The sequence below is a fragment of the Carcharodon carcharias genome (genome assembly GCF_017639515.1).
Source record: "Carcharodon carcharias isolate sCarCar2 chromosome 27 unlocalized genomic scaffold, sCarCar2.pri SUPER_27_unloc_13, whole genome shotgun sequence".
Classification (NCBI taxonomy): domain Eukaryota; kingdom Metazoa; phylum Chordata; class Chondrichthyes; order Lamniformes; family Lamnidae; genus Carcharodon; species Carcharodon carcharias.
The window spans coordinates 79,986-147,427 of record NW_024470628.1 but is presented as its reverse complement, the minus strand read 5'-3'; positions in this window follow the sequence as shown (position 1 = coordinate 147,427).

Below are 67,442 nucleotides of genomic sequence, written 5' to 3'. Positions count from 1 at the left end.
CTCGCCCGCCTCTCTCACTCTCTCTCGCCCCCTCTCTCCCTCTCACTCTCCCTCTCTCGCCCGCCTCTCCCCCTCTATATCTCGCCCGCCACTCTCCCTCTCTCTCACCCACCTCTCTTCCTCTTCCTCGCCCGCCTCTCTCCCTCTCTCTCGCCCACCTCTTTCCCTCTCTCTCGCCCGCCTCTCTGCCTCTCTCTCTCTCGCCCCGCACCCTCTCTCTCGCCCGCTTCTCTCCCTCTCCCTCTCTCTCGCCCGCCTCTCTCCCTCGCCCGCCTCTCTCACCCTCTCTCTCGCCCGCCTCTCTCCCTCTCTCTCACCGCCTATCCCTCTCTCTCTCACCCGCCTCTTTCCCACTTTCACTCACCCGCCTATCGACATCTATCTCTCTCACCCTCCTCTCATTCTTTCTTGCTTGCCTGCCTCTCTCCCTCTCTCTCTCGCCCGCCTCTCCCTCGCCCATCTGTCTCCCTCTCTCTCTCACCCGCCTCTCTCCCTCTCTCTTGCCCAACTCTCTCCCTCACTCTCTCTCGCCCGCCTCTCTCTCTCTCTCTGTCGCCCGCCTATCTCCCTCTCTCTTGCCCAACTCTCTCCCTTTCTCTTTCGCCTTCCTCTCTCCCTCTCGCCCACCTCTCCCTCTCTCTCGCCCGCCTCTCTCCCTCTCTCTCGCCCACCTCTCTACCTCTCTCTCTCTCCCTCTCTCTCACCAACCTCTCCCTCTCTCTCCCGCCTTTCTCCCTTTCTCTCTCTCCCGCTCTCTCCCTCTCTCTCGCCCGCCTCTCTCCATTCTCTCGCCCAACACCCTCTCTCTCTCGCCTGCCTCTCTCCTCTCTCTCTCGCCCGCCTATCTCCCTCTCTCTTGCCCACCTCTCTCCCTTTCTCTCTCGCCTTCCTCTCTCCCTCTCGCCCACCTCTCTCTCTCTCTCGCCCGCCTCTCTCTCGCCCGCTTTTCTATCTCTCTCTCGCCTGCCTCTCTCCCTCTCTCTCGCCCGCCTCTCTCCCTCTCTCTCGCCCGCCTCCCTCTCTCTCTCTCGCCCGCCTCTCTCTCGCCCTCCTTTCTACCTCTCTCTCACCCGCCTCTCTCTCTCTCTCGCCCACCTCTCTCTCGCCCGCTTTTCTACCTCTCTCTCACCTGCCTCTCTCTCTCTCTCGCCCACCTCTCTCCCTCTCTCTCTCGCCCGCCTCACTCCCTCTCTCTCACGCCCGCCTCTGTCCCTCTCTCTCGCCCGCCTCTCTCTCTCTCTCTCTCTCTCGCCCACCTCTCTCTCGCCTTCCTCTCTCCCTCTCTCTCTCGCCCGCCTCACTCCCTCTCTCTCACGCCCGCCTCTGTCCCTCTCTCTCGCCCGCCTCTCTCTCTCTCTCTCTCTCTCTCGCCCACCTCTCTCTCGCCTGCCTCTCTCCCTCTCTCTCGCCCACCTCTCTCTTTCTCTCTCTCTCGCCCACCTCTCTCCCTCTCTCTTGCCCGCCTCTCACCCTCTCTCTCGACTGCCTCTCTCCCTCTCTCTCTCTCGCCCTCCTCACTCCCACCCTCTCGCTCGCTTCTCTCTCTCTCTCTTTCCCGCCCCTCTCCCTCTCTCTCGCCCGTCTCCATCCCTCTCTCTCTCGCCCGATTCTCTGCCTCTCTCGTCTGCCTCTCTCTCTCTCTCCCACCTCTCTCCCTCTATCTCTCTCGCCTGCCTCTCTCGCTTTCTTTCTCTCGTCAACCTCTCTCCCTTTCCCTCTCTCGCCAACCTCTCTCCCTCTCCCTCTTTGTCGCCCACCTCGCCCACCTCTCTCTTGCCCGCCTCTCACCCTCTCTCTTGCCCGCCTCTCTCCCTCTTTCTGTCTCTCACCCACCTCACTCCCTCTCTCTTGCCTGCCTCTCTCCCTCTCTCTCGCCCGCCTCTCTCCCTCTTTCACTCGCCCGCCTCTCTGCCTCTCTCTATCGGCCCGCACCCTCTCTCTCACCCGCCTCTCTCCCTCTCTCTTTCTCCCCATCTCTCGCCCTCCTGTTTCCCCAACTCTCGCCAGCCTCTCTCCCTCTCTCTCACCCGCCTCACTCCCTCTATCTCTCGCCCGCCTCTCTCACTCTCTCTCGCCCCCTCTCTCCCTCTCAATCTCTCTCTCTCGCCCACCTCTCCCCCTCTATATCTCGCCCGCCCCTCTCCCTCTCTCTCACCCACCTCTCTTCCTCTTCCTCGCCCGCCTCTCTCCCTCTCTCTCGCCCACCTCTTTCCCTCTCTCTCGCCCGCCTCTCTGCCTCTCTCTCTCTCGCCCCGCACCCGCTCTCTCGCCCGCTTCTCTCCCTCTCCCTCTCTCGCCCGCCTCTCTCCCTCGCCCGCCTCTCTCCCTCTCTTTCGCCCACCTCTCTACCTCTCTCTCTCTCATTCTCTCTCACCAACCTCTCCCTCTCTCTTCCGCCTTTCTCCTTTTCTCTCTCTCCCTCTCTCTCCCTCTCTCTCTTTCACCTCTCTCCATCTCTCTCGCCCACCTCTCTCTCTCTCTCGCCCGCCTCTCTCCCTCTCTCTCTCGCCCGCCTATCTCCCTCTCTCTTGCCCAACTCTCTCCCTTTCTCTTTCGCCTTCCTCTCTCCCTCTCGCCCACCTCTCTCTCTCTCTCGCCCGCCTCTCTCTCGCCCGCCTCACTCCCTCTCTCTCGCCCGCCTCTCTCCCTCTCTCTCACCCGCCTCACTCAATCTACCTCTCGCCCACCTCTCTCCCTCTCTCGCCAGCCTCTCTCACTAACTCTCTCTCCCGTCTCTCTCTCGCCCGGCTCTTTCCCTCCCTCTCTCTCGCCCGCCTCTCTCTCTCTGGACACCTCTCTCCCTGTCTCTCTCTGGCTGCCTCTCTCCCTTTCTCTCTCTCGCACACATCTCTCCCTCTCTCTCTTGCCCACCTCTCTTTCTCTCGCCCGACTCTCTCCCTCTCTCTCTCGCCCACCTCACTCCCTCTCTCTCGCCCGCCTCTTTCCCTCTCTCTCGACCGCCTCTCTCCCTCTCTCTCGCCCGCCTCTCTACCTCTCTCTCGCCCGCCTCTCTACCTCTCTCTCTCACCCGCCGCTCTCCCTTTCTCTCTCTCCCCATCTCTCGCCCTCCTCTTTCCCCCACTCTCGCTGGGCTCTCTCCCTCTCTCTCTCTCGCCCAACTCTCTCCCTCTCTCTCTCGCCCGCCTCTCTCCCTCTCTCTCTCTCGCCCGGCTCTCTCCCACTCTCTCATGCTCACCTCTCTCCCTCTCTCTCTCGCCCACCTCTGTCCCTTTATCTTTCGCCCGCCTCTCTCCCTCTCTCTCTCATCCGTCTCTCCTGTTCTCGCCTGCCTCTCTGTCCCTCTCTCTCTTGACCGCCTCTCTCTCTCTCTCTCTCGCCCGCCTCTCTACCTCTCTCTCGCCCGCCTCTCTCCTTCTCCCTCTTTCTTGCCCGCCTCTCTCCCTCTCTCACTCGCCCGCCACTCTCCCGCTCTTGCCTGCATCTCTCTCTCGACCGCCTCTCTCTCTCTCTCTCGCCCACCCCTCTCCCTCTCTCTCTCTCCCCATCTCTCGCCCTCCTGTTTCCCCAACTCTCGCCCGCCTCTCTCCCTCTCTCTCACCCGCCTCACTCCCTCTATCTCTCGCCCGCCTCTCTCACTCTCTCTCGCCCCCTCTCTCCCTCTCACTCTATCTCTCGCCCGCCTCTCCCCCTCTATATCTCGCCCGCCGCTCTCCCTCTCTCTCACCCACCTCTCTTCCTCTTCCTCGCCCGCCTCTCTCCCTCTCTCTCGCCCACCTCTTTCCCTCTCTCTCGCCCACCTCTCTCCCTCTCTCTCTCTCCCCATCTCTCGCCCTCCTGTTTCCCCAACTCTCGCCCGCCTCTCTCCCCCTCTCTCACCCGCCTCACTCCCTCTATCTCTCGCCCACCTCTCTCACTCTCTCTCGCCCCCTCTCTCCCTCTCACTCTATCTCTCTCGCCCGCCTCTCCCCCTCTATATCTCGCCCGCCGCTCTCCCTCTCTCTCACCCACCTCTCTTCCTCTTCCTCGCCCGCCTCTCTCCCTCTCTCTCGCCCACCTCTTTCCCTCTCTCTCGCCCGCCTCTCTGCCTCTCTCTCTCGCCCCGCACACTCTCTCTCGCCCGCTTCTCTCCCTCTCCCTCTCTCGCCCGCCTCTCTCCCTCGCCCGCCTCTCTCACCATCTCTCTCGCCCGCCTCTCTCACCCTCTCTCTCGCCCGCCTATCCCTCTCTCTCTCACCCGCCTCTCTCCCTCTCTCACTCACCCGCCTATCGATATCTATCTCTCTCACCCGCCTCTCTCTCTTTCTTGCTTGCCTGCCTCTCTCCCTCTCTCTCTCGCCCGCCTCTCCCTCGCCCGTCTGTCTCCCTCTCTCTCTCGCCCGCCTCTCTCCCTCTCTCTTGCCTGCCTCTCTCCCTCTCTCTCTCTCGCCCGCCTCTCTTCCTCTCTCACTCGCCCGCCTCTCTCCCGCTCTTGCCTCCCTCTCTGTCCCTCTCTCTCTCGACCGCCTCTCTCTCTCAATCTCTCCGGTACGTGTCTCTCCCTCTATCTCTCTTGCCCACCTCTCTCCCTCACTCTCGCTCGCCCACCTCTCTCTCTTGCCCACCTCTCTCCCTCTTTCTCTCTTACCCGTCTCTCTCCCTCTCTCTCTCGCCCACCTCTCTGTCTCTCTCTCTCGCCCGCCTCTCTCCCTCTCTCTCGCCCACCTCTCTACCTCTCTCTCTCTCCCTCTCTCTCACCAACCTCTCCCTCTCTCTCTCCCGCCTTTCTCCCTTTCTCTCTCTCCCTCTCTCTCCCTCTCTCTCTCCCGCCTCTCTCCATTCTCTCGCCCACCTCCCTCTCTCTCTCGCCTGCCTCTCTCCCTCTCTCTCTCGCCCGCCTATCTCCCTCTCTCTTGCCCACCTCTCTCCCTCTCTCTCGCCCGCCTCTCTCCCTCTATCTCTCATCTGCCTCTATCCCTCTCTCTCTCTCTCTCGCCTGCCTCTCTCCCTCTCTCTTGCCCACCTCTCTCCCTTTCTCTCCCGCCTTCATCTCTCACTCTCGCCCGCCTCTCTCTCTCTCTCTCGCCGGCCTCTCTCCCTCTCTCTCTCTCACCCACCTCTCTCTCTCGCCCACCTCTCTGTCTCTCTCTCTCTCGCCCGCCTCTCTCCCTCTCTCTCGCCCACCTCTCTACCTCTCTCTCTCTCCCTCTCTCTCACCAACCTCTCCCTCTCTCTCGCCCGCCTCTCTCCATTCTCTCGCCTGCCTCCCTCTCTCTCTCGCCCGCCTATCTCCCTCTCTCTTGCCCACCTCTCTCCCTTTCTCTATCGCCTTCCTCTCTCCCTCTTTCCCACCTCTCTCTCTCTCTCTCGCCCGCCTCTCTCTCGCCCGCTTTTCTACCTCACTCTCGCCCGCCTCTCTCCCTCTCTCACGCCCGCCTCCCTCTCTCTCTCTCGCCCGCCTCTCTCTCGCCCGCCTTTCTACATCTCTCTCACCCGCCTCTCTCTCTCTCTCGCCCGCCTCTCTCTCGCCCGCCTTTCTACCTCTCTCTCGCCCGCCTCTCTCTCTCTCTCGCCCGCCTCATTCCCTCTCTCTCACGCCCGCCTCTGTCCCTCTCTCTCTCGCCCACCTCTCTCTCTCTCTCTCGATCTCGCCCGCCTCTCTCTCGCCTGCCTCTCTCCCTCTCTCTCTCGCCCACCTCTCTCTTTCTCTCTCTCTCGCCCATCTCTCTCCCTCTCTCTTGCCCGCCTCTCACCCTCTCTCTCGACTGCCTCTCTCCCTCTCTCTCTCTCACCCGCCTCACTCCCACCCTCTCGCTCGCTTCTCTCTCTCTCTCTTTCCCGCCCCTCTTCCTCTCTCTCGCCCGTCTCCATCCCTCTCTCTCTCGCCCGATTCTCTGCCTCTCTCGTCTGCCTCTCTCTCTCTCTCCCACCTCTCTCCCTCTATCTCTCTCGCCCACCTCTCTCCCTCTCCCTCTTTCTCGCCCACCTCGCTCCCTCTCTCTCGCCCGCCTATCACCCTCTCTCTCTTGCCAGCCTCTCTCCCTCTTTCTGTCTCTCACCCACCTCACTCCCTCTCTCTTGCCCACCTCTCTCCCTCTCTCTCGCCCGCCTCTCTCCCTCTATCTCTCGCCCACCTCTCTCCCTCTCTCTCGCCCGCCTCTCTCCCTCTCTCTCGCCCACCTCTCTCCCTCTCTCTCGCCCGCCTCTTTCCCTCTCTTTCACCCGCCTCACTCCCTCTCTCTTGCCCGCCTCTCTCCCTCTCTCTCACCCACCTCACTCCCTCTATCTCTCGCCCGCCTCTCTCACTCTCTCTCGCCCCCTCTCTCCCTCCCACTCTCTCTCTCTCGCCCGCCTCTCCCCCTCTATATCTCGCCCGCCCTCTCCCTCTCTCTCACCCACCTCTCTCCCTCTCTCTTTCCCGCCTCTCTCCCTCTCTCTCTCGCCCACCTCCCTTCCTATTCCTCGCCCGCCTCTCTCCCTCTCTCTCGCCCGCCTCTCTGCCTCTCTCTATCGCCCCGCACCCTCTCTCTCGCCCGCTTCTCTCCCTCTCCCTCTCTCTCGCCTGCCTCTCTCCCTCCCACTCTCTCTCTCTCGCCCGCCTCTCCCCCTCTATATCTCGCCTGCCCCTCTACCTCTCTCTCACCCACCTCTCTCCCTCTCTCTTTCCCGCCTCTCTCCCTCTCTCTCGCCCGCCTCCCTCTCTCTCTCGCCCACCTCTCTTCCTCTTCGTCGCCCGCCTCTCTCCCTCTCTCTCGCCCGCCTCTCTGCCTCTCTCTATCGCCCCGCACCCTCTCTCTCGCCCGCTTCTCTCCCTCTCCCTCTCTCTCGCCTGCCTCTCTCCCTCGCCCACCTCTCTCTCCCTCTCTCACTCTCACCCGCCTCTCTCCCTCTCTCTCTCGCCCACCTCTCTCTCTCTCTCTCTCGCCCGCCTCTCTCTCGCCCGCCTTTCTACCTCTCTCTCGCCCGCCTCTCTCCCTCTCTCTCACCCGCCTCTCTCCCTCTCCCTCACCCGCCTTTCTCCCTCTCACTCTCCTGCCTCTCTCCCTCTCTCTCGCCCACCTTTCTCCCTCTCTCTCTCGCCCAGCTCTCTTCCTCTTCCTCGCCCGCCACTCTCCCTCTCTCTTGCCCGCCTCTCTGCCTCTCTCTCTCGCTCCGCACCCTCTCTCTCGCCCGCTTCTCTCCCTCTCCCTCTCTCTCGCCCGCTTCTCTCCCTCTCCCTCTCTTTCGCCCGCCTCTCTCCCTCGCCCGCCTCTCTCACCCTCTCTCTCGCCCGCCTCTCTCCCTCTCTCTCGCCCGCCTATCCCTCTCTCACTCACCCGCCTATCGATATCTATCTCTCTCACCCGCCTCTCTCTCTTTCTTGCTTGCCTGCCTCTCTCCCTCTCTCTAGCCCACCTCTTTCCCTCTCTCTCGCCCGCCTCTTTGCCTCTCTCTCTCGCCCCGCACCCTCTCTCTCGCCCGCTTCTCTCCCTCTCCCTCTCTCGCCCGCCTCTCTCCCTCGCCCGCCTCTCTCACCATCTCTCTCGCCCGCCTCTCTCACCCTCTCTCTCGCCCGCCTTTCCCTCTCTCTCTCACCCGCCTCTCTCCCTCTCTCACTCACCCGCCTATCGATATCTATCTCTCTCACCCGCCTCTCTCTCTTTCTTGCTTGCCTGCCTCTCTCCCTCTCTCTCTCGCCCGCCTCTCCCTCGCCCGTCTGTCTCCCTCTCTCTCTCGCCCACCTCTCTCCCTCTCTCTTGCCTGCCTCTCTCCCTCTCTCTCTCTCGCCCGCCTCTCTTCCTCTCTCACTCGCCCGCCTCTCTCCCGCTCTTGCCTGCCTCTCTGTCCCTCTCTCTCTCGACCGCCTCTCTCTCTCAATCTCTCCGGTACGTATCTCTCCCTCTATCTCTCTTGCCCACCTCTCGCCCTCACTCTCTCTCGCCCACCTCTCTCTCTTGCCCACCTCTCTCCCTCTTTCTCTCTTACCCGCCTCTCTCCCTCTCTCTCTCGCCCACCTCTCTGTCTCTCTCTCTCGCCCGCCTCTCTCCCTCTCTCTCGCCCACCTCTCTACCTCTCTCTCTCTCCCTCTCTCTCACCAACCTCTCCCTCTCTCTCTCCCGCCTTTCTCCCTTTCTCTCTCTCCCTCTCTCTCCCCCTCTCTCTCGCCCGCCTCTCTCCATTCTCTCGCCCACCTCCCTCTCTCTCTCGCCTGCCTCTCTCCCTCTCTCTCTCGCCCGCCTATCTCCCTCTCTCTTGCCCACCTCTCTCCCTTTCTCTCTCGCCTTCCTCTCTCCCTCTCGCCCTCCTCTCTCTCTCTCTCTCGCCCGCCTCTCTCCCTCGCTCTCGCCCGCCTCTCTCCCTCTCTCGCCCGCCTCTCTCCCTCTCTCTCGCCCGCCTCCCTCTCTCTCTCACGCCCGCCTCTCTCTCGCCCGCCTTTCTACCTCTCACTCGCCCGCCTCTCTCTCTCTCTCTCGCCCGCCTCTCTCCCTCTCTCTCTCTCGCCCGCCTCACTCCCTCTCTCACGCCTGCCTCTGTCCCTCTCTCTCGCCCGCCTCTCTCTCTCTCTCGCCCGCCTCTCTCTCGCCCGCCTTTCTACCTCTCTCTCACCGGCCTCTCTCTCTCTCTCGCCCGCCTCTCTCTCGCCCGCCTTTCTACCTCTCTCTCGCCCGCCTCTCTCTCTCGCCCGCCTCTCTCCCTCTCTCTCTCTCGCCCGCCTCTCTCCCTCTCTCTCTCTCGCCCGCCTCACTCCCTCTCTCTCACGCCTGCCTCTGTCCCTCTCTCTCGCCCGCCTCTCTCTCTCTCTCTCTCTCGCCCACCACTCTCCCTCTCTCTTGCAAGCCTCTCACCCTCTCTCTCGACTGCTTCTCTCCCTCTCTCTCTCTCGCCCGCCTCACTCCCACCCTCTCACTCGCTTCTCTCTCTCTCTCTTTCCCGGCCCTCTCCCTCTCTCTCGCCCGTCTCCATCCCTCTCTGTCTCGCCCGATTCTCTGCCTCTCTCGTCTGCCTCTCTCTCTCTCTCCCACCTCTCTCCCTCAATCTCTCTCACCTGCCTCTCTCGCTTTCTCTCTCTCGTCAACCTCTCTCCCTCTCCCTCTCTTGCCCACCTCTCTCCCTCTCCCTCTTTCTTGCCCACCTCGCTCCCTCTCTCTCGCCCGCCTCTCACCCTCTCTCTTGCCCGCCTCTCTCCCGCTTTCTGTCTCTCACCCACCTCACTCCCTCTCTCTCACCCGCCTCTCTCCCACTCTCTCGCCCGCCTCTCTCCCTCTCTCTCGCCCGCCTCTCTGCCTCTCTCTATCGCACCTCACCCTCTCTCTCGCCCGCCTCTCTCCCTCTCTCTCTCTCCCCATCTCTCGCCCTCCTGTTTCCCCAACTCTCGCCCGCCTCTCTCCCTCTCTCTCACCCGCCTCACTCCCTCTATCTCTCGCCCGCCTCTCTCACTCTCTCTCGCCCCCTCTCTCCCTCTCACTCTCTCTCTCTCGCCCGCCTCTCCCCCTCTATATCTCGCCCGCCCCTCTCCCTCTCTCTCACCCACCTCTCTTCCTCTTCCTCGCCCGTCTCTCTCCCTCTCTCTCGCCCACCTCTTTCCCTCTCTCTCGCCCGCCTCTCTGCCTCTCTCTCTCACCCCGCACCCTCTCTCTCGCCCGCTTCTCTCCCTCTCCCTCTCTCTCGCCCGCCTCTCTCCCTCGCCCGCCTCTCTCACCCTCTCTCTCGCCCGCCTCTCTCCCTCTCTCTCACCCGCCTATCCCTCTCTCTCTCACCCGCCTCTTTCCCTCTTTCACTCACCCGCCTATCGACATCTATCTCTCTCACCCGCCTCTCATTCTTTCTTGCTTGCCTGCCTCTCTCCCTCTCTCTCTTGCCCGCCTCTGCCTCGCCCGTCTCTCTCCCTCTCTCTCTCACCCGCCTCTCTCCCTCTCTCTTGCCCACCTCTCTCCCTCACTATCTCTCGCCCGCCTCTCTCCCTCTCTCTCGCCCACCTCTCTACCTCTCTCTCTCTCCCTCTCTCTCACCAACCTCTCCCTCTCTCTACCGCCTTTCTCCCATTCTCTCTCTCCCTCTCTCTCCCTCTCTCTCGTTCGCCTCTCTCCATCTCTCTCGCCCACCTCTCTCTCTCTCTCGCCCGTCTCTCTCCTTCTCTCTTGCCCAACTCTCTCCCTTTCTCTCTCGCCTTCCTCTCTCCCTCTCGCCCACCTCTCTCTCTCTTTCTCGCACGCCTCTCTCTCGCCCGCCTCTCTCCCTCACTCTCACCCGCCTCTCTCCCTCTCTCTCGCCTGCCTCTCTCCCTCTATCTCTCACCTGCCTCTCTCCCTCTCTCTCTGTCTCTCGCCCGCCTCTCTCCCTCTCTATTGCCCACCTCTCTCCCTTTTTCTCCCGCCTTCCTCTCTCCCTCTCGCCCGTCTCTCTCTCGCCCGCCTTTCTACCTCTCTCTCACCCGCCTCTCTACCTCTCTCTCTCTCCCTCTCTCTCACCAACCTCTCCCTCTCTCTCTCCCGCCTTTCTCCCTTTCTCTCTCTCCCTCTCTCTCCCTCTCTCTCGCCCGCCTCTCTCCATTCTCTCGCCCACCTCCCTCTCTCTCTCGCCTGCTTCTCTCCCTCTCTCTCTCGCCCGCCTATCTCCCTCTCTCTTGCCCACCTCTCTCCCTTTCTCTCTCGCCTTCCTCTCTCCCTCTCGCTTTCCTCTCTCTCTCTCTCTCGCCCGCCTCTCTCTCGCCTGCTTTTCTACCTCTCTCTCGCCCGCCTCTCTCCCTCGCTCTCGCCCGCGTCTCTCCCTCTCTCGCCCGCCTCTCTCCCTCTCTCTCGCCCGCCTCCCTCTCTCTCTCACGCCCGCCTCTCTCTCGCCCGCCTTTCTACCTCTCACTCGCCCGCCTCTCTCTCTCTCTCTCACCCACCTCTCTCCCTCTATCTGTCTCGCCTGCCTCTCTCGCTTTCTCTCTCTCGTCAACCTCTCTCCCTCTCCCTCTCTTGCCCACCTCTCTCCCTCTCCCTCTTTCTCGCCCACCTCGCTCCCTCTCTCTCGCCCGCCTCTCTGCCTCTCTCTTGCCCGCCTCTCTCCCTCTTTCTGTCTCTCACCCACCTCACTCCCTCTCTCTCACCCGCCTCTCTCCCTCTCTCTCGCCCGCCTCTCTCCCTCTCTCTCGCCCGCCTCTCTGCCTCTCTCTATCGCCCCGCTCCCTCTCTCTCGCCCGCCTCTCTCCCCCGCCCACCTCTCTCACCCTCTCTCTCGCCCGCCTCTCTCCCTCTCTCTCGCCCGCCTCTCTCCCTCTCTCACTCACCCGCCTATCGACATCTATCTCTCTCACCCGTCTCTCTCTCTTTCTTGCTCGCCTGCCTCTGTCCCTCTCTCTCTCGCCCGCCCCTCTCTCTTGCCTGCCTGTTTCCCTCTCTCTCTCTTGCCCGCCTCTCTTCCTCTCTCACTCGCCCACCTCTCTCCCGCTCTTGCCTGCCTCTCTGTCCCTCTCTCTCTCGACCGCCTCTATCTCTCAATCTCTCCGGTACGTGTCTCTCCCTCTATCTCTCTTGCCCACCTCTCTCCCTCTCTCTCTCTTGCCCGCCTCTCTCCCACTCCCTCTTTCTCGCTTGCCTCTCTCCCTCTCTCTCTCTCGCCCACCTCTCTCCCTCTCTCTCTCACCCGCTTCTCTCCCTCTCACTCTCTCGCCCGCCTCTCTCCCTCTCTCACTCGCCCACCTCTCTCCCGCTCTCGCCTGCCTCTCTGTCCCTCTCTCTCTCTCTCTCTCCGGTACGTGTCTCTTCCTCTATCTCTCTTGCCCGCCTCTCTCCTTCACTCTCTCTCGACCGCCTCTCTCTCTCACCCACCTCTCTCCCTCTATCTCTCTTGCCCGCCTCTCTCCCTCTCTCTCTCACCCGCCTCTCTCCCTCTCTCTCTCTCACCCAGCTCTCTCTCCCTCTCTCACTCTCACCCGCCTCTCTCCCTCTCTCTCTCGCCCACCTCTCTCCCTCTCTCTATCTCGCCCGCCTCTCCCCCTCTCCCTGTCTATGGTGCTCAAAACCACACTGGGTGGGGTGAGATGAACTGAAGAGGCTGCCCTGAGAGGTTGAACATCTATGTGACTTCTGAGACGTTTTGTACGTGTCTATCATATATTTTATTGATGAGAACGGTAACCCGGAGACAGACACCTGAGCAAGGCCAACATGGAGGTGCATTTATATAGCCCCTGTACGTGCAGTGAAAGAGCCGCAACTCTCCCTTTCTCTCGCCTGCCTCTCTCCCTCTTTCGCTCTTGCCTGCCTCTCTCCCTCTCTCTTGCCCACCTCTCTCTCTCTCCCTTGCCCGCCTCTCTCACCCTCTCTCTCGCCCGCCTCTCTCCCTCTCTCTCACCCGCCTATCCCTCTCTCTCTCACCCGCCTCTCTCCCTCTCTCTCTCGCCCGCCTCTCCCTCGCCCGTCTGTCTCCCTCTCTCTCTCGCCCGCTTCTCTCCCTCTCTCTTGCCTGCCTCTCTCCCTCTCTCCCTCTCGCCCGCCTCTCTTCCTCTCTCACTCGCCCACCTCTCTCCCGCTCTTGCCTGCCTCTCTGTCCCTCTCTCTCTCGACCGCCTCTCTCTCTCAAACTCTCCGGTACGTGTCTCTCCCTCTATCTCTCTTGCCCACCTCTCTCCCTCACTCTCTCTCGCCCTCCTCTCTCTCTTGCCCACCTCTCTCCCTCTCTCTCTCTTACCCGCCTCTCTCCCTCTCTCTCTCGCCCACCTCTCTGTCTCTCTCTCTCGCCCGCCTCTCTCCCTCTCTCTTGCCCACCTCTCTACCTCTCTCTCTCTCCCTCTCTCTCACCAACCTCTCCCTCTCTCTCTCCCGCCTTTCTCCCTTTCTCTCTCTCCCTCTCTCTCCCTCTCTCTCGCCCGCCTCTCTCCATTCTCTCGCCCACCTCCCTCTCTCTCTCGCCTGCTTCTCTCCCTCTCTCTCTCGCCCGCCTATCTCCCTCTCTCTTGCCCACCTCTCTCCCTTTCTCTCTCGCCTTCCTCTCTCCCTCTCGCCCTCCTCTCTCTCTCTCTCTCGCCCGCCTCTCTCTTGCCTGCTTTTCTACCTCTCTCTCGCCCGCCTCTCTCCCTCGCTCTCGCCCGCGTCTCTCCCTCTCTTGCCCGCCTCTCTCCCTCTCTCTCGCCCGCCTCCCTCTCTCTCTCACGCCCGCCTCTCTCTCGCCCGCCTTTCTACCTCTCACTCGCCCGCCTCTCTCTCTCTCTCTCTCTCCCACCTCTCTCCTTCTATCTCTCTCGCCTGCCTCTCTCGCTTTCTCTCTCTCGTCAACCTCTCTCCCTCTCCCTCTCTTGCCCACCTCTCTCCCTCTCCCTCTTTCTCGCCCACCTCGCTCCCTCTCTCTCGCCCGCCTCTCACCCTCTCTCTTGCCCGCCTCTCTCCCTCTTTCTGTCTCTCACCCACCTCACTCCCTCTCTTTCACCCGCCTCTCTCCCTCTCTCTCGCCCGCCTCTCTCCCTCTCTCTCGCCCGCCTCTCTGCCTCTCTCTATCGCCCCGCACCCTCTCTCTCGCCCGCCTCTCTCCCTCTCTCTCTCTCCCCATCTCTCGCCCTCCTGTTTCCCCAACTCTCGCCCGCCTCTCTCCCTCTCTCTCACCCGCCTCTCCCCCTCTATATCTCGCCCGCCCCTCTCCCTCTCTCTCACCCACCTCTCTTCCTCTTCCTCGCCCGTCTCTCTCCCTCTCTCTCGCCCACCTCTTTCCCTCTCTCTCGCCCGCCTCTCTGCCTCTCTCTCTCACCCCGCACCCTCTCTCTCGCCCGCTTCTCTCCCTCTCCCTCTCTCTCACCCGCCTCTCTCCCTCGCCCGCCTCTCTCACCCTCTCTCTCGCCCGCCTCTCTCCCTCTCTCTCACCCGCCTATCCCTCTCTCTCTCACCCGCCTCTTTCCCTCTTTCACTCACCCGCCTATCGACATCTATCTCTCTCACCCGCCTCTCATTCTTTCTTGCTTGCCTGCCTCTCTCCCTCTCTCTCTTGCCCGCCTCTGCCTCGCCCGTCTGTCTCCCTCTCTCTCTCACCCGCCTCTCTCCCTCTCTCTTGCCCACCTCTCTCCCTCACTATCTCTCGCCCGCCTCTCTCCCTCTCTCTCGCCCACCTCTCTACCTCTCTCTCTCTCCCTCTCTCTCACCAACCTCTCCCACTCTCTCCCGCCTTTCTCCCATTCTCTCTCTCCCTCTCTCTCCCTCTCTCTCGTTCGCCTCTCTCCATCTCTCTCACCCACCTCTCTCTCTCTCTCGCCCGTCTCTCTCCCTCTCTCTTGCCCAACTCTCTCCCTTTCTCTCTCGCCTTCCTCTCTCCCTCTCGCCCACCTCTCTCTCTCTTTCTCGCACGCCTCTCTCTCGCCCGCCTGCCTCCCTCACTCTCACCCGCCTCTCTCCCTCTCTCTCGCCCGCCTCTCTCCCTCTATCTCTCACCTGCCTCTCTCCCTCTCTCTCTGTCTCTCGCCCGCCTCTCTCCCTCTCTATTGCCCACCTCTCTCCCTTTATCTCCCGCCTTCCTCTCTCCCTCTCGCCCGTCTCTCTCTCGCCCGCCTTTCTACCTCTCTCTCACCCGCCTCTCTACCTCTCTCTCTCTCCCTCTCTCTCACCAACCTCTCCCTCTCTCTCTCCCGCCTTTCTCCCTTTCTCTCTCTCCCTCTCTCTCCCTCTCTCTCGCCCGCCTCTCTCCATTCTCTCGCCCACCTCCCTCTCTCTCTCGCCTGCCTCTCTCCCTCTCTCTCTCGCCCGCCTATCTGCCTCTCTCTTGCCCGCCTCTCTCCCTCTTTCTGTCTCTCACCCACCTCACTCCCTCTCTCTCACCCGCCTCTCTCCCTCTCTCTCGCCCGCCTCTCTCCCTCTCTCTCGCCCGCCTCTCTGCCTCTCTCTATCGCCCCGCTCCCTCTCTCTCGCCCGCCTCTCTCCCCCGCCCACCTCTCTCACCCTCTCTCTCGCCCGCCTCTCTCCCTCTCTCTCGCCCGCCTCTCTCCCTCTCTCACTCACCCGCCTATCGACATCTATCTCTCTCACCCGTCTCTCTCTCTTTCTTGCTCGCCTGCCTCTGTCCCTCTCTCTCTCGCCTGCCCCTCTTTCTTGCCTGCCTCTTTCCCTCTCTCTCTCTTGCCCGCCTCTCTTCCTCTCTCACTCGCCCACCTCTCTCCCGCTCTTGCCTGCCTCTCTGTCCCTCTCTCTCTCGACCGCCTCTATCTCTCAATCTCTCCGGTACGTGTCTCTCCCTCTATCTCTCTTGCCCACCTCTCTCCCTCTCTCTCTCTTGCCCGCCTCTCTCCCACTCCCTCTTTCTCGCTTGCCTCTCTCCCTCTCTCTCTCTCGCCCACCTCTCTTCTCTCTCTCTCACCCGCTTCTCTCCCTCTCACTCTCTCGCCCGCCTCTCTCCCTCTCTCACTCGCCCACCTCTCTCCCGCTCTCGCCGGCCTCTCTGTCCCTCTCTCTCTCTCTCTCTCCGGTACGTGTCTCTTCCTCTATCTCTCTTGCCCGCCTCTCTCCTTCACTCTCTCTCGACCGCCTCTCTCTCTCACCCACCTCTCTCCCTCTATCTCTCTTGCCCGCCTCTCTCCCTCTCTCTCTCACCCGCCTCTCTCCCTCTCTCTCTCTCACCCAGCTCTCTCTCCCTCTCTCACTCTCACCCGCCTCTCTCCCTCTCTCTCTCGCCCACCTCTCTCCCTCTCTCTATCTCGCCCGCCTCTCCCCCTCTCCCTGTCTATGGTGCTCAAAACCACACTGGGTGGGGTGAGATGAACTGAAGAGGCTGCCCTGAGAGGTTGAACATCTATGTGACTTCTGAGACGTTTTGTACGTGTCTATCATATATTTTATTGATGAGAACGGTAACCCGGAGACAGACACCTGAGCAAGGACAACATGGAGGTGCATTTATATAGCCCCTGTACGTGCAGTGAAAGAGCCGCAACTCTCCATTTCTCTCACCTGCCTCTCTCCATCTTTCGCTCTTTCCTGCCTCTCTCCCTCTCTCTTGCCTACCTCTCTCTCTCTCCCTTGCCCGCCTCTCTCACCCTCTCTCTCGCCCGCCTCTCTCCCTCTCTCTCACCCGTTATTCCTCTCTCTCTCACCCGCCTCTCTCCCTCTCTCACTCACCCGCCTATCGACATCTATCTCTCTCACCCGCCTCTCATTTTTTCTTGCTTGCCTGCCTCTCTCCCTCGCCCGCCTCTCCCTTGCCCGTCTGTCTCCCTCTCTCTTGCCCGCCTCTCTCCCTCCCTCTCTCTCACCCGCCTCTCTTCCTCTCTCACTCGCCCGCCTCTCTCCCGCTCTTGCCTGCCTCCCTGTCCCTCTCTCTCTCGACCGCCTCTCTCTCTCAATCTCTCCGGTACGTGTCTCTCCCTCTATCTCTCTTACCCACCTCTCTCCCTCACTCTCTCTCGCCCGCCTCTCTCTCTTGCCCACCTCTCTCCCTCTCTCTCTCTTGCCCGCCTCTCTCCCTCTCCCTCTTTCTCGCCCGCCTCTCTCTCTCTCTCTCTCTCTCTCGCCCACCTCTCTCCCTCTCTCTCTCGCCCGCCTTTCTCCCTCTCACTCTCTCGCCCGCCTCTCTCCCTCTCTCACTCGCCCACCTCTCTCCCACTCTCGCCTGCCTCTCTGTCCCTCTCTCTCTCGACCGCCTCTCTCTCTCTCTCTCTCTCTCTCTCCGGTACATGTCTCTCCCTCTATCTCTCTTGCCCGCCTCTCCCCTTCACTCTCTCTCGAACGCTTCTCTCTCTCACCCACCTCTCTCCCTCTCTCTCTCTTGCCCGCCTCTCTCCCTCTCTCTCTCACCCGCCTCTCTCCCTCTCTCTCTCGCCCACCTCTCTCTCCCTCTCTCACTCTCAAACGCCTCCCTCCCTTTCTCTCTTGCCCACCTCTCTCCCTCTCTCTCTATCTCACCCGCCTCTTCCCTTCTCCCTGTCTATGGTGCTCAAATACACACTGGGTGGAGTGAGATGAACTGAAGAGGCTGCCCTGAGAGGTTGAACATCTATGTGACGTCTGACACGTTTTGTACGTGTCTATCATATATTTTATTGATGAGAACGGTAACCCGGAGACAGACACCTGAGCAAGGACAACATGGAGGTGCATTTATATAGCCCCTGTACGTGCAGTGAAAGTGCCGCCTCTCTCCCTTTCTCTCACCTGCCTCTCTCCCTCTCTCTCTCTTGCCCGCTTCTCTCCCTCTCTCTCGTCCGCCTCTCACCCTCTCTCTCTCTCCCTCTCTCTCTCTCTCTCTCGCCCGCCTCTCTCCCTCTCTCTTGCCCAACTCTCTCCCTTTCTCTCTCGCCTTCCTCTCTCCCTCTCGCCCACCTCTCTCTCTCTTTCTCGCACGCCTCTCTCTCGCCCGCCTCTCTCCCTCACTCTCACCCGCCTCTCTCCCTCTCTCTCGCCCGCCTCTCTCCCTCTATCTCTCACCTGCCTCTCTCCCTCTCTCTCTGTCTCTCGCCCGCCTCTCTCCCTCTCTATTGCCCACCTCTCTCCCTTTTTCTCCCGCCTTCCTCTCTCCCTCTCGCCCGTCTCTCTCTCGCCCGCCTTTCTACCTCTCTCTCACCCGCCTCTCTACCTCTCTCTCTCTCCCTCTCTCTCACCAACCTCTCCCTCTCTCTCTCCCGCCTTTCTCCCTTTCTCTCTCTCCCTCTCTCTCCCTCTCTCTCGCCCGCCTCTCTCCATTCTCTCGCCCACCTCCCTCTCTCTCTCGCCTGCCTCTCTCCCTCTCTCTCTCGCCCGCCTATCTGCCTCTCTCTTGCCCGCCTCTCTCCCTCTTTCTGTCTCTCACCCACTTCACTCCCTCTCTCTCACCCGCCTCTCTCCCTCTCTCTCGCCCGCCTCTCTCCCTCTCTCTCGCCCGCCTCTCTGCCTCTCTCTATCGCCCCGCTCCCTCTCTCTCGCCCGCCTCTCTCCCCCGCCCACCTCTCTCACCCTCTCTCTCGCCCGCCTCTCTCCCTCTCTCTCGCCCGCCTCTCTCCCTCTCTCACTCACCCGCCTATCGACATCTATCTCTCTCACCCGTCTCTCTCTCTTTCTTGCTCGCCTGCCTCTGTCCCTCTCTCTCTCGCCCGCCTCTCCCTCGCGCGTCTTTCTCCCTCTCTCTCTCGCCCGCCCCTCTCTCTTGCCTGCCTCTTTCCCTCTCTCTCTCTTGCCCGCCTCTCTTCCTCTCTCACTCGCCCACCTCTCTCCCGCTCTTGCCTGCCTCTCTGTCCCTCTCTCTCTCGACCGCCTCTATCTCTCAATCTCTCCGGTACGTGTCTCTCCCTCTATCTCTCTTGCCCACCTCTCTCCCTCTCTCTCTCTTGCCCGCCTCTCTCCCACTCCCTCTTTCTCGCTTGCCTCTCTCCCTCTCTCTCTCTCGCCCACCTCTCTCCCTCTCTCTCTCACCCGCTTCTCTCCCTCTCACTCTCTCGCCCGCCTCTCTCCCTCTCTCACTCGCCCACCTCTCTCCCGCTCTCGCCTGCCTCTCTGTCCCTCTCTCTCTCTCTCTCTCCGGTACGTGTCTCTTCCTCTATCTCTCTTGCCCGCCTCTCTCCTTCACTCTCTCTCGACCGCCTCTCTCTCTCACCCACCTCTCTCCCTCTATCTCTCTTGCCCGCCTCTCTCCCTCTCTCTCTCACCCGCCTCTCTCCCTCTCTCTCTCTCACCCAGCTCTCTCTCCCTCTCTCACTCTCACCCGCCTCTCTCCCTCTCTCTCTCGCCCACCTCTCTCCCTCTCTCTATCTCGCCCGCCTCTCCCCCTCTCCCTGTCTATGGTGCTCAAAACCACACTGGGTGGGGTGAGATGAACTGAAGAGGCTGCCCTGAGAGGTTGAACATCTATGTGACTTCTGAGACGTTTTGTACGTGTCTATCATATATTTTATTGATGAGAACGGTAACCCGGAGACAGACACCTGAGCAAGGACAACATGGAGGTGCATTTATATAGCCCCTGTACGTGCAGTGAAAGAGCCGCAACTCTCCCTTTCTCTCGCCTGCCTCTCTCCCTCTTTTGCTCTTGCCTGCCTCTCTCCCTCTCTCTTGCCCACCTCTCTCTCTCTCCCTTGCCCGCCTCTCTCACCCTCTCTCTCGCCCGCCTCTCTCCCTCTCTCTCACCCGCCTATCCCTCTCTCTCTCACCCGCCTCTCTCCCTCTCTCACTCACCCGCCTATCGACATCTATCTCTCTCACCCGCCTCTCATTTTTTCTTGCTTGCCTGCCTCTTTCCCTCGCCCGCCTCTCCCTTGCCCGTCTGTCTCCCTCTCTCTTGCCCGCCTCTCTCCCGCTCTTGCCTGCCTCCCTGTCCCTCTCTCTCTCGACCGCCTCTCTCTCTCAATCTCTCCGGTACGTGTCTCTCCCTCTATCTCTCTTACCCACCTCTCTCCCTCACTCTCTCTCGCCCGCCTCTCTCTCTTGCCCACCTCTCTCCCTCTCTCTCTCTTGCCCGCCTCTCTCCCTCTCCCTCTTTCTCGCCCGCCTCTCTCTCTCTCTCTCTCTCTCTCTCGCCCACCTCTCTCCCTCTCTCTCTCGCCCGCCTCTCTCCCTCTCACTCTCTCGCCCGCCTCTCTCCCTCTCTCACTCGCCCACCTCTCTCCCACTCTCGCCTGCCTCTCTGTCCCTCTCTCTCTCGACCGCCTCTCTCTCTCTCTCTCTCTCTCTCCGGTACATGTCTCTCCCTCTATCTCTCTTGCCCGCCTCTCCCCTTCACTCTCTCTCGAACGCTTCTCTCTCTCACCCACCTCTCTCCCTCTCTCTCTCTTGCCCGCCTCTCTCCCTCTCTCTCTCACCCGCCTCTCTCCCTCTCTCTCTCGCCCACCTCTCTCTCCCTCTCTCACTCTCACCCGCCTCCCTCCCTTTCTCTCTTGCCCACCTCTCTCCCTCTCTCTCTATCTCGCCCGCCTCTCCCCTTCTCCCTGTCTATGGTGCTCAAATACACACTGGGTGGAGTGAGATGAACTGAAGAGGCTGCCCTGAGAGGTTGAACATCTATGTGACGTCTGACACGTTTTGTACGTGTCTATCATATATTTTATTGATGAGAACGGTAACCCGGAGACAGACACCTGAGCAAGGACAACATGGAGGTGCATTTATATAGCCCCTGTACGTGCAGTGAAAGAGCCGCCTCTCTCCCTTTCTCTCACCTGCCTCTCTCCCTCTCTCTCTCTTGCCCGCTTCTCTCCCTCTCTCTCGTCCGCCTCTCACCCTCTCTCTCTCCCTCTCTCTCCCTCTCTCTCGCCCGCCTCTCTCCCTCTCTCTTGCCCACCTCTCTCTCTCACCCGCCTCTCTCCCTCTCTCTCTCGCCCACCTCTCTGTCTCTCTCTCTCGCCCACCTCTCTCCCTCTCTCTCGGCCACCTCTCTACCTCTCTCTCTCTCCCTCTCTCTCACCAACCTCTCCCTCTCTCTCTCCCACCTTTCTCCCTTTTTCTCTCTCCCTCTCTCTCCCTCTCTTTCACCCGCCTCTCTCCATCTCTCTCGCCCACCTCTCTCTCTTGCTCGCCCGCCTCTCTCCCTCTCTCTCTCGCCCGCCTATCTCCCTCTCTCTTGCCCAACTCTCTCCCTTTCTCTCTCGACTTCCTCTCTCCCTCTTGCCCTCCTCTCTCTCTCTCTCTCGCCCGCCTCTCTCTCGCCCGCCTTTTTACCTCTCTCTCGCCCGCCTCTCTCCCTCTCTCTCACCCGCCTCTCTCCCGCTCTATCGCCCGCCTCTCTCCCTCTATCTCTCACCTGCCTCTCTCCCTCTCTCTCTCTCTCGCCACCTCTCTCCCTTTTTCTCTCGCCTTCCTCTCTCCCTCTCGCCCGCCTCTCTCTTGCCCGCCTCTCTCCCTCTCTCTCATGCCCACCTCTCTCCCTCTCTCTCTCACCTGCCTCTATCCCTCTCTCTCTCGCCCCCTCTATCCCTCTCACTCTCTCTCTCTCGCCCGCCTCTTCCCCTCTATATCTCGCCCGCACCTCTCCCTCTCTCTCACCCACCTCTCTCCCTCTCCCTCGCCCACCTTTCTCCCTCTCTCTCTCCCGCCTTTCTCCCTCTCTCTCTCGCCCACCTCTCTTCCTCTCTCACTCTCCTGCCTCTCTCCCGCTCTTGCCTGCCTCTCTGTCCCTCTCTCTCTCGACCGCTTCTCTCTCTCAATCTCTCTGGTACGTGTCTCTCCCTCTATCACTCTTGCCCGCCTCTCTCCCTCACTCTCTCTCGCCCGCCTCTCTCTCTTGCCCACCTCTCTCCCTCTCTCTCTCTTACCCGCCTCTCTCCCTCTCTCTCTCGCCCACCTCTCTGTCTCTCTCTCTCTCGCCCGCCTCTCTCCCTCTCTCTCGCCCACCTCTCTACTTCTCTCTCTCCCTCTCTCTCACCAACCTCTCCCTCTCTCTCTCCCGCCTTTCTCCCTTTCTCTCTCTCCCTCTCTCTCCCTCTCTCTCGCCCGCCTCTCTCCATTCTCTCTCCCACCTCTCTCTCTATCTCGCCCGCCTCTCTCCCTCTCTCTCTCACCCACCTATCTCCCTCTCTCTTGCCCACCTCTCTCCCTTTCTCTCTCGCCTTCCTCTCTCCCTCTCACCCACCTCTCTCTCTCTCTTACCCGCCTCTCTCTCGCCTGCTTTTCTACCTCTCTCTCGCCCGCATCTCTCCCTCTCTCTCGCCCGCCTCTCTCCCTCTCTCTCTCGCCTGCCTCTCTGCCTCTCTCTCTTGCCCGCCTCTCTCCCTCTCGTGCCCGGCTCTCTCCCTCTCTCTCACTCGGCTCTCTCCCTCTCTGTCGCCCACCTCTCTCTCTCTCTCGCCCGCCTCTCTCACTCACTCTCTCGCCCACCTCTCTCTCTCTCTCTCTCCCTCTCTCTCGCCCGCCTCTCTCCCTCTCGCGCCCGGCTCTCTCCCTCTCTCTCACCCGGCTCTCTCCCTCTCTGTCGCCCACCTCTCTCTCTCTCTCGCCCGCCTCTCTCACTCACTCTCTCGCCCGCCTCTCTCTCTCTCGCCCGCTTCTCTCTCTCTCGCCCACCTCTCTCTCGCCCAGTGCTCTCCCTCCCTCTCCCTCGCCCGCCTCTCTCTCTCTGGACACTTCTCTCCCTGTCTCTCTCTGGCTGCCTCTCTCCCTTTCTCTCTCTTGCCCACCTCTCTCCCTCTCTCTCTCGCCCGCCTCTCTCCCTCTCTCGCCCTCCTCTCTCTCTCGCCCAACTCTTTCCCCCTCTCTCTCGCCCACCTCTCTCCCTCTCTCTCGCCCCCTCTCCCTCTCTCTCACCTTCCTCTCTCCCTCACTCTCCCTCGCCCACCTCTTACCTTCCCTCTTCTCGGCCGCATCTCCTCCTTTCTCTCTCGCCTGCCTTTCTCCCTCCCTCTCTCCCTCACCCACCTCTCTCCCTCTCTCTCTCTCGCCCGCCTCTCTCCCTCTCTCTCTCTCGCCCGCCTTTTTCCCTCTCACCCTCACCCACCTCTCTCCCTCTCTCTCTCTCGCCCGCCTCTCTCCCTCTCTCTCTCTCACCCTCCTCTCTCCCTCTCACCGTCACCCACCTCTCTCCCTCTCTCTCTATCGCCCACCGCTCTCCCTCTCTCTCTCTCACCCGGCTCTCTTCCTCTCTCTCGCCCGGCTCTCTTCCTCTCTCTCGCCCACCTCTCTCCCTCTCTCACCCACCTCTCTCACTCTCACGCCCACCTCTCTCTCTCTCGCCTGCTGTTCTCTCTCTTGCCTGCCTCTCTATTTCCCGGCTCTCTCCCTTCCTCTCTCTCGCCCGCCTCTCTCTCTCTGGACACCTCTCTCCCTGTCTCTCTCTGGCCGCCTCTCTCCCTTTCGCTCTCTCGCACACATCTCTCCCTCTCTCTCTCGCCGGCCTCTCCCCCTCTCTCTCGCCTGCCTCTCTCCCTCTCTCTCACGCCCACTTCTCTCCCTCTCTCTCTTGCCCGCCTCTGAACTTCTCTCTCTCGCCCGCCTCTCTCCCTCCCTCTCTCGCCCGCCTCTCTCCCTCTCTCGCCTGCCTCTCTCCCGCCCGGCTCTCTCCCTCCCACTCTCTTGTCTGCCTCTCTCTCTGGACTCCTCTCTCCGTGTCTCTCTCTGGCTGCCTCTCTCCCTTTCTCTCTCTCGCACACATCTCTCCCTCTCTCTCTTGCCCTCCTCTCTGCCTCTCTCTCACCCACCTCTCACTCTCTCACCTGACTCTCTCCCTCTCTCTCTCGCCCGCCTCTCTCCCTCTCTCTCGCCCGCCTCTCTCCCTCTCTCTCCCACCTCTCTCACTTACTCTCACGCCCACCTCTCTCTCTCTCGCCCGCTTCTCTCTCTCTCGCCCGCCTCTCTATTTCCCGGCTCTCTCCCTTCCTCTCTCTCGCCCGCCTCTCTCTCTCTGGACACCTCTCTCCCTGTCTCTCTCTGGCCGCCTCTCTCCCTTTCTCTCTCTCGCACACCTCTCTCCCTCTCTCTCTCGCCGGCCTCTCCCCCTCTCTCTCGCCCGCCTCTCTCCCTCTCTCTCACGCCCACTTCTCTCCCTCTCTCTCTCACCCGCCTCTGAACTTCTCTCTCTCGCCCGCCTCTCTCCCTCTCTCTCTCGCCCGCCTCTCTCCCTCTCTCGCCTGCCTCTCTCTCGCCCGGCTCTCTCCCTCCCACTCTCTTGTCTGCCTCTCTCTCTGGACTCCTCTCTCCCTGTCTCTCTCTGGCCGCCTCTCTCCCTTTCTCTCTCTCGCACACATCTCTCCCTCTCTCTCTTGCCCTCCTCTCTGCCTCTCTCTCACCCACCTCTCTCTCTCTCACCTGACTCTCTCCCTCTCTCTCTCGCCCGCCTCTCTCCCTCTCTCTCGCCCGCCTCTCTCCCTCTCTCTCGCCCGCCTCTCTCCCTCTCTTTCACCCGCCTCTCTACCTCTCTCTCACCCGCCTCTCTGCCTCTCTCTCACCCACCTCTCTCTCTCTCACCTGACTCTCTCCCTCTCTCTCTCACCCGCCTCTCTCCCACTCTCTCGCCCGCCTCTCTCCCTCTATCTCGCCCGCCTCTCTCCCTCTCTTTCACCCGCCTCTCTACCTCTCTCTCACCCGCCTCTCTCCCTCTCTCTCTCCCCCACCTCTCTCCCTCTCTCTCTCTCCCCATCTCTCGCCCGCCTCTTGCCCCAACTCTCGCCGGCCTTTCTCCCTCTCTCTCTCGCCCAACTCTCTCCCTCTCTCTCTCGCCCGCCTCTCTCCCTCTCTCTCTCTCGCCTGCCTCTCTCCCTCACTCTCACGCCCACCTCTCTCCCTCTCTCTCTCACCCGCCTCTGTCCCTCTCTCTCTCGCCCGCCTCTCTCATTCTCTCTCTCTCGCCCACCTCTCTCCCTCTCTCACTCACCCGCCTCTCTCCCACTCTCGCCTGCCTCTCAGTCCCTCTCTCTCTTGGCCGCCTCTCTATCTCTCTCTCTCGCCCACCTCTCTACCTCTCTCGCCCGCGTCTCTCCTTCTCCCTCTTTCTCGCCCGCCGCTCTCCCTCTCTCTCTGTTGCCCGCCTCTCTCCCTCTCTCACTCGCCCGCCACTCTCCCGCTCTTGCCTGCATCTCTCTCTCGACTGCCTCTCTCCCTCTCTCTCTCGCCCACCTCTCTCCCTCTCTCTTGCCCGCCTCTCACCCTCTCTCTCGACTGCCTCTCTCTCTCTCGCCCGCCTCACTCCCACCCTCTCACTCGCTTCTCTCTTTCTCTCTTGCCCGCCCCCTCCCTCTCTATCGCCCGTCTCCATCCCTCTCTGTCTCGCCCGATTCTCTGCCTCTCTCGTCTGCCTCTCTCTCTCTCTCCCACCTCTCTCCCTCTATCTCTCTCGCCTGCCTCTCTCGCTTTCTCTCTCTTGTCAACCTCTCTTCCTCTCCCTCTCTCTCGCCCGCCTCTCTCCCTCTTTCTGTCTCTCACCCACCTCACTCCCTCTCTTCGCCCTCCTCTCTCCCTCTCTCTCGCCTGCCTCCCTCCCTCTATGTCTCATCCGCCTCACTCCCTCTCTCTCGCCCGCCTCTCTCCCTCTCTCTCTCGCCCACCTCTCTCCCTCTCTCTCCCCCGCCTCTCTCCCTCTCTCTCGCCCGCCTCTCTACCTCTCTCTCCCCGGCCTCTCTCCCTCTCTCTCTCGCTTGCCTCTCTCCATCTCTCTCGCCCGCCTCTCTACCTCTCTCTCTCGCCCACCTCTCTCCCTCTCTCTCTCACCCGTCTCTGTCCCTCTATCTTTCGCCCTCCTCTCTCCCTCTCTCTCTCTCGTCCGCCTCTCCTGCTCTCGCCTGCCTCTCTGTCCCTCTCTCTCTTGACCGCCTCTCTCTCTCTCTCGCCCGCCTCTCTACCTCTCTCTCGCCTGCCTCTCTCCTTCTCACTCTTTCTCGCCCGTCTCTCTCCCTCTCTCTCTCTTGCCCGCCTCTCTCCCTCTCTCACTCGCCCGCCACTCTCCCGCTCTTGCCTGTATCTCTCTCGACTGCCTCTCTCTCTCTCTTACGACCGCCTCTCTCTCTCTCTCTCGCCCGCCTCTCTACCTCTCTCTCTCGCCCGCCTCTCTACCTCTCTCTCTTGCCCGCCTCTCTCCCTCTCTCTCTCTCCCCATCTCCCGCCCTCCTCTTTCCCCAACTCTCGCCGGCCTCTCTCCCTCTCTCTCTCTCGCCCAAATCTCTCCATCTCTCTCTCGCCCGCCTCTCTCCCTCTCTCTCTCATCTGCCTCTCTCCCTCTCTCTCTCTCGCCCGCCTCTCTCCCTCTCTCTCACGCCCACCTCTCTCCTGCTCTCTCTCTTGCCCGCCTCTCTCCCTCTCCCTCTTTCTCGCCCTTCGCTCTCCATCTCACTCTCAGCAGCTTCTCTCTCCCTCTCTCTCTCGCCTGCCTCTCTCCCTCTCACTCGCTCGCCCGCCTGTCTCCCTCTCGCACTCGCCCGCCTCTCTCTCTCTCTCTCCGGTACGTGTCTCTCCCTCTATCTCTCTTACCCGCCTCTCTCCTTCACTCTCTCTCGACCGCCGCTCTCTCTCACCCACCTATCTCCCTCTCTCTCTCTTGCCCGCCTCTCTCCCTCTCTCTCTCACCCGCCTCTCTCCCTCTCTCTCTCTCGCCCACCTCTCTCTCCCTCTCTCACTCTCACCTGCCTCTCTCCCTCTCTCTCTATCTCGCCCGCCTCTCCCCCTCTCCTTGTCTATGGGGCTCAAAGCAACACTGGGTGGGGTGAGATGAACTGAAGAGGCTGCCCTGAGAGGTTGAACATCTATGTGACGTCTGACACGTTTTGTACGTGTCTATCATATATTTTATTGATGAGAACGGTAACCTGGAGACAGATGCCAGAGCAAGGACAACATGGAGGTGCATTTATATAGCCTCTGTGCGTGCAGTAAAACAGCTGCCTCTCTCACTCCCTCTCTCTCTTGCCCACCACTCTCTCTCTCTCTCTTGTCCGCCTCTCTACTTCTCTCTCGCCCGCCTCTCTCCTTCTCCCTCTTTCTCGCCCGTCTCTCTCCCTCTCTCTCTCTCTTGCCCGCCTCTCTCCCTCACTCACTCGCCCGCCACTCTCCCGCTCTTGCCTGCATCTCTCTCTCGACCGCCTCTCTCTCTCTCTCGCCCACCTCTCTCCCTCTCTCTCTCGCCCTTCGGTCTCCATCTCACTCTCAGCCGCCTCTCTCTCCCTCTCTCTCTCGCCCGCCTCTCTCCCTCTCTCTTGCCCGCCTCTCTCCCTCTCTCTCTCTCGCCCGCCTCTCTTCCTCTCTCACTCGCCCGCCTCTCTCCCGCTCTTGCCTGCCTCTCTGTCCCTCTCTCTCTTGACCGCCTCTCTCTCTCAATCTCTCCGGTACGTGTCTCTCCCTCTATCTCTCTTGCCCACCTCTCTGCCTCACTCTCTCTCACCCGCCTCTCTCTCTTGCCCGCCTCTCTCCCTCTCCCTCTTTCTCGCCCGCCTCTCGCCATCTCTCTCTCGCCCACCTCTCTCCCTCTCTCTCTCGCCCGCCTCTCTCCCTCTCACTCTCTCGCCCGCCCCTCTCCCTCTCTCACTCGCCTGCCTCTCTGCCGCTCTCGCCTGCCTCTCTGTCCTTCTCTCTCTCGACTGCCTCTCTCTCTCTCTCTCTCTCCGGTACGTGTCTCTCCCTTTATCTCTCTTGCCCACCTCCCTCCCTCACTCTCTCTCGCCCGCCTCTCTCTCTCGCCCACCTCTCTCCCTCTCTCTCTTGCCTGCCTCTCTCCCTCTCTCTCTCTCACCTGCCTCTCTACCTCTTTCTCTCAGCCACCTCTCTCTCCCTCTCACCCGCCTCTCTCCCTCTCTCTCTCCCTCACCCTCCTCTCTCCCTCTATCTCGCCCGCCTCTCTGCCTCTCTCTCTCGCCCCGCTCCCTCTCTCTCGCCTGCCTCTCTCCCTCTGTCTCTCGCCCGCCTCTCTCTCTCCCGCCTCTGTCCCTCTCTCCCTCGCCCGCTTCTCTCCCTCTCTCTCTCGCCCGCCTCTCCCCCTTCCTCGCCCGCCTCTCCCTCTCTCACTCGCCCGCCTCTCGACATCTATCTCTCTCGCCCGCCTCTCCCTCTATCCCTCGCCCGTCAGTCTCCCTCTCTCTCTCACCCGTCTGTCTCCCTCTCTCTCTCGCCCGTCTGTCTCCCTCTCTCTCTCGCCCACCTCTCCCCCTCTCCCTGTCTATGGGGCTCAAAGCCACACTGGGTGGGGTGAGATGAACTGAAGAGGCTGCCCTGAGAGGTTGAACATCTATGTGACGTCTGAGACGTTTTGTACGTTTCTATCATATATTTTACTTATGAGAACGGTAACCCGGAGATAGACACCTGAGCAAGGACAACATGGAGGTGCATTTATATAGCCCCTGTACGTGCAGTGAAAGAGCAGCCTCTCTCCTGCCTCTCTCCCTCTCTCTCGCCCGCCTCCCTCCCTCTCCCCCACCTCTCTCCCTCTCTCTCTCGCCTGCCTCTCTCCCTGTCTCTCACCCACCTCTCACCATCACTCTCTCGCCCGCATCTTTCTCTCACTCTCTCGCCCACCTCTCTCCCTCTCTCCCGCCCGCCTCTCTCCCTCTCTCTTGCCCGCCTCTCTCCCTCTCTCTCGCCCGCCTCTCTCCCTCTTTCTCTCGCCCATCTCTCTCCCTCCCTCTCTCGCCCGCCTCTCTACCTCTCTCTCGCCCACCTCTCTCCCTCTCTCTCTCGCCCGCCTCTCTCCCTCTCTCTCTCTTCCCATCTCTCGCCCGCCTCTTTCCCCAACTCTCGCCGGCCTCTCTCCCTCCCTCTCTCGCCCGCCTCTCTCCCTCTCTCTCGCCCGCCTCTCTCCCTCTTTCTCTCGCCCATCTCTCTCCCTCCCTCTCTCGCCCGCCTCTCTACCTCTCTCTCGCCCACCTCTCTCCCTCTCTCTCTCGCCCGCCTCTCTCCCTCTCTCTCTCTCCCCATCTCTCGCCCGCCTCTTTCCCCAACTCTCGCCGGCCTCTCTCCCTCCCTCTCTCGCCCGTCTCTCTCCCTCTCTTTCACCCGCCTCTCTACCTCTCTCTCGCCTGCCTATTTCCCTCTCTCTCTCGCCCGCCTCTCTCCCTCCCTCTCTCGCCTGCCTTTCTCCCTCTCTCTCTCACCCGCCTAGCTCCCTCTCTCTCTCTCGCTCGCCTTTCTCCCTCTCTCTCTCTCTCCCGCCTCTCTCCCTCTCTCTCTCGCCCACCTATGTCCCTCTCTCTCTTGCCCGCCTCTCTCCCTCTCTCTCTCGCCCACCTCTCTCCCTCTCTCTCTCGCCCGCCTATGTCCCTCTCTCTCTTGCCCACCTCTCTCCCTCTCTCTCTCGCCCGCCTCTCTCCCTCTCTCACTCGCCCGCTTCTCTCCCGCTCTCGCCTGCCTCTCTGTCCCTCTCTCTCTCACCCGCCTCCCTAGATCTCTCTCGCCCGCCTCTCTCCCGCTCTCGACTGCATCTATCTCTCAACCGCCTCTCTCCCTCTCACTCTTGCCCTTCGCACTCCCTCTCCCGCTTAGCCGCCCCTCTCTCCCTCTCTCTCTCGCCCGCCTCTCTCCCTCTCTCTCTACCCCACCTCTCTCCCTCTCTCTCGCCCACCTCTCTCCCGCTCTCGCCTGCCACTCTGTCCCTCTCTCTCTCGACCGCATCCCTCTCTCTCTCTCTCCAGTACGTGTCTTTCCCTCTATCTCTGTTGCCCGCCTCGCTCCCTCAATGTCTCTCGCCCGCCTCTCTCTATTGCCCACCTCTCTCCCTCTCTCTCTCTTGCCCGCCTCTCTCCCTCTCTCTCTCTTGCCCGCCTCTCTCCCTCTCTCTCTCGCCCACCTCTCTCTCTCTCTTTCTCTTCCACCTCTCTCCCTCTCTCTCACCCGCCTCTCTCCCTCTCCCACTTTCTCGCCCGCCTCTTTCCCTCTCTCTCTCTCGCCCACCTCTCTCCCTCTCTCTCTCTCTCGCCCACCTCTTTCTCTCTCTCTCACCCACCTCTCTCTCTCTCTCGCCCACCTCTCTCACTCTCTCTCACCCACCTCTCTCCCTCTCCCTCTTTTTCACCATCCTCTCTCCCTCTCTCACTCGCCCGCCTCTCTCCCGCTCTCGCTTGCCTCTCTGTCCCTCTCTCTCTCGACCGCCTATCTCTCTCTCTCTCTTGCCCTCCTCTCTCCCTCACTCTCTCTCGCCCGCCTCTCTCTCTCGCCCACCTCTCTCCCTCTCTCTCTCGCCCGCCTCTCTCCCTCTCTCTCTCGCCCACCTCTCTCTTCTCTCTCTCTCGCCCACCTCTCTCCCTCTGTCTTGCCCGCCTCTCTCCCTTTCTCTCTTCCCCACTTCTATCCCTCTCTCTCTCGCCCACCTCTCTCCCTCTCTCACTCGCCTGCCTCTCTGCTGCTCTCGCCTGCCTCTCTGTCCCTCTCTCTCTCGACTGCCTCTCTCTCTCTCTCTCTCTCCGGTACGTGTCTTCCCTCAATGTCTCTTGCCCACCTCTCTCCCTCACTCTATCTCGCCCGCCTCTCTCTCTCATCCACCTCTCTCCCTCTCTCTCTCTTGCCCGCCTCTCTCCCTCTCTCTCTCACCCATCTCTCTCCCTCCCTCTCTAGCCCAAATCTCTCTCTCTTTCTCACTCTCACCCGCCTCTCTCCCTCTCTCTCTCGCCCACATCTCTCTCCCTCTCACTCTCACCCGCCCCTCGCCCTCTCTCTCTCGCCCGCCTCTCCCCCTCTCCCTGTCTATGGGGCTCAAAGCCACACTGGGTGGGGTGAGATGAACTGAAGAGGCCGCCCTGAGAGGTTGAACATCTATGTGACGTCTGACACATTTTGTACGTGTCTATCATATATATTATTGATGAGAATGGTAACCCGGAGATAGACACCTGAGCAAGGACAACATGGAGGTGCATTTATATAGCCCCTGTACGTGCAGTGAAAGAGCAGCCTCTCTCCTGCCTCTCTCCCTCTCTCTCGCCCGCCTTCCTCCCTCTCCCCCACCTCTCTCCCTCTCTCTCTCGCCTGCCTCTCTCCCTGTCTCTCACCCACCTCTCACCATCACTCTCTCGCCCGCATCTTTCTCTCACTCTCTCGCCCGCCTCTCTCCCTCCCTCTCTCGCCCGCCTCTCTACCTCTCTCTCGCCCACCTCTCTCCCTCTCTCTCTCGCCCGCCTCTCTCCCTCTCTCTCTCTCCCCATCTCTCGCCCGCCTCTTTCCCCAACTCTCGCCGGCCTCTCTCCCTCCCTCTCTCACCCATCTCTCTCCCTCTCTTTAACCCGCCTCTCTACCTCTCTCTCGCCCGTCTCTCTCCCTCTCTCTCTCGCCCGCCTCTCTCCCTCCCTCTCTCGCCTGCCTCTCTCCCTCTCTCTCTCGACCGCCTCTCTCCCTCTCTCTCTCGCCCTTCGCACTCCCTCTCCCGCTTAGCCGCCTCTCTCTCCCACTCTCTCTCGCCCGCCTCTCTCCCTCTCTCTCGCCCGCCTCTCTCCCTCTCTCTCGCCCACCTCTCTCCCGCTCTCGCCTGCCTCTCTGTCCCTCACTCTCTCGACCGCATCCCTCTCTCTCTCTCTCCAGTACGTGTCTTTCCCTCTATCTCTGTTGCCCGCCTCGCTCCCTCACTGTCTCTCGCCCGCCTCTCTCTCTTGCCCACCTCTCTCCCTCTCTCTCTCTTGCCTGACTCTCTCCCTCTCTCTCTCTTGCCCGCCTCTCTCCCTCTCTCTCTCGCCCACCTCTCTCTCTCTCTTTCTCGCGCACCTCTCTCCCTCTCTCTCACCCGCCTCTCTCCCCCTCCCTCTTTCTCGCCCGCCTCTTTCCCTCTCTCTCACTCGCCCACCTCTCTCCCTCTCTCTCTCTCTCTCGCCCACCTCTCTCTCTCTCTCTCACCCACCTCTCTCTCTCTCTCTCGCCCGCCTCTCTCACTCTCTCTCACCCTCCTCTCTCCCTCTCCCTCTTTCTCGCCAGCCCCTCTCCCTCTCTCACTCGCCCGCCTCTCTCCCGCTCTTGCTTGGCTCTCTGTCCCTCTCTCTTTCGACCGCCTATCTCTCTCTCTCTCTTGCCCTCCTCTCTCCCTCACTCTCTCTCGCCCGCCTCTCTCTCTCGCCCACCTCTCTCCCTCTCTCTCTCTTGCCCGCCTCTCTCCCTCTCTCTCTCGCCCACCTCTCTCTCTCTCTCTCGCCCACCTCTCTCTCTCTCTCTCTCTCGCCCACCTCTCTCCCTCTGTCTTGCCCGCCTCTCTCCCTTTCTCTCTTCCCCACTTCTATCCCTCTCTCTCTCGCCCACCTCTCTCCCTCTCTCACTCGCCTGCCTCTCTGCTGCTCTCGCCTGCCTCTCTGTCCCTCTCTCTCTCGACTGCCTCTCTCTCTCTCTCTCTCTCCGGTACGTGTCTCTCCCTCAATCTCTCTTGCCCACCTCTCTCCCTCACTCTATCTCGCCTGCCTCTCTCTCTCATCCACCTCTCTCCCTCTCTCTCTCTTGCCCGCCTCTCTCCCTCCCTCTCTCACCCACCTCTCTCACTCTCTCTCTCGCCCAAATCTCTCTCCCTTTCTCACTCTCACCCGCCTCTCTCCCTCTCTCTCTCGCCCACATCTCTCTCCCTCTCACTCTCACCCGCCTCTCGCCCTCTCTCTCTCGCCCGCCTCTCCCCCTCTCCCTGTCTATGGGGCTCAAAGCCACACTGGGTGGGGTGAGATGAACTGAAGAGGCCGCCCTGAGAGGTTGAACATCTATGTGACGTCTGACACATTTTGCACGTGTCTATCATATATATTATTGATGAGAACGGTAACCCGGAGATAGACACCTGAGCAAGGACAACATGGAGGTGCATTTATATAGCCCCTGTACGTGCAGTGAAAGAGCAGCCTCTCTCCTGCCTCTCTCCCTCTCTCTCGCCCGCCTCCCTCCCTCTCCCCCACCTCTCTCCCTCTCTCTCTCGCCTGCCTCTCTCCCTGTCTCTCACCCACCTCTCACCATCACTCTCTCGCCCGCATCTTTCTCTCACTCTCTCGTCCGCCTCTCTCCCTCCCTCTCTCGCCCGCCTCTCTACCTCTCTCTCGCCCGCCTCTCTCCCTCTCTCTCTCGCCCGCCTCTCTCCCTCTCTCTCTCTCCCCATCTCTCGCCCGCCTCTGTCCCCAACTCTCGCCGGCCTCTCTCCCTCCCTCTCTCGCCCGTCTCTCTCCCTCTCTTTCACCCGCCTCTCTACCTCTCTCTCGCCCGTCTCTCTCCCTCTCTCTCTCGCCCGCCTCTCTCCCTCCCTCTCTCGCCTGCCTCTCTCCCTCTCTCTCTCGCCCGCCTATCTCCCTCTCTCTCTCTCGCTCGCCTCTCTCCCTCTCTCTCTCGCCAGCCTCTCTCCCTCTCTCACTCGCCCGCTTTTCTCCCGCTCTCACCTGCCTCTCTGTCCCTCTCTCTCTCACCCGCTTCCCTAGATCTCTCTCGCCCGCCTCTCTCCTTCTACCTCTTTCTCGCGCTTCTCTCTCCGTCTCTCTCTCTCGCCCGCCTCTCTCCCGCTCTCGACTGCATCTATCTCTCGACCGCCTCTCTCCCTCTCTCTCTCGCCCTTCGCACTCCCTCTCCCGCTTAGCCGCCTCTCTCTCCCACTCTCTCTCGCCCGCCTCTCTCCCTCTCTCTCATCCGCCTCTCTCCCTCTCTCTCGCCCACCTCTCTCCCGCTCTCGCCTGCCTCTCTGTCCCTCACTCTCTCGACCGCATCCCTCTCTCTCTCTCTCCAGTACGTGTCTTTCCCTCTATCTCTGTTGCCCGCCTCGCTCCCTCACTGTCTCTCGCCCACCTCTCTCTCTTGCCCACCTCTCTCCCTCTCTCTCTCTTGCCCGCCTCTCTCCCTCTCTCTCTCTTGCCCACCTCTCTCCCTCTCTCTCTCGCCCACCTCTCTCTCTCTCTTTCTCGCCCACCTCTCTCTCTCTCTCTCACCCACCTCTCTCTCTCTCACCCTCCTCTCTCCCTCTCCCTCTTTCTCGCCAGCCCCTCTCCCTCTCTCACTCGCCCGCCTCTCTCCCGCTCTTGCTTGCCTCTCTGTCCCTCTCTCTCTCGACCGCCTATCTCTCTCTCTCTCTTGCCCTCCTCTCTCCCTCACTCTCTCTCGCCCGCCTCTCTCTCTCGCCCACCTCTCTCCCTCTCTCTCTCTTGCCCGCCTCTCTCCCTCTATCTCTCTCGCCCGCCTCTCTCCCTCTCTCTCTCTCGCCCGCCTCTCTCCCTCTCTCTCTCGCCCACCTCTCTCTCTCTCTCTCGCCCACCTCTCTCCCTCTGTCTTGCCCGCCTCTCTCCCTTTCTCTCTTCCCCACTTCTATCCCTCTCTCTCTCACCCACCTCTCTCCCTCTCTCACTCACCTGCCTCTCTGCTGCTCTCGCCTGCCTCTCTGTCCCTCTCTCTCTCGACTGCCTCTCTCTCTCTCTCTCTCTCTCCGGTACGTGTCTCTCCCTCTATCTCTCTTGCCCACCTCTCTCCCTCACTCTCTCTCGCCCGCCTCTCTCTCTCATCCACCTCTCTCCCTCTCTCTCTCTTGCCCGCCTCTCTCCCTCTCTCTCTCACCCGCCTCTCTCCCTCTCTCTCTCGCCCAAATCTCTCTCCCTTTCTCACTCTCACCCGCCTCTCTCCCTCTCTCTCTCGCCCACATCTCTCTCCCTCTCTCACTCTCACCCGCCTCTCTCCCTCTCTCTCTGGCCTTCCCTTCTCTCTCTCTCTCTCACCTGCCTCTCTCTCTCTCTCTCTCTCTCTCTAGCCCTCCTCTCCCCCTCTCCATGTCTATGGGTCTCAAAGCCACACTGTGTGGGGTGAGATGAACTGAAGAGGCTGCCCTGAGAGGTTGAACATCTATGTGAAGTCTGACACGTTTTGTACGTGTCTATCATATATTTTATTGATGAGAATGGTAACCCGGAGACAGACACTTGAACAAGGACAACATGGAGGTGCATTTATATAGCCCCTGTATGAGCAGTGAAAGAGCCTCCTCTCTCCCGCCTCTCTCCCTCTCTGTCTCGCCCGCCTCTCTCCCTCTCTCTCTCTCGCCCACCTCTCTCTCACTCTCTCGCCCGCCTCTCTCCCTCTCTCTCACGCCTGCCTCTCTCCCTCTCACTCGCCCACCTCTCTCCCTCTCTCTCGCCCGCCTCTCTTCCTCTCTCTATCACCCCGCTCCCTCTCTCTCGCCCGCCTCTCTCCCTCTCTCTCTCGCCCGCATCTCTCCCTCTCTCGCTCGATCACCTCTCTGCCTCTCTCTCACACCCTGCTCCCTCTCTCTTGCCTGCCTCTCTCCCTCTCTCTCGCCTGCCTCCCTCTCTCTCTCTCTCTCGCCTCCCTTTTCTCGACCCCCCCCTCCCTTGCCCCCTCTCTCTCTCGCCCCTCTCTCTCTCGCCCGCCTCTCTCCCTTTCTCGCCCGCCTCTCCCTCTTTCTCTCGCCTGCTTCTCTGCCTCTCTCTCTCTCTCACCCGCCTCTCACCCTCTCTCACTCACCCGCCTCTCAACATCTATCTCTCTCAACCGCCTCGCTCTCTTTCTTGCTCGCCCGCCTCTCTCCCTCTCTCCCTCACCCGTCTGTCTCCCACTCTCTCTCGCCCATCTGTTCCCTCTCTCTCTCTCCCGCCTCTCTCCCTCTCTCTCTCTCGCCCGCCTCTCGACATCTATCTCTCTCGCCCGCCTCTCCCTCTCTCCCTTGCCCGTCAGTCTCCCTTTCTTTCTCGCCCGTCTGTCACCCTCTCTCTCTCGCCCACCTCTCTCCCTCTCTCTCGCCTCTCTCCCTCTCTCTCTCGCCCGCCTCTCCCCCTCTCCCTGTCTATGGGGCTCAAAGCCACACTGGGTGGGGTGAGATGAACTGAAGAGGCTGCCCTGATAGGTTGAACATCTATGTGACGTCTGACACATTTTGTACGTGTCTATCATATACTTTATTGATGAGAACGGTAACCCGGAGACAGACGCCAGAGCAAGGACAACATGGAGGTGCATTTATATAGCCCCTGTATGCGCAGTGAAAGAGCAGCATCTCTCCTGCCTCTCTCCCTCTCTCTCTCTCGCCCGCCTCTCTCCCTCTCTCTCTCTCACCCGCCTCTCTCCCTCTCTCTCACGCCCACCTCTCTCCCTCTCTCTCTCGCCCGCTTCTCTCCCGCTCTCGCCTGCCTCTCTGTCCCTCTCTCTCTCACCCGCCTCCCTAGATCTCTCTCGCCCGCCTCTCTCCTTCTCCCTCTTTCTCGCACTCCTCTCTCCGTCTCTCTCTCTCGCCCGCCTCTCTCCCGCTCTCGACTGCATCTATCTCTCGACCGCCTCTCTCCCTCTCTCTCTCGCCCTTCGCACTCCCTCTTCCGCTTAGCCGCCTCTCTCTCCCACTCTCTCTCGCCCGCCTCTCTCCCTCTCTCTCTCGCCCTTCGCACTCCCTCTCCCTCTCAGCCTCCTCTCTCTCCCTCTCTCTCTCGCCCGCCTCTCTTCATCTCTCTCGCCCACCTCTCTCCTGCTCTCGCCTGCCTCTCTGTCCCTCTCTCTCTTGACCGCATCCCTCTCTCTCTCTCTCCAGTACGTGTCTTTCCCTCTATCTCTGTTACCCGCCTCGCTCCCTCACTGTCTCTCGCCCGCCTCTCTCTCTTGCCCACCTCTCTCCCTCTCTCTCTCTTGCCCACCTCTCTCCCTCTCACTCTCTTGCCCACCTCTCTCCCTCTCTCTCTCGCCCACCTCTCTCTCTCCCTTTCTTGCCCACCTCTCTCCCTCTCTCTCACCCACCTCTCTCCCTCTCCCTCTTTCTCGCCCGCCTCTTTCCCTCTCTCTCTCTCGCCCACCTCTCTCCCTCTCTATCTCTCTCTCACCCACCTCTCTCTCTCTCTCTCACCCACCTCTCTCTCTCTCTCTCTCGCCCACCTCTCTCCCTCTCTCTCACCCACCTCTCTCCCTCTCCCTCTTTCTCGCCAGCCTCTCTCCCTCTCTCACTCGCCCGCCTCTCTCTCTCACCCACCTCTCTCCCTCTCTCTCTCTCGCCCGCCTCTCTCCCTCTCTCTCTCTCGCCCGCCTCTCTCCCTCTCTCGCCCACCTCTCTCTCTCTCTCTCTCTAACCCACCTCTCTCCCTCTGTCTTGCCCGCCTCTCTCCCTCTCTCTCTTCCCCACTTCTATCCCTCTCTCTCGCCCACCTCTCTCCCTCTCTCACTCGCCTGCCTCTCTGCTGCTCTCGCCTGCCTCTCTGTCCCTCTCTCTCTCGACTGCCTCTCTCTCTCTCCGGTACGTGTCTCTCCCTCTATCTCTCTTGCCCACCTCTCTCCCTAACTCTCTCTCGCCCGCCTCTCTCTCTCATCCACCTCTCTCCCTCTCTCTCTCTTGCCCGCCTCTCTCCCTCGCTCTCTCACCCACCTCTCTCCCTCTCTCTCTCGCCCAAATCTCTCTCCCTTTCTCACTCTCACCCGCCTCTCTCCCTCTCTCTCTCTCTCGCCCGCCTCTCCCCCTCTCCCTGTGTATGGGGCTCAAAGCCACACTGGGTGGGGTGAGATGAACTGAAGAGGCTGCCCTGAGAGGTTGAACATCTCTGTGACGTCTGAGACGTTTTGTACGTGTCTATTATATATTTAATTGATGAGAACGGTAACCCGGAGACAGACGCCAGAGCAAGGACAACATGGAGGTGCATTTATATAGCCCCTGTACGTGCAGTGAAAGAGCCACCTCTCTCCCGCCTCTCTCTCTCTCTCTCTCGCCCACCTCTCTCTCACTCTCTCGCCTGCCTCTCTCCCTCTCTCTCACCTGCCTCTCTCTCTCTCTCGCCTCCCCTCTCTCGACCCCCCTCTCTCCCTCGCCCCCTCTCTCTCTCGCCCCCTCTCTCTCTCGCCCGCCTCTCTCCCTCTCTCTCTCGCCCACCTCTCTCCCTTTCTCGCCCGCCTCTCCCTCTTTCTCTCGCCCGCCTCTCTGCCTCTCTCTCTCTCTCACCCGCCTCTCACCCTCTCTCACTCACCCACCACTCGACATCTATCTCTCTCAACCGCCTCTCTCTCTTTCTTGCTCACCCGCCTCTCTCCCTCTCTCCCTCACCCGTCTGTCTCCCTCTCTCTCTCACCCGAATCCCTCCCTCTCTCTCACTCTCTCTCTCCTGCCTCTCTCCCTCTCTCTCTCTCGCCCGCCTCTCCCCCTCTCCCTGTCTATGGGGCTCAAAGCCAGACTGGGTGGGGTGAGATGAATTGAAGAGGCTGCCCTGAGAGTTTGAACATCTATGTGACGTCTGACATGTTTTGTACGTATCTATCATATATTTTATTGATGAGAACGGTAACCCGGAGACAGACACCTGAGCAAGGACAACATGGAGGTGCATTTATATAGCCCCTGTACGTGCAGAGGAAGAGCCGCCTCTCTCCTGCCTCTCTCCCTCTCTCTCGCCCGCCTCCCTCCCTCTCCCCCACCTCTCAACCTCTCTCTCTCACCTGCCACTCTCCCTGTCTCTCACCCACCTCTCACCATCAATCTCTCAACCGATTCTTTGTCTCACTCTCTCGCCCGCCTCTCTTCCTTTCTTTCTCGCCCGCCTCTCTCCCTCTCTCTCTCACCCACCTCTCTCCCTCTCTCTCTCGCCCACCTCTCTCTTTCACTCCCTCGCCTGCCTCTCTCCCTCTCTATCTCCCACCTCTCTACTTCTCTCTCACCTCCCTCTCTCACTCTTTCCCACCTCTCTCCCTCTCACTATCGCCCGCCTCTCTCCCGCCCCTGCCTCTCTCCCTCTCTCTCTCTCACCCACCTCTTCCCTCTCTCTCCCACCCGGCTCTTTCCCTGTCTCTCGCTCCCACTCTCTCTCGCTCCCTCTCTCTCTCACCCAACTCACTCTCTCTTGCCCACCTCTCTCCCTTTCTTGCCTGCCACTCTCTCCATCTCTCTCTCGCCTACCTCTCTTGCTCTCTCTCTCGCCCACAGGCCACTCACCCTCTCTCTCGCCCGCCTCCCTCCCTCTCTCTCTCCCTCTCTCTCTCGCCTGCCTCTCTCCCTCTCTGTCGCCCGCCTCTCTCCCTCTCTCTCTCGCCCGCCTCTCTCCCCCTCTCTCGCCCGCCTCTCTACCTCTCTCTCACCCGCCTCTCTCCGTCTCTCTCTCGCCCGCCTCTCTCACTCCCTCTCTCGCCCGCATCCATCCCTCTCTCTCGCCCACCTCTCCCCTCTCTCTCGCCCGCCTCTCTACCTCTCTCTCTTGCCCACCTCTCTACCTCCCTCTCTCACCTGCCTCTCTACCTCTCTCTCGCCCGCCTCTCTCCCTCTCTCTCTCGCCCGCCTCTCTCCCTCTCTCTCTCTCTTGCCCACCTCTCTCCCTCTCACCCTCACCCACCTCTCTCCCTCGCTCTCTCTCGCCCGCCTCTCTCCCTCTCTCTCGCCCGCCTCTCTCCCTCTCACCCTCACCCACCTCTCTCCCTCTCTCTCTCTCGCCCACCTCTCTCCCTCTCTCTCTCTCTTGCCCGCCTCTCTCCCTCTTGCCCTCACCCACCTCTCTCCCTCTCTCTCTCTCGCCCGCATCGATCCCTCTCTCTCGCCCACCTCTCCCCTCTCTCTCGCCCGCCTCTCTACCTCTCTCTCTTGCCCGCCTCTCTACCTCCCTCTCTCACCTGCCTCTCTACCTCTCTCTCGCCCGCCTCTCTCCCTCTCTCTCTCGCCTGCCTCTCTCCCTCTCTCTCTCTCTTGCCCACCTCTCTCCCTCTCACCCTCTCCCACCTCTCTCCCTCGCTCTCTCTCGCCCGCCTCTCTCCCTCTCTCTCTCTCGCCCGCCTCTCTCCCTCTCACCCTCACCCACCTCTCTCCCTCTCTCTCTCTCGCCCACCTCTCTCCCTCTCTCTCTCTCTTGCCCGCCTCTCTCCCTCTTGCCCTCACCCACCTCTCTCCCTCTCTCTCTCTCGCCCGCCTCTCTCCCTCTCTCTCTCTCGCCCGCCTCTCTCCCTCTCTCACTCGCCCGCCTCTCTCCCGCTCTCGCCTGCCTCTCTGTCCCTCTCTCTCTCGACCGCCTCTATCTCTCTCTCCCTCGCATGCCTCTCTCCCTCTCTCTCGGCGCCTCTCTCCCTCTCCCTCTTTCTCGCCCGCCTCTCTCCCTCTCTCTCTCCCGCCTCTCTCCCTCTCTCTCGCCCGCCTCTCCCCCTCTCTCTCGCCCCTCTCTCTACCTCTCTCTCTTGCCCACCTCTCTACCTCCCTCTCTCGCCTGCCTCTCTACCTCTCTCTCTCTCTCCCTCCTCTCTCCCTCTCTCTCTCGCCCACCTCTCTCCCCCTCTCTCTCTCTTGCCCGCCTCTCTCCCTCTCACCCTCACCCACATCTCTCCCTCTCTCTCTCTCGCCCGCCTCTCTCCCTCTCTCACTCGCCCGCCTCAGTCCCACACTCACCTGCCTCTCTGTCCCTCTCTCTCTCGACTGCCTCTCTCTCTCTCTCCGGTACGTGTCTCTCCCTCTATTTCTCTTGCGCGCCTCTCTCCCTCACTCTTTCTCGCCCACCTCTCTCCCTCTCTCTCTCTCTTGCACGCCTCTCTCCCTCTCTCTCTCACCTGCCTCTCTCCCTCGCCCATCTGACTCCCTCTCTCTCGCCCACCTCTCTCCCTCTCTCTCGCCCGCCCCCCTCCCTCTTCCCCACCTCTCTCCCACTCTCTCTTACCACCTCTCTCTCCCGCCTCTCTCCCTCTCTCTCTCGACCGCCTCTCTCCCACTTTCTCTCGCCCGCCTCTCTTCCCTCTCTCTCGCCCTCCTCTCTCTCTCTCTCTCGCACCCGCCTCTCTCTCTCTCTCTCTCTCTCTCTCACCCACCTCTCTCTCTCTCTCACCCGCCTCTCTCCCTTGCTCTCTCGCCCACCTCTCTCTCCCTCGCTCTCTCGCCCGCCTCTCTTCCTCTCTCTCTCTCGCCCGCCTCTCTCCTTCTCTCACTCTCCCACCTCTCTCCCGCTCTCGCCTGCCTCTCTGTCCCTCTCTCTCTTGACCGCCTCTCTCTCTCTCCGGTACGTGTCTCTCCCTTTATCTCTCTTGCCCGCCTCTCTCCCTCACTCTCTCTCGCCCGCCTCTCTCTCTCACCACCACTCTCCCTCTCTCCCTCTTGCCCGCCTCTCTCCCTCTCTCTCTCTCGCCCGCCTCTCTCCCTCTCTCTCTCGCCCACCTCTCTCCCTCTCGCTGGCCTTCCTCTCTCCCTCACCCTCTTTCTCGCCCGCCTCTCTCCCTCTCTCTCTCGCCCGCCTCTCTCCCTCTCTCTCTCACCCACCTCTCTCCCTCTCGCTCGCCTTCCTCTCTCCCTCTCCCTCTTTCTCGCCCGCCTCTCTCCCTCTCTCTCTCTCGCCCGCCTCTCTCCCTGTCTCACTCAACGGCCTCTCGCTCTCTCTCTCTCCGGTACGTGTCTCTCCCTCTATCTCTCTTGCCCACCTCTCTCCCTCTCTTTCCCTCTCTCTCACCCGCCTTTCTCCCTTTCTCTCTTGCCTGCCTCTCTGCCTCTCTCTCGCCTGCCTCTCCCCCTCTCCCTGTCTATGGGGCTCAAAGCCACACTGGGTGGTTTGAGATGAACTGAAGAGGCTGCCCTGAGAGGTTGAACATCTATGTGACATCTGAGACGTTTTGTACGTTTCTATCATATATTTTATTGATGAGAACGGTAACCCGGAGACAGACGCCAGAGCAAGGACAACATGGAGGTGCATTTATATAGCCCCTGTACGTGCAGTGAAACAGCTGCCTCTCTCCCTCTCTTGCCCGCCTCTCTCCCTCTCTCTCTCTTGCCCGCCTCACTCCCACCCTCTCGCTCGCTTCTCTCTCTCTCTCTTGCCCGCCCCTCTCCCTCTCTCTCGCCCGTCTCCATCCCTCTCTCTCTCGCCCGATTCTCTGCCTCTCTCGTCTGCCTCTCTCTCTCTCTCCCACCTCTCTCCCTCTATCTCTCTCGCCTGCCTCTCTCGCTTTCTCTCTCTTGTCAACCTCTCTCCCTCTATCTCTCTCGCCTGCCTCTCTCGCTTTCTCTCTCTCGTCAACCTCTCTCTCTCTGCCTCTCTCGCCCACCTCTCTCCGTCTCCCTCTCTCTCGCCTGCCTCTCTCTCTCTGCCTCTCTCGCCCACCTCTCTCCCTCTATCTCTCTCGCCTGCCTCTCTCGCTTTCTCTCTCTCGTCAACCTTTCTCTCTCCCTCTCTCGCCCACCTCTCTCTGTCTCCCTCACTCTCGCCCGCCTCTCTCCCTCTTTCTGTCTCTCACGCACCTCACTCCTTCTCTCTTGAACGCCTCTCTCCCTCTCTCTCACCTGCCTCTCTCCCACTTTCTGTCTCTCACCCACCTCACTCCTTCTCTCTCGCCCACCTCTCTCCCTCTATCTCTCGCCCGCCTCTCTCCCTCTCTCTCGCCCGCCTCACCCTCTATCTCTCTCCCGCCTCTCTCTTTCTCTCTCGCCCGCCTCTCTCCCTCTCTCTCATCCGCCTCATTCCCTCTCTTCTCACCCACCTCTCTCCCTATCTCTCGCCCGCCTCTCTCCCTCTCTCTCGTCCCCTCTCTCCCTCTCACTCTCTCGCCCGCCTCTCCCCCTCTATCTCTCACCCGCCCCTCTCCCTCCCTCTCACTCCCCTCTCTCCCTCTCTCTCTCCTTCCTATCTCCCTCTCTCTCTCGCCCGCATCTCACCCTCTCTCTCTCGCCCGCCCCTCTGCCTCTCTCTCACACCCCGCTCCCTCTCTCTTGCCCGTCTCTCTCCCTCTCTCTCGCCAGCCTCCCTCTCCCTGTCTATCTCGCCTCCCCTCTCTCGACCCCCCTCTCTCCGTCGCCCCCTCGCTCTCTCTCCCCCTCTCTCTCTCGCCCGCCTCTCTCCCTCTCTCTCTCGCCTACCTCTCTCCCTTTCTCACCTTCCTCTCCCTCTTTCTCTCGCCCGCCTCTCTGCCTCTCTCTCTCTCTCACCCGCCTCTCACCCTCTCTCACTCACCCGCCTCTCGACATCTATCTCTCTCAACCGCCTCTCTCTCTTTCTTGCTCGCCCGCCTCTCTCCCTCTCTCCCTCACCCGTCTGTCTCCCACTCTCTCTCGCCCGTCTGTCTCCCTCAGTCTCTCGTCCGCCGCCCTCCCTCTCTCTCACTCTCTCTCTCCTGCCTCTCTCCCTCTCTCTCTCTCGCCCGCCTCTCCCCCTCTCCCTGTCTATGGGGCTCAAAGCCACACTGGGTGTGGTGAGATGAACTGAAGAGGCTGCCCTGAGAGGTTGAACATCTATGTGACGTCTGACACGTTTTGTACGTATCTATCATATATTTTATTGATGAGAACGGTAACCCGGAGACAGACACCTGAGCAAGGACAACATGGAGGTGCATTTATATAGCCCCTGTATGTGCAGAGGAAGAGCCGCCTCTCTCCTGCCTCTCTCCCTCTCTCTCGCCCACCTCCCTCTTTCTGCCCCACCTCTCAACCTCTCTCTCTCACCTGCCACTCTCCCTGTCTCTCACCCACCTCTCACCATCAATCTCTCACCCGACTCTTTCTCTCACTCTCTCGCCCGCCTCTCTTCCTTTCTCTCTCGCCCACCTCTCTCCTTCTCTCTCTCGCCCACCTCTCTCTCTCACTCCCTCGCCTGCCTCTCTCCCTCTCTCTCTCTCCCAACTCTCTCCCCCTCTCTCCCGCCCGGCTCTTTCCCTGTCTCTCGCTCCCTCTCTCTCTCGCTCCCTCTCACTCTCACCCAACTCACTCTCTCTTGCCCACCTCTCTCCCTATCTTGCCTGCCACTCTCTCCCTCTCTCTCTCGCCCGACTCTCTCCCTCCCTTCCTCGCCCGCATCTCTCCCTCTCTCTCGCCCACCTCTCTCCCTCTCTCTCTCGCCCGCCTCTCCCCCTCTCTCTCTCGCCCGCCTCTCTCCCTCTCACCCTCACCCACCTCTCTCCCTCTCTCTCTCTCGCCCACCTCTCTCCCTCTCTCACTCTCGCCTGCCTCTCTCCCTCTCACCCTCACCCACCTCTCTCCCTCTCTCTCTCTCACCTGCCTCTCTCCCTCTCTCTCTCTCTCGCCCACCTCTCTCCCTCTCAGCCTCACCCACCTCTCTCCCTCTCTCTCTCTCGCCCGCTTCTCTCCCTTTCTCACTCGCCCACCTTTCTCCCTCTCTCTCTCGCCCACCGCTCTCCCTCTCTCTCCCTCGCCCGCCTCTCTCCCTCTCTCACTCGCCCGCCTCTCTCCCGCTCTCGCCTGCCTCTCTGTCCCTCTCTCTCTCGACCGCCTCTATCTCTCTCTCCCTCGCATGCATCTCTCCCTCTCTCTCGCCCGCCTCTCTCCCTCCCCCTCTTTCTCGCCCGTCTCTCTCCCTCTCTCTCTCTTGCCCGCCTCTCTCCCTCTCTCTCGCCCGCCTCTCTACCTCTCTCTCTCGCCCGCCTCTCTCCCTCTCTCTCTCTCTTGCCCGCCGCTCTCCCTCTCACCCTCACCCACCTCTCTCCCTCTCTCTCTATCACCCGCCTCTCTCCCTCTCTCTCTCTCTTGCCCACCTCTCTCCCTCTCACCCTCACCCACCTCTCTCCCTCTCTCTCTCTCGCCCGCCTCTCTCCCTCTCTCTCTCTCGCCCGCCTCTCTCCCTCTCACCCTCACCCACCTCTCTCCCTCTCTCTCTCGCCCACCGCTCTCCATCTCTCTCTCTCGCCCGCCTTTCTCCCTCTCTCACTCGCCCGCCTCTCTCCCGCTTTCGCCTGCCTCTCTGTCCCTCTCTCTCTCGCCCGCCTCTCTCCCTCTCTCACTCGCCCGCCTCTCTCCCGCTCTCGCCTGCCTCTCTGTCCCTCTCTCTCTCGGCCGCCTCTATCTCTCTCACCCTCACCCACCTCTCTCCTTCTCTCTCTCTCGCCCGCCTCTCTCCCTCTCTCTCTCTCGCCCGCCTCTCTCCCTCTCACCGTCACCCACCTCTCTCCCTATCTCTCTCGCCCACCGCTCTCCCTCTCTCTCTGTCGCCCGCCTCTCTCCCTCTCTCACTCGCCCGCCTCTCTCCCGCTCTCAGCTGCCTCTCTGTTCTCTCTCTCTCGCCCGCCTCTCTCCTTCTCTCACTCGCCCGCCTCTCTCCCGCTCTTGCCTGCCTCTCTGTGCCTCTCTCTCTCGACCGCCTCTATCTCTCTCTCCCTCGCCCACCTCTCTCCCTCTCTCTCGCCCGCCTCTCTCCCTCTCCCTCTTTCTCGCCCGCCTCTCTCCCTCTCTCTCTCACACGCCTCTCCCCCTCTCTCACTAGCCCGCCTCTCTCCCGCTCTCGCCTGCCTCTCTGTCCCTCCCTCTCTCGACCGCGTCTCTCTCTCTCTCTCGCCCGCCTCTCTCTCCCTCTCTCTCTCGCCCTTTGCTCTCCCTCTCCCTCTCAGCCACCTCTCTCTCCCTCTCTCTCTCGCCTGCCTCTCTTCCTTTCTCTCGCCTGCCTCTCTCCCTCTCTCTCTTGCCCACCTCTCTCTCTCTCTCGCCCACCTCTCTCCCTCTCTCTCTCTCGCCCGCCTCTCTCCCTCTCTCAATCGCCCGCCTCACTCCCACTCTCACCTGCCTCTCTGTCCGTCTCTCTCTCGACTGCCTCTCTCTCTCTCTCCGGTAAATGTCTCTCCCTCTATTTCTCTTGCGCGCCTCTCTCCCTCTCTCTCGCCCACCGCTCTCCCTCTCTCAGTCGCCCGCCTCTCTCCCGCTCTCGCCTGCCTCTCTGTCCCTCTCTCTCTCGACCGCCTCTATCTCTCTCTCCCTCGCATGCATCTCTCCCTCTCTCTCGCCCGCCTCTCTCCCTCCCCCTCTTTCTCGCCCGTCTCTCTCCCTCTCTCTCTCTTGCCTGCCTCTCTCCCTCTCTCTCGTCCGCCTCTCTACCTCTCTCTCTCGCCCGCCTCTCTCCCTCTCTCTCTCTCTTGCCCGCCGCTCTCCCTCTCACCCGCACCCACCTCTCTCCCTCTCTCTCTCTCGCCCGCCTCTCTCCCTCTTTCTCACCCGCCTCTCTCCCTTTCACCCTCACCCAGCTCTCTCCCTCTCTCTCTATCACCCACCTCTCTCCCTCTCTCTTTCTCTTGCCCGCCTCTCTCCCTCTCACCCTCACCCACCTCTCTCCCTCTCTCTCTCTCGCCCGCCTCTCTCCCTCTCTCTCTCTCGCCCACCTCTCTCCCTCTCACCCTCACCCACCTCTCTCCCTCTCTCTCTCGCCCACCGCTCTCCATCTCTCCCTCTCGCCCGCCTTTCTCCCTCTCTCACTCGCCCGCCTCTCTCCCGCTCTCGCCTGCCTCTCTGTCCCTCTCTCTCTCGCCCGCCTCTCTCCCTCTCTCACTCGCCCGCCTCTCTCCCGCTCTCGCCTGCCTCTCTGTCCCTCTCTCTCTCGGCCTCCTCTATCTCTCTCACCCTCACCCACCTCTCTCCTTCTCTCTCTCTCGCCCGCCTCTCTCCCTCTCTCTCTCTCGCCCGCCTCTCTCCCTCTCACCCTCACCCACCTCTCTCCCTATCTCTCTTGCCCACCGCTCTCCCTCTCTGTCTCTCGCCCGCCTCTCTCCCTCTCTCACTCGCCCGCCTCTCTCCCGCTCTCGCCTGCCTCTCTGTTCTCCCTCTCTCGCCCGCCTCTCTCCTTCTCTCACTCGCCCGCCTCTCTCCCGCTCTCGCCTGCCTCTCTGTCCCTCTCTCTCTCGACTGCCTCTATCTCTCTCTCCCTCGCCCACCTCTCTCCCTCTCTCTCGCCCGCCTCTCTCCCTCTCCCTCTTTCTCGCCCGCCTCTCTCCCTCTCTCCCTCTCACACGCCTCTCTCCCTCTGTCACTCGCCCGCCTCTCTCCCGCTCTCGCCTGCCTCCCTGTCCCTCCCTCTCTCGACCGCGTCTCTCTCTCTCTCTCGCCCGCCTCTTTCCCTCTCTCTCTCTCACCCTTTGCTCTCCCTCTCCCTCTCAGCCACCTCTCTCTCCCTCTCTCTCTCGCCTGCCTCTCTTCCTTTCTCTCGCCTGCCTCTCTCCCTCTCTCTCTCGCCCACCTCTCTCTCTCTCTCGCCCACCTCTCTCCCTCTCTCTCTCTCGCCCGCCTCTCTCCCTCTCTCAATCGCCCGCCTCACTCCGACTCTCGCCTGCCTCTCTGTCCCTCTCTCTCTCGACTGCCTCTCTCTCTCTCTCCGGTAAATGTCTCTCCCTCTATTTCTCTTGCGCGCCTCTCTCCCTCACTCTCTCTCGCCCACCTCTCTCCCTCTCTCTCTCTTGCACGCCTCTCTCCCTCTCTCTCTCACCGGCCTCTCTCCCTCTCTCTCTCGCCCACCTCTCTCTCCCTCTCTCACTCTCACCCGCCTCTCTCCCTCTCTCTCTCTCTCTCGCCCGCCTCTCCCCCTCTCCCTGTCTATGGGGCTCAAAGCCACACTGGGTGGTGTGAGATGAACTGAAGAGGCTGCCCTGAGAGGTTGAACATCTTTTTGACATCTGACATGTTTTGTACGTGTCTATCATATATTTTATTGATGAGAATGGTAACCCGGAGACAGATACATGAGCAAGGACAACATGGAGGTGCATTTATATAGCCCCTGTACGTGCAGTGGAAGAGCCGCCTCTCGCCTGCCTCCCGCCCTGTCTCTCACCCACCTCTCACCATCACTCTCTCGCCTGACTCTTTCTCTCACTCTCTCGCCTGCCTCTCTCCCTTTCTCTCTCTCGTCAACTTCTCTCCCTCTCCCTCTCTCGCCCACCTCTCTCCCTCTCCCTCTTTCTCGCCCACCTCACTCCCTCTCTCTCGCCCGCCTCTCTCCCTCTCTCTCACCCTTCTCACTCCCTCTATCTCTCGCCCGCCTCTCTCTCTCGCCCACCTCTCTCTCTCTCTCGACCTTCTCTCCATCTCTCTCTCGCCCGCCTCTCTCCCTCTCTCTCTCACCCGCCTCTCTCACTCTCTCAAATCACCGGCCTCTCGACCGCTATCTCTCTCACACGCCTCTCTCTCTTTCTTGCTCACCTTCCTCTCTCCCTCTCTCTCTCACCCACCTCTCCCTCTCTCCCTCGCCCGTCTGTCTCCCTCTCTCTCTCGCCCATCTGACTCCTTCTCTCTCTCGCCCACCTCTCTCCCTCTCTCTCGCCCGCCTCCCTCCCTCTCCCCCATCTCTCTCCCACTCTCTCTTACCACCTCTCTCTCCTGCCTCTCTCTCTCTCTCTCTCGCCCCCCTCTCTCTCTCTCTCTCTCACCCGCCTCTCTCTCTCTCTCTCTCTCACCCACCTCTCTCTCTCTCTCACCCGCCTGTCTCCCTTGCTCTCTCGCCCACCTCTCTCCCTCTCTCTCTCGCCCGCCTCTCTCCCTCTCTCTCACCCTTCTCACTCCCTCTATCTCTCGCCCGCCTCTCTCTCTCGCCCACCTCTCTCTCTCTCTCGACCTTCTCTCCCTCTCTCTCTCACCTGCCTCTCTCACTCTCTCAAATCACCGGCCTCTCGACCGCTATCTCTCTCACACACCTCTCTCTCTTTCTTGCTCACCTTCCTCTCTCCCTCTCTCTCTCACCCACCTCTCCCTCTCTCCCTCGCCCGTCTGTCTCCCTCTCTCTCTCGCCCATCTGACTCCTTCTCTCTCTCGCCCACCTCTCTCCCTCTCTCTCGCCCGCCTCCCTCCCTCTCCCCCATCTCTCTCCCACTCTCTCTTACCACCTCTCTCTCCTGCCTCTCTCTCTCTCTCTCTCGCCCCCCTGTCTCTCTCTCTCTCTCACCCGCCTCTCTCTCTCTCTCTCTCTCACCCACCTCTCTCTCTCTCTCACTCGCCCGCCTCTCTGCCACTCTCTCTCTCGCCCGCCTCTGTCCTTCTCTCACTCGCCCACCTCTCTCCCGCTCTCGCCTTCCTCTCTGTCCCTCTCTCTCTCGACCGCCTCTCTCTCTCTCTCTCTCTCCGGTACGTGTCTCTCCCTCTATGTCTCTCGCCCGCCTCTCTCTCTCACCCACCACTCTCCCCCTCTCTCTCTTGCACGCCTCTCTCCCTCTCTCTCTCTCACCTGTCTCTCTCACCTCTCTCTCACCCACCTCTCTCACTCTCTCGCCCTCCTCTCTCCTTCTCTGTCACCTGCCTCTCACCATTCCTCTCTCATCCGCCCCACTCCCTCTCTCTCGCCCGCCTCTCTCCCTCTTTCTCTCACCCACCTCTCTCCCTCTCTCTCTCCCGCCTCTCTCCCTCTCTCTCTCGCCCGCGTCTCTCCCTCTTTCTCTCGCCCGCCTCTCTCCCTCTCTCTCGCCCACCTCTCTCTCTCTCTCACCCGCCTCTCTCTCTCTCTCTCTCACCCACCTCTCTCTCTCTCTCACCCGCCTCTCTCCCTTGCTCTCTCGCCCGCCTTTCTCCCTCTCTCTCTCGCCCGCCTCTGCCTCTCTCTCTCTCGCCCGCCTCTCTCCTTCTCTCACTCGCCCACCTCTCTCCCGCTCTCGCCTGCCACTCTGTCCCTCTCTCTCTCGACCACCTCTCTCTCTCGCTCTCTCTGGTACTTGCCTCTCCCTCTATCTCTCTTGCCCGCCTCTCTCCCTCTCTCTCTCTCGCCCGCCTCTCTGCCTCTCTCACTCGACCGCCTCTCTCTCTCTCTCTCTCTCTCCGGTACGTGTCTCTTCCTCTATCTCTGTTGCCCACCTCTCTCCCTCTCTTTCCCTCTCTCTCACCCGCCTTTCTCCCTTTCTCTCTTGCCCGCCTCTCTGCCTCTCTCTCGCTTGCCTCGCCCCCTCTCCCTGTCTATGGGGCTTAAAGCCACACTGGGTGGTTTGAGATGAACTGAAGAGGCTGCCCTGAGAGGTTGAACATCTATGTGACATCTGAGACGTTTTGTACGTTTCTATCATATATTTTATTGATGAGAACGGTAACCCGGAGACAGACGCCAGAGCAAGGACAACATGGAGGTGCATTTATATAGCCCCTGTATGTGCAGAGTAAGAGCCACCTCTCTCCTGCCTCTCTCCCTCTCTCTCGCCCACCTCCCTCTTTCTGCCCCACCTCTCAACCTCTCTCTCTCACCTGCCACTCTCCCTGTCTCTCACCCACCTCTCACCATCAATCTCTCACCCGACTCTTTCTCTCACTCTCTCGCCCGCCTCTCTTCCTTTCTCTCTCACCCACCTCTCTCCTTCTCTCTCTCGCCCACCTCTCTCTCTCACTCCCTCGCCTGCCTCTCTCCCTCTCTCTCTCTCCCACCTCTCTACTTCTCTCTCACCTCCCTCTCTCTCTCTCTCCCACCTCTCGCCCTCTCACTATCGCCCGCCTCTCTCCCGCCCCTGCCTCTCTCTCTCTCTCTCTCTCACCCACCTCTCTCCCTCTCTCTCCCGCCCGGCTCTTTCCCTGTCTCTCGCTCCCTCTCTCTCTCGCTCCCTCTCTCTCTCACCCAACTCACTCTCTCTTGCCCACCTCTCTCCCTTTCTTGGCTGCCACTCTCTGCCTCTCTCTCTCACCCGACTCTCTCCCTCCCTTCCTCGCCCGCATCTCTCCCTCTCTCTCGCTCACCTCTCTCCCTCTCTCTCGCCCGCCTCTCTACCTCTCTCTCTTGCCCGCCTCTCTACCTCCCTCTCTCGCCTGCCTCTCTAACTCTCTCTCGTCCGCCTCTCTCCCTCTCTCTCTCGCCCGCCTCTCCCCCTCTCTCTCTCTTGCCCGCCTCTCTCCCTCTAACCCTCACCCACCTCTCTCCCTCTCTCTCTCTCTCGCCCGCCTCTCTCCCTCTCTCTCTCTCGCCCGCCTCTCTCCCTCTCACCCTCACCCACCTCTCTCCCTCTCTCTCTCTCGCCCACCTCTCTCCTTCTCTCTCTCTCTTGCCCGCCTCTCTCCCTCTCACCCTCACCCACCTCTCTCCCTCTCTCTCTCTCACCTACCTCTCTCCCTCTCTCTCTCTCTCGCCCGTCTCTCTCCTTCTCAGTCTCACCCACCTCTCTCCCTCTCTCTCTCACGCCCGCTTCTCTCCCTTTCTCACTCGCCCACCTTTATCCCTCTCTCTCTCGCCCACCGCTCTCCCTCTCTCTCTCTCGCCCGCCTCTCTCCCTCTCTCACTCGCCCACCTCTCTCCCGCTCTCGCCTGCCTCTCTGTCCCTCTCTCTCTCGACCGCCTCTATCTCTCTCTCCCTCGCATGCATCTCTCCCTCTCTCTCGCCCGCCTCTCTCCCTCCCTCTCTTTCTCGCCCGTCTCTCTCCCTCTCTCTCTCTTGCCCGCCTCTCTCCCTCTCTCTCGCCCGCCTCTCTACCTCTCTCTCTCGCCCGCCTCTCTCCCTCTCTCTCTCTCTTGCCCGCCGCTCTCCCTCTCACCCTCACCCACCTCTCTCCCTCTCTCTCTCTCTCACCCGCCTCTCTCCCTCTCACCCTCACCCAGCTCTTTCCCTCTCTATCACCCGCCTCTCTCCCTCTCTCTCTCTCTTGCCCACCTCTCTACCTCTCACCCTCACCCACCTCTCTCCCTCTCTCTCTCTCGCCCGCCTCTCTCCCTCTCTCTCTCTCGCCCGCCTCTCTCCCTCTCACCCTCACCCACCTCTCTCCCTCTCTCTCTCGCCCACCGCTCTCCATCTCTCTCTCTCGCCCGCCTTTCTCCCTCTCTCACTCGCCCGCCTCTCTCCCGCTTTCGCCTGCCTCTCTGTCCCTCTCTCTCTCGCCCGCCTCTCTCCCTCTCTCACTCGTCCGCCTCTCTCCCGCTCTCACCTGCCTCTCTGTCCCTCTCTCTCTCGGCCGCCTCTATCTCTCTCACCCTCACCCACCTCTCTCCTTCTCTCTCTCTCGTCCGCCTCTCTCCCTCTCTCTCTCTCGCCCGCCTCTCTCCCTCTCACCCTCACCCACCTCTCTCCCTATCTCTCTCGCCCACCGCTCTCCCTCTCTCTCTCTCTCGCCCGCCTCTCTCCCTCTCTCACTCGCCCGCCTCTCTCCCGCTCTCAGCTGCCTCTCTGTTCTCTCTTTCTCGCCCGCCTCTCTCCTTCTCTCACTCGCCCGCCTCTCTCCCGCTCTCGCCTGCCTCTCTGTCCCTCTCTCTCTCGACCGCCTCTATCTCTCTCTCCCTCGCCCACCTCTCTCCCTCTCTCTCGCCCGCCTCTCTCCCTCTCCCTCTTTCTCGCCCGCCTCTCTCCCTCTGTCTCTCTCACACGCCTCTCTCCCTCTCTCACTCGCCCGCCTCTCTCCCGCTCTCGCCTGCCTCTCTGTCCCTCTCTCTCTTGACCGCCTCTATCTCTCTCTCCCTCGCCCACCTCTCTCCCTCTCTCTCGCCCGCCTCTCTCCCTCTCCCTCTTTCTCGCCCGCCTCCCTCCCTCTGTCTCTCTCACACGCCTCTCTCCCTCTCTCACTCGCCCGCCTCTCTCCCGCTCTCGCCTGCCTCTCTGTCCCTCCCTCTCTCGACCGCGTCTCTCTCTCTCTCTCGCCCGCCTCACTCTCCCTCTCTCTCTCGCCCTTTGCTCTCCCTCTCCCTCTCAGCCACCTCTCTCTCCCTCTCTCTCTCGCCTGCCTCTCTTCCTTTCTCTCGCCTGCCTCTCTCCCTCTCTCTCTCGCCCACCTCTCTCTCTCTCTCGCCCACCTCTCTCCCTCTCTCTCTCTCGCCCGCCTCTCTCCCTCTCTCAATCGCCCGCCTCACTCCCAGTCTCGCCTGCCTCTCTGTCCCTCTCTCTCTCGACTGCCTCTCTCTCTCTCTCCGGTAAATGTCTCTCCCTCTATTTCTCTTGCTTGCCTCTCTCCCTCTCTCTCTCGCCCACCGCTCTCCCTCTCTCTCTCTCGCCCGCCTCTCTCCCTCTCTCAGTCTCCCGCCTCTCTCCCGCTCTCGCCTGCCTCTCTCTCCCTCTCTCTCTCGACTTCCTCTATCTCTCTCTCCCTCGCATGCATCTCTCCCTCTCTCTCGCCCGCCTCTCTCCCTCCCCCTCTTTCTCGCCCGTCTCTCTCCCTCTCTCTCTCTTGCCTGCCTCTCTCCCTCTCTCTCGTCTGCCTCTCTACCTCTCTCTCTCACCCGCCTCTCTCCCTCTCTCTCTCTCTTGCCCGCCGCTCTCCCTCTCACCCTCACCCACCTCTCTCCCTCTCTCTCTATCACCCGCCTCTCTCCCTCTCTCTCTCTTGCCCGCCTCTCTCCCTCTCACCCTCACCCACCTCTCTCCCTCTCTCTCTCTCGCCCGCCTCTCTCCCTCTCTCTCTCGCCCGCCTCTCCCCCTCTCTCTCTCTTGCCCGCCTCTCTCCCTCTAACCCTCACCCACCTCTCTCCCTCTCTCTCTCTCGCCCGCCTCTCTCCCTCTCTCTCTCTCACCCGCCTCTCTCCCTCTCACCCTCACCCACCTCTCTCCCTCTCTCTCTCTCGCCCACCTCTCTCCCTCTCTCTCTCTCTTGCCCGCCTCTCTCCCTCTCACCCTCACCCACCTCTCTCCCTCTCTCTCTCTCACCTGCCTCTCTCCCTCCCTCTCTCTCTCTCTCGCCCGCCTCTCTCCTTCTCAGCCTCACCCACCTCTCTCCCTCTCTCTCTCTCGCCCGCTTCTCTCCCTTTCTCACTCGCCCACCTTTCTCCCTCTCTCTCTCGCCCACCGCTCTCCCTCTCTCTCTCTCGCCCGCCTCTCTCCCTCTCTCACTCGCCCGCCTCTCTCCCGCTTTCGCCTGCCTCTCTGTTCCTCTCTCTCTCGCCCGCCTCTCTCCCTCTCTCACTCGCCCGCCTCTCTCCTGCTCTAGCCTGCCTCTCTGTCCCTCTCCCTCTCGGCCGCCTCTATCTCTCTCACCCTCACCCACCTCTCTCCTTCTCTCTCTCTCGCCCGCCTCTCTTCCTCTCTCTCTCGCCCGCCTCTCTCCCTCTCACCCTCACCCACCTCTCTCCCTATCTCTCTCGCCCTCCGCTCTCCCTCTCTCTCTCTCGCCCGCCTCTCTCCCTCTCTCACTCGCCCGCCTCTCTCCCGCTCTCGCCTGCCTCTCTGTTCTCTCTCTCTCGCCCGCCTCTCTCCTTCTCTCACTCGCCCGCCTCTCTCTCGCTCTCGCCTGCATCTCTGTCCCTCTCTCTCTCGACCACCTCTATCTCTCTCTCCCTCGCCCACCTATCTCCCTCTCTCTCGCCCGCCTCTCTCCCTCTCCCTCTTTCTCGCCCGCCTCTCTCCCTCTCTCTTTCTCACACGCCTCTCTCCCTCTCTCACTCGCCCGCCTCTCTCCCGCTCTCGCCTGCCTCTCTGTCCCTCCCTCTCTCGACCGCGTCTCTCTCTCTCTCTTGCCCGCCTCTTTACCTCTCTCTCTCTCGCCCTTTGCTCTCCCTCTCCCTCTCAGCCACCTCTCTCTCCCTCTCTCTCTCGCCTGCCTCTCTTCCTTTCTCTCGCCTGCCTCTCTCCCTCTCTCTCTCGCCCACCTCTCTCTCTCTCTCGCCCACCTCTCTCCCTCTCTCTCTCTCGCCCGCCTCTCTCCCTCTCTCAATCGCCCGCCTCACTCCGACTCTCGCCTGCCTCTCTGTCCCTCTCTCTCTCGACTGCCTCTCTCTCTCTCTCCGGTAAATGTCTCTCCCTCTATTTCTCTTGCGTGCCTCTCTCCCTCTCTCTCTCACCCACCGCTCTCCCTCTCTCTCTCTCGCCCGCCTCTCTCCCTCTCTCAGTCTCCCGCCTCTCTCCTGCTCTCGCCTGCCTCTCTGTCCCTCTCTCTCTCGACCGCCTCTATCTCTCTCTCCCTCGCATGCATCTCTCCCTCTCTCTCGCCCGCCTCTCTCCCTCCCCCTCTTTCTCGCCCATCTCTCTCCCTCTCTCTCTCTTGCCTGCCTCTCTCCCTCTCTCTCGTCCGCCTCTCTACCTCTCTCTCTCGCCCGCCTCTCTCCCTCTCTCTCTCTCTTGCCCGCCGCTCTCCCTCTCACCCTCACCCACCTCTCTCCCTCTCTCTCTCTCGCCCGCCTCTCTCCCTCTCACCATCACCTACCTCTCTCCCTCTCTCTCTCGCCCACCGCTCTCCATCTCTCTCTCTCGCCCGCCTTTCTCCCTCTCTCACTCGCCCGCCTCTCTCCCGCTTTCGCCTGCCTCTCTGTCCCTCTCTCTCTCGCCCGCCTCTCTCCCTCTCTCACTCGCCCGCCTCTCTCCCGCTCTCGCCTGCCTCTCTGTCCCTCTCTCTCTCGGCCGCCTCTATCTCTCTCACCCTCACCCACCTCTCTCCTTCTCTCTCTCTCGCCCGCCTCTCTCCCTCTCTCTCTCTCGCCCGCCTCTCTCCCTCTCACCCTCACCCACCTCTCTCCCTATCTCTCTCGCCCTCCGCTCTCCCTCTCTCTCTCTTGCCCGCCTCTCTCCCTCTCTCACTCGCCCGCCTCTCTCCCGCTCTCGCCTGCCTCTCTGTTCTCTCTCTCTCGCCCGCCTCTCTCCTTCTCTCACTCGCCCGCCTCTCTCCCGCTCTCGCCTGCCTCTCTGTCCCTCTCTCTCTCGACCGCCTCTATCTCTCTCTCCCTCGCCCACCTATCTCCCTCTCTCTCGCCCGCCTCTCTCCCTCTCCTTCTTTCTCGCCCGCCTCTCTCCCTCTCTCTCTCTCACACGCCTCTCTCCCTCTCTCACTCGCCCGCCTCTCTCCCGCTCTCGCCTGCCTCTCTGTCCCTCCCTCTCTCGACCGCGTCTCTCTCTCTCTCTCGCCCGCCTCTTTCCCTCTCTCTCTCTCGCCCTTTGCTCTCCCTCTCTTTCTCAGCCACCTCTCTCTCCCTCTCTCTCTCGCCTGCCTCTCTTCCTTTCTCTCGCCTGCCTCTCTCCCTCTCTCTCTCGCCCACCTCTCTCTCTCTCTCGCCCACCTGTCTCCCTCTCTCTCTCTTGCCCGCCTCTCTCCCTCTCTCAATCGCCCGCCTCACTCCGACTCTCGCCTGCCTCTCTGTCCCTCTCTCTCTCGACTGCCTCTCTCTCTCTCTCTCCGGTAAATGTCTCTCCCTCTATTTCTCTTGCGTGCCTCTCTCCCTCTCTCTCTCACCCACCGCTCTCTCTCTCTCTCTCTCGCCCGCCTCTCTCCCTCTCTCAGTCTCCCGCCTCTCTCCTGCTCTCGCCTGCCTCTCTGTCCCTCTCTCTCTCGACCGCCTCTATCTCTCTCTCCCTCGCATGCATCTCTCCCTCTCTCTCGCCCGCCTCTCTCCCTCCCCCTCTTTCTCGCCCATCTCTCTCCCTCTCTCTCTCTTGCCTGCCTCTCTCCCTCTCTCACGTCCGCCTCTCTACCTCTCTCTCTCGCCCGCCTCTCTCCCTCTCTCTCTCTCTTGCCCGCCGCTCTCCCTCTCACCCTCACCCACCTCTCTCCCTCTCTCTCTCTCGCCCGCCTCTCTCCCTCTCTCTCACCCGCCTCTCTCCCTCTCACCCTCACCCAGCTCTCTCCCTCTCTCTCCATCACCCGCCTCTCTCCCTCTCTCTCTCTCTTGCCCGCCTCTCTCCCTCTCACCCTCACCCACCTCTCTCCCTCTCTCTCTCTCACCCGCCTCTCTCCCTCTCTCTCTCTCGCCCGCCTCTCTCCCTCTCACCCTCACCCACCGCTCTCCCTCTCTCTCTCGCCCACCGCTCTCCATCTCTCTCTCTCGCCCGCCTTTCTCCCTCTCTCACTCGCCCGCCTCTCTCCCGCTCTCGCCTGCCTCTCTGTCCCTCTCTCTCTCGGCCGCCTCAATCTCTCTCACCCTCAACCACCTCTAACCTTCTCTCTCTCTCGCCCGCCTCTCTCCCTCTCTCTCTCTCGCCCGCCTCTCTCCCTCTCACCCTCACCCACCTCTCTCCCTATCTCTCTCGCCCACCGCTCTCCCTCTCTGTCTCTCGCCCGCCTCTCTCCCTCTCTCACTCGCCCGCCTCTCTCCCGCTCTCGCCTGCCTCTCTGTTCTCTCTCTCTCGCCCGCCTCTCTCCTTCTCTCACTCGCCCGCCTCTCTCCCGCTCTCGCCTGCCTCTCTCCCTCTCTCACTCGCTCGCTTCTCTCCCGCTCTCGCCTGCCTCTCTGTCCCTCTCTCTCTCGGCCGCCTCAATCTCTCTCACCCTCAACCACCTCTCTCCTTCTCTCTCTCTCGCCCGCCTCTCTCCCTCTCTCTCTCTCGCCCGCCTCTCTCCCTCTCACCCTCACCCACCTCTCTCCCTATCTCTCTCGCCCACCGCTCTCCCTCTCTGTCTCTCGCCCGCCTCTCTCCCTCTCTCACTCGCCCGCCTCTCTCCCGCTCTCGCCTGCCTCTCTGTTCTCTCTCTCTCGCCCGCCTCTCTCCTTCTCCCACTCGCCCGCCTCTCTCCCGCTCTCGCCTGCCTCTCTGTCCCTCTCTCTCTTGACCGCCTCTATCTCTCTCTCCCTCGCCCACCTCTCTCCCTCTCTCTCGCCCGCCTCTCTCCCTCACCCTCTTTCTCGCCCGCCTCTCTCCCTCTCTCTCTCTCACACGCCTCTCTCCCTCTCTCACTCACCCGCCTCTCTCCCGCTCTCGCCTGCCTCTCTGTCCCTCCCTCTCTCGACCGCGTCTCTCTCTCTCTCTCGCCCGCCTCTTTCCCTCTCTCTCTCTCGCCCTTTGCTCTCCCTCTCCCTCTCAGCCACCTCTCTCTCCCTCTCTCTCTTGCCTGCCTCTCTTCCTTTCTCTTGCCTGCCTCTCTCCCTCTCTCTCTCGCCCACCTCTCTCTCTCTCTCGCCCACCTCTCTCCCTCTCTCTCTCTCGCCCGCCTCTCTCCCTCTCTCAATCGCCCGCCTCACTCCGACTCTCGCCTGCCTTTCTGTCCCTCTCTCTCTCGACTGCCTCTCTCTCTCTCTCTCTCTTGCACGCCTCTCTCCCTCTCTCTCTCACCGGCCTCTCTCCCTCTCTCTCTCGCCCACCTCTCTCTCCCTCTCTCACTCTCACCCGCCTCTCTCCCTCTCTCTCTCTCTCGCCCGCCTCTCCCCCTCTCCCTGTCTATGGGGCTCAAAGCCACACTGGGTGGTGTGAGATGAACTGAAGAGGCTGCCCTGTGAGGTTGAACATCTTTTTGACATCTGACATGTTTTGTACGTGTCTATCATATATTTTATTGATGAGAATGGTAACCCGGAGACAGATACATGAGCAAGCACAACATGGAGGTTTATTTATATAGCCCCTGTACGTGCAGTGCAAGAGCCGCCTCTCGCCTGCCTCTCTCCCTGTCTCTCACCCACCTCTCACCATCACTCTCTCGCCTGACTCTTTCTCTCACTCTCTCGCCTGCCTCTCTCCCTTTCTCTCTCTCGTCAACTTCTCTCCCTCTCCCTCTCTCGCCCACCTCTCTCCCTCTCCCTCTTTCTCGCCCACCTCACTCCCTCTCTCTCGCCCGCCTCTCTCCCTCTCTCTCACCCGTCTCACTCCCTCTATCTCTCGCCCGCCTCTCTCTCTCGCCCACCTCTCTCTCTCTCTCGCCGTTCTCTCCATCTCTCTCTCGCCCGCCTCTCTTCCTCTCTCTCTCACCCGCCTCTCTCCCTCTCTCAAATCACCGGCCTCTCGACCGCTATCTCTCTCACACGCCTCTCTCTCTTTCTTGCTCACCTTCCTCTCTCCCTCTCTCTCTCACCCACCTCTCCCTCTCTCCCTCACCCGTCTGTCTCCCTCTCTCTCTCGCCCATCTGACTCCTTCTCTCTCTCGCCCACCTCTCCCCCTCTCTCTCGCCCGCCACCCTCCCTCTCCCCCATCTCTCTCCCACTCTCTCTTACCACCTCTCTCTCCCGCCTCTCTCTCTCTCTCTCGCCCCCCTCCCTCCCTCTTTATCTCACCCGCCTCTCTGCCTCTCTCTCTCGCCCGCCTCTGTCCTTCTCTCACTCGCCCACCTCTCTCCCGCTCTCGCCTGCCTCTCTGTCCCTCTCTCTCTCGACCGCCTCTCTCTCTCTCTCTCTCCGGTACGTGTCTCTCCCTCTATCTCTCTCGCCCGCCTCTCTGTCTCACCCACCACTCTCCCCCTCTCTCTCTTGCCCACCTCTCTCCCTCTCTCTCTCTCGCCCATCTCTATCACCTCTCTCTCGCCCACCTCTCTCACTCTCTCGCCCTCCTCTCTCCTTCTCTGTCACCTGCCTCTCACCATTCCTCTCTCACCCGCCCCACTCCCTCTCTCTCGCCCGCCTCTCTCCCTCTTTCTCTCACCCACCTCTCTCCCTTTCTCTCTCCCACCTCTCTCCCTCTCTCTCTCGCCCGCGTCTCTCCCTCTTTCTCTCGCCCGCCTCTCTCCCTCTCTCTCGCCCACCTCTCTCTCTCTCTCACCCGCCTCTATCTCTCTCTCTCTCTCACCCACCTCTCTCTCTCTCTCACCCGCCTCTCTCCCTTGCTCTCTCGCCCGCCTTTCTCCCTCTCTCTCTCGCCCGCCTCTGCCTCTCTCTCTCTCGCCCGCCTCTCTCCTTCTCTCACTCGCCAACCTCTCTCCCGCTCTCGCCTGCCACTCTGTCCCTCTCTCTCTCGACCACCTCTCTCTCTCTCTCTCTCTCCGGTACGTGTCTCTCCCTCTATCTCTCTTGCCCGCCTCTCTCCCTCTCTCTCTCTCGCCCGCCTCTCTCTCTCACCCACCACTCTCCCTCTCTCTCTCTTGCCCGCCTCTCTCCCTCTCTCTCTCTCGCCCGCCTCTCTGCCTCTCTCACTCGACCGCCTCTCTCTCTCTCTCTCTCTCCGGTACGTGTCTCTTCCTCTATCTCTGTTGCCCACCTCTCTCCCTCTTTCGCTCTCTCTCACCCGCCTTTCTCCCTTTCTCTCTTGCCCGCCTCTCTGCCTCTCTCTCACCTGCCTCGCCCCCTCTCCCTGTCTATGGGGCTCAAAGCCACACTGGGTGGTTTGAGATGAACTGAAGAGGCTGCCCTGAGAGGTTGAACATCTATGTGACATCTGAGACGTTTTGTACGTTTCTATCATATATTTTATTGATGAGAACGGTAACCCGGAGACAGACGCCAGAGCAAGGACAACATGGAGGTGCATTTATATAGCCCCTGTACGTGCAGTGAAACAGCTGCCTCTGTCCCTCTCTTGCCCGCCTCTCTCCCACCCTCTTGCTCGCTTCTCTCTCTTTCTCTCGCCCGTCTCCATCCCTCTCTCTCTCGCCCGATTCTCTGCCTCTCTCGTCTGCCTCTCTCTCTCTCTCCCACCTCTCTCCCTCTATCTCTCTCGCCTGCCTCTCTCGCTTTCTCTCTCTCGTCAACCTCTCTCCCTCTATCTCTCTCGCCTGCCTCTCTCGCTTTCTCTCTCTCGTCAACCTTTCTCTCTCTCCCTCTCTCGCCCACCTCTCTCCGTCTCCCTCTCTCTCGCCTGCCTCTCTCTCTCTGCCTCTCTCGCCCACCTCTCTCCCTCTATCTCTCTCGCCTGCCTCTCTCGCTTTGTCTCTCTCGTCAACCTTTCTCTCTCTCCCTCTCTCGCCCACCTCTCTCCGTCTCCCTCTCTCTCGCCTGCCTCTCCCCCTCTTTCTGTCTCTCACCCACCTCACTCCTTCTCTGTCGCCCGCCTCTCTCCCTCTCTCTCGCCTGCCTCTCTCCCACTTTCTGTCTCTCACCCACCTTCTCTCTCGCCCGCCTCTCTCCCTCTATCTCTCGCCCGCCTCTCTCCCTCTCTCTCACCCGCCTCACCCTCTATCTCTCTCCCACCTCTCTCTTTCTCTCTCGCCCGCCTCTTTCTCTCTCTCACCTGCCTCACTCCCTCTCTTCTCACCCACCTCTCTCCCTCTCTCTCGCCCGCCTCACTCCCTCTCTCTCGCCCCCTCTCACTCTCTCACCTGCCTCTCCCCCTCTATATCTCACCCGCCCCTCTCCCTCTGTCTCACCCACCTCTCTCCCTCTCTCTCACCTGCCTTTCTCCCTCTCTCTCTCCCGCCTCCCTCCCTCTCTCTCTCGCCCGCATCTCTCCCTCTCTCGCTCGCCCGCCTCTCTGCCTCTCTCACACACCCCGCTCCCTCTCTGTTGCCCGCCTCTCTCCCTCTCTCTCGCCTGCCTCCCTGTCTCTCTCTCTCTCGCCTCCCCTCTCTCGACCCCCCACTCTCCCTCACCCCCTCTCACTCTCGCCCCCTCTCTCTCTCGCCCGCCTCTCTCCCTCTTTCTCTCGCCCACCTCTCTGCCTCTCTCTCTCTCTCCCCCGCCTCTCACCCTCTCTCACTCACCCGCCTCTCGACATCTATCTCTCTCAACCCCCTCTCTCTCTTTCTTGCTCACCCACCTCTCTCCCTCTCTCCCTCACCTGTATCCCACTCTCTCTCGCCCGTCTGTCTCCCTCTCTCTCTCGCCTGCCTCCCTCCCTCTCTCTCACTCTCTCTCTCCTGCCTCTCTCCCTCTCTCTCTCTCTCGCTCGCCTATCCCCCTCTCCCTGTCTATGGGGCTCAAAGCCAGACTGGGTGGGGTGAGATGAATTGAAGAGGCTGCCCTGAGAGTTTGAACATCTATGTGACGTCTGACACATTTTGTACGTGTCTATCATATATTTTATTGATGAGAACGGTAACCCGGAGACAGACACCTGAGCAAGGACAACATGGAGGTGCATTTATATAGCCCCTGTACGTGCAGAGGAAAAGCCGCCTCTCTCCTGCCTCTCTCCCTCTCTCTCACCCGACTCCCTCCCTCTCCCCCACCTCTCAACCTCTCTCTCTCACCTGCCACTCTCCCTGTCTCTCACCCAACTCTCACCTCAATCTCTCACCCGACTCTTTGTCTCACTCTCTCGCCCGCCTCTCTTCCTTTCTGTCTCGTCCGCCTCTCTCCCTCTCTCTCTTGCCCACCTCTCTCCTTCTCTCTCTCGCCCACCTCTCTCTCACTCCCTCGCCTGCCTCTCTCCATCTCTCTCTCTCCCACCTCTCTACTTCTCTCTCACCACCCTCTTCTCTCTCTCCCACCTCTCTCCCTCTCACTATCGCCCGCCTCTCTCCCGCCCCTGCCTCTCTCCCTCTCTCTCTCTCACCCACCTCTCTCCCTCTCTCTCCCACCCGGCTCTTTCCCTGTCTCTCGCTCCCTCTCTCTCTCGCTCCCTCTCTCTCTCACCCAACTCACTCTCTCTTGCCCACCTCTCTCCCTTTCTCGCCTGCCACTCTCTCCCTCTCTCTCTCGCCCACCTCTCTTCCTCTCTCTCGCCCGCCTCTCTAGCTCTCTCTCTTGCCCGCCTCTCTACCTCCCTCTCTCGCCTCCCTCTCTACCTCTCTCTCGCCCGCCTCTCTCCCTCGCCCTCTTTCTCGCCCGCCTCTCTCCCTCTCTCTCTCTCGCCCGCCTCTCTACCTCTCTATCTTGCCCGCCTCTCTACCTCCCTCTGTCGCCTGTCTCTCTACCTCTCTCTCGCCCACCTCTCTCCCTCTCTCTCTCTCTTGCCCGCCTCTCTCCCTCTCACCCTCACCCACCTCTCTCCCTCTCTCTCTCTCGCCCGCCTCTTTCCCTCTCACCCTCACCCACCTCTCCCAATCTCTCTCTCTCGCCCGCCTCTCTCCCTCTCTCTCTCTCTTGCCCGCCTATCTCCCTCTCATCCTCACCCACCTCTCTCCCTCTCTCTCTCTCGCCCGCCCGCCTCTCTCCCTCTCTCTCTCTCGCCCACCTCTCTCCCTCTCACCCTCACCCACCTCTCTCCCTCTCTCTCTCGCCCACCGCTCTCCCTCTCTCTCTCTCGCCCGCCTCTCTCCCTCTCTCACTCGCCCTCCTCTCTCCCGCTCTCGCCTGCCTCTCTGTCCCTCTCTCTCATGACCGCCTCCATCTCTCTCTCCCTCGCCCACATCTCTCACTCTCTCTCTCGCCCACCGCTCTCCCTCTCTCTCTCTCGCCCGCCTCTCTCCCTCTCTCACTCGCCCGCCTCTCTGCCGCTCTCGCCTGCCTCTCTGTTCCTCTCTCTCTCGCCCGCCTCTCTCCCTCTCTCACTCGCCCGCCTCTCTCCTGCTCTCGCCTGCCTCTCTGTCCCTCTCTCTCATGAACACCTCTATCTCTCTCTCCCTCACCCACCTGTCTCCCTCTCACTCGCCCGCCTCTCTCCCGCTCTCGCCTGCCTCTCTGTCCCTCCCTCTCTCGACCGGGTATCTCTCTCTCTCTCGCCCGCCTATCTCCCTCTCTCTCTCTCACCCTTCGCTCTCCCTCTCCCTCTCAGCCACCTCTCTTTCCCTCTCTCTCTCGCCCACCTCTCTCCCTCTCTCTCACTCGCCCGCCTCTCTGCCGCTCTCGCCTGCCTCTCTGTCCCTCACTCTCTCGCCCGCCTCTCTCCCTCTATCACTCGCCCGCCTCTCTCCCGCTCTCGCCTGCCTCTCTGTCCCTCTCTCTCATGACCGCCTCTATCTCTCTCTCCCTTGCCCACCTCTCTCCCTCTCTCACTCGCCCGCCTCTCTCCCGCTCTCGCCTGCCTCTCTGTCCCTGTCTCTTTCGACTGCCTCTCTCTCTCTCTCTCTCCGGTACGTGTCTCTCCCTCTATTTCTCTTGCGCGCCTCTCTCCCTCTCTCCCTCTTGCCCGCCTCTCCCCCTCTCCCTGTCTATGGTGCTCAAAGCCACACTGGGTGGTGTGAGATGAACTGAAGAGGCTGCCCTGAGAGGTTGAACATCTTTGTGACATCTGACATGTTTTGTACGTGTCTATCATATATTTTATTGATGAGAATGGTAACCCGGAGACAGATACCTGAGCAAGGGCAACATGGAGGTGCATTTATATAGCCCCTGCACATGCAGTGGAAGAGCCGCCTCTCGCCTGCCGCTCTCGCTGTCTCTCACCCAACTCTCACCATCACTCTCTCGCCCGACTCTTTCTCTCACTCTCTCGCCCGCCTCTCTTCCTTTCTCCCTCGCCTGCCTCTCTCCCTCTCTCTCTCTCCCACCTCTCTACTTCTCTCTCACCTCCCTCTCTCTCTCTCTCCCACCTCTCTCCCTCTCACTATCGCCCGCCTCTCTCCCGCCCCTGCCTCTCTCCCTCTCTCTCTCTCACCCACCTCTCTCCCTCTCTCTCCCGCCCGGCTCTTTCCCTGTCTCTCGCTCCCTCTCTCTCTCGCTCCCTCTCTCTCTCACCCAACTCACTCTCTCTTGCCCACCTCTCTCCCTTTCTCGCCTGCCAATCTCTCCCTCTCTCTCTCGCCCGCCTCTCTCCCTCCCTCTCTCGCCCGCATCTCTCCCTCTCTCTCGCCCACCTCTCTCCCTCTCTCTAGCCCGCCTCTCTACCTCTCTCTCTTGCCCGCCTCTCTACCTCCCTCTCTCGCCTTCCTCTCTACTTCTCTCTCACCCGCCTCTCTCACTCTCTCTCTCGCCTGCCTCTCTCCCTCTATCTCTCTCTTGCCCGCCTCTCTCCCTCTCACCCTCACCCACCTCTCTCCCTCTCTCTCCCTCGCCCACCTCTCTCCCTCTGTCTCTCTCTTGCCCGCCTCTCTCCCTCTCACCCTCACCCACCTCTCTCCCTCTCTCTCTCACGCCCGCCTCTCTCCCACTCTCTCTCTCGCCCGCCTCTCTCCCTCTCTCTCTCTCCACGGCCTATCTCCCTCTCACACTCACCCACCTCTCTCCCTCTCTCTCTCTCTCCCACCTCTCTCCCTCTCTCTCTCTCTTGCCCGCCTCTATCCCTCTCACCCTCACCCTCCTCTCTCCCTCTCTCTCTCTCGCCCGCCTCTCTCCCTCTCTCTCTTTCACCACCCTCTCTCCGTCTCACCCTCACCCACCTCTCTCCTTCTCTCTCTCGCCCACCACTCTCCCTCTCTCTCTCTCGACCGCCTCTCTCCATCTCTCACACACCCGCCTCTCTTCCGCTCTCACCTGCCTCTCTGTCCCTCTCTCTCTCGACCGCCTCTATCTCTCTCTCCCTCGCATGCCTCTCTCCGTCTCTCTCGCCCGCCTCTCTCCATCACCCTCTTTCTAGCCCGCCTCTCTCCCTCTCTCTCTCTCGCCCGCCTCTCTCCCTCTCTCTCTCGCCCGCCTCTCCCCCTCTCTCTCACCCGCCTCTCTCCCTCTCTATCTCGCCCGCCTCTCCCCCTCTCTCTCGCCTGCCTCTCTACCTCTCTCTCGCCCGCCTCTGTCCCTCTCTCTCTCGCCCACCTCTCTCCCTCTCTCTCTCTCTTGCCTGCCTCTCTCCCTCTCACCCTCACCCACCTCTCTCCCTCTCTCTCTCTCGCCCGCCTCTCTCCCTCTCTCTCTCTAACCCGCCTCTCTCCCTCTCACCCTCACCCACTTCTCTCCCTCTCTCTCTCTCGCCCGCCTCTCTCCCTCTCTCTCTCTCTCGCCCGCCTCTCTCCCTCTCACCCTCACCCACCTCTCTCCCTCTCTCTCTCGCCCACCGCTCTCCCTCTCTCTCTCTCGCCCGCCTCTCTCCCTCTCTCACTCGCCTGCCTCTCTCCCGCTCTCGCCTTCATCTCTGTCCCTCTCTCTCTCGCCCGCCTCACTCCCACTCTCGCCTGCCTCTCTGTCCCTCTCTCTCTCGACTGCCTCTCTCTCTCTCTCTCCGGTACGTGTCTCTCCCTCTATTTCTCTTGCGCGCCTCTCTCCCTCAATCTCTCTCGCCCACCTTCTTCCCTCTCTCTCTCACCTGCCCCTCTCCCTCTCTCTCTCTCGCCCACCTCTCTCTCCCTCTCTCACTCTCACCCGCCTCTCTTCCTCTCTCTCTCTCTCGCCCGCCTCTCCCCCTCTCCCTGTCTATGGGGCTCAAAGCCACACTGGGTGGTGTGAGATGAACTGAAGAGGCTGCCCTGAGAGGTTGAACATCTTTGTGACATCTGACATGTTTTGTACATGTCTATCATATATTTTATTGATGAGAATGGTAACCCGGAGACAGAAACCTGAGCAAGGGCAATATGGAGGTGCATTTATATAGCCCCTGTACGTGCAGTGGAAGAGCCACCTCTCGCCTGCCTCTCTCCCTGTCTCTCACCCACCTCTCACCATCACTCTCTCGCCTGACTCTTTCTCTCACTCTCTCGCCTGCCTCTCTCCCTTTCTATCTCTCGTCAACCTGTCTCCCTCTCCCTCTCTCGCCCACCTCTCACCCTCTCCCTCTTTCTCGCCCACCTCACTCCATCTCTCGCCCGCCTCTCTCACTCTCTCTCGCCCGCCTCTCTCCCTCTCACTCCCTCTCTCTCACCCACATCTCTCCCTCTCTCTCGCCCGCCTTTCTCCCTCTCTCTCTCCCGCCTCTCTCCCTCTCTCTTGCCCGCCTCTCTCCCTCTCTCTCGCCCACCTCTCTCCCTTTCTCAGCCGCCTCTCCCTCTCTTGCTCGCCCGCCACTCTCTTTCTCTCACTCACCCGCGTATCGACATCTATCTCTCTCACCCACCTCTCTCTCTTTCTTGCTCGCCTGCCTCTCTCCATCTCTCTCTCGCCCGCCTCTCTCTTGCCCGCCTCTCACCCTCTCTCTCTCGCCCACCTCTCCCTTTCTCCCTTGCCCGTCTGTCTCCCTCTCTCTCTCTCCCGTCTCTCACCCTCTCTCTCTCTCCCGCCTCTCTCCCTCTCTCTCTCGCTCGCCTCTCTCCCTCTCTCTCTCACCCACCTCCCTCCCTCTCTCTCTTTCCCACCTCTCTCTCCCGCCTCTCTCCCTCTCTCTCTACTGCCTCCCTCCCTCACCCTCTCTCTCTCTCTCTCTCTCTCCTGCCTCCCTCCCTCTCCCTCTCTCTCTCCCTCTCTCACTCACCCGCCTCTCTCCCTCTCTCTCACCCGCCTCTCTCAATCTCTCGCCCGTCTCTCTCCCTCACTGTCACCCACCTCTCTCACTCTCTCGCCCGCCTCTCTCCTTTTATGTCACCCTGCTCTCACCATTCCTTTCTCATCGCCCCACTCCCTCTCTCTCGCCCGCCTCTCTCCCTCTTTCTCTCACCCACCTCTCTCCGTCTCTCTCGCCCACCTCTCTCTCTCTCGCCCGCCTCTCTCCCTCTTTCTCTCACCCACCTCTCTCCCTCTCTCTCTCCCGCCTCTCTCTGTCACCCTGCTCCCTCTCTCTCACCCGCTTCTCTCCCTCTCTCTCACCCGCCTCTCTCTCTCTCTCTCGCCCACCTCTCTCTCTCTCTCGCCCAGCTCTCCATCTCTCTCTCGCCCGCCTCTCTCCCTCTCTCTCTCACCCGCCTCTCTCCTTCTCTCAAATCACTCGCCTCTCGACCGCTATTTCTCTCACATGCCTCTCTCTCTTTCTTGCTCACCTTCCTCTCTCCCTCTCTCTCTCGCCCACCTCTCCCTCTCTACCTCGCCCGTCTGTCTCCCTCTCTCTCTCGCCCATCTGACTCCCTCTCTCTCTCGCCCACCTCTCTCCCTCTCTTTCGCCCGCCTCCCTCCTTCTCCCCCACCTCTCTCCCACTCTCTCTTACCACATCTCTCTCCCGCCTCTCTCCCTCTTTCTCTCGCCCGCCTCTCTCCCTCTCTCTCACCCGCCTCTCTCTCTCTCTCACCCGCCTCTCTCTCTCTCGCTCTCTCGCCCACCTCTCTCTCTCTCTCACCCGCCTCTCTCCCTTGCTCTCTCGCCTGCCTCTCTCCCTCTCTCTCTCGCCCGCCTCTCTCTCTCTCGCTCTCTCGCCCTCCTCTCTCTCTCTCTCACCCGCCTCTCTCCCTTGCTCTCTCGCCTGCCTCTCTCCCTCTCTCTCTCGCCCGCCTCTCTGCCTCTCTCTCTCTCGCCTCCCTCTATCCTTCTCTCACTCGCCCACCTCTCTCCCGCTCTCGCCTGCCCCTCTGTCCCTCTCTCTCTCGACCGCCTCTCTCTCTCTCTCCGGTACATGTCTCTCCCTCTATCTCCCTTGCCCACCTCTCTCCCTCTCTTTCCCTCTCTCTCACCCGCCTTTCTCCCTTTCTCTCTTGCCCACCTCTCTGCCTCTCTCTCGCCTGCCTCTCCCCCTCTCCCTGTCTATGTGGCTCAAAGCCAGACTGGGTGGGTTGAGATGAACTGAAGAGGCTGCCCTGAGAGGTTGAACATCTATGTGACGTCTGAGACGTTTTGTACGTTTCTATCATATATTTTATTGATGAGAACGGTAACCCGGAGACAGACGCCAGAGCAAGGACAACATGGAGTTGCATTTATATAGCCCCTGTACGTGCAGTAAAACAGCTGCCTCTCTCCCTCTCTTGCCCGCCTCTCTCCCTCTCTCTCTCTCGCCCGCCTCACTCCCACCCTCTCGCTCGCTTCTCTCTCTCTCTCTCGCCCGTCTCCATCCCTCTCTCTCTCTCCCGAACCTCTGCCTCTCTCGTCTGCCTCTCTCTCTCTCCCACCTCTCTCCCTCTATCTCTCTTGCCTGCCTCTCTCGCTTTCTCTCTCTCGTCAACCTCTCTCCCTCTATCTCTCTCGCCTGCCTCTCTCGCTTTCTCTCTCTCGTCAACCTCTCTCTCTCTCCCTCTCTCGCCCACATCTCTCCGTCTCCCTCTCTCTCACCTGCCTCTCTCTCTCTGCCTCTCTCGCCCACCTCTCTCCCTCTATCTCTCTCGCCTGCCTCTCTCGCTTTGTCTCTCTCATCAACCTTTCTCTCTCTCCCTCTCTTGCCCACCTCTCTCCGTCTCCCACTCTCTCGCCCGCCTCTCCCCCTCTTTCTGTCTCTCACCCACCTCACTCCTTCTCTCTCGCCCGCCTCTCTCCCTCTCTCTCGCCTGCCTCTCTCCCTCTTCCTGTCTCTCACCCACCTCACT